The 71,559-nt window shown below is 40.0% G+C and overlaps 4 protein-coding genes and 1 long non-coding RNA gene across 7 annotated transcripts; 1 reads left to right on the top strand and 4 right to left on the bottom strand.

The window, feature by feature from the left end:
• Positions 1-9,893: 9,893 nt before the first annotated feature.
• LOC124375470 (NACHT, LRR and PYD domains-containing protein 3-like) lies at positions 9,894-20,111 on the bottom strand. Its single transcript, XM_046833841.1, has 14 exons — positions 20,045-20,111; positions 18,720-18,806; positions 18,172-18,278; positions 17,496-17,736; positions 17,143-17,353; positions 15,276-17,064; positions 13,688-13,948; positions 13,249-13,425; positions 12,885-13,145; positions 12,388-12,561; positions 12,108-12,278; positions 11,707-11,880; positions 11,536-11,582; positions 9,894-10,907 (listed from the first exon to the last, which is right to left on the bottom strand). The coding sequence occupies exons 2-14, from the start codon at positions 18,798-18,800 to the stop codon at positions 10,366-10,368; spliced, it is 4,236 nt and encodes a 1,411-aa protein (XP_046689797.1). The 5' UTR covers positions 18,801-18,806; positions 20,045-20,111; the 3' UTR covers positions 9,894-10,365.
• A 2,293-nt stretch (positions 20,112-22,404) lies between these two features.
• On the bottom strand, positions 22,405-34,153 carry LOC124403722 (NACHT, LRR and PYD domains-containing protein 12-like). The gene is given in 18 exon segments (XM_046877437.1): positions 22,405-24,037; positions 24,217-24,263; positions 24,522-24,695; positions 24,923-25,093; positions 25,203-25,376; positions 25,715-25,975; positions 26,075-26,251; positions 26,481-26,741; positions 28,429-29,889; positions 29,891-30,116; positions 30,119-30,214; positions 30,293-30,503; positions 30,699-30,939; positions 31,299-31,405; positions 31,492-31,534; positions 32,423-32,529; positions 32,771-32,904; positions 33,877-34,153. Coding segments are annotated over 17 exon segments (4,371 nt in total). The 5' UTR covers positions 32,852-32,904; positions 33,877-34,153; the 3' UTR covers positions 22,405-23,504.
• Positions 34,154-34,954: 801 nt separating this feature from the next.
• gapdhs (glyceraldehyde-3-phosphate dehydrogenase, spermatogenic) lies at positions 34,955-44,019 on the bottom strand. 2 transcript variants are annotated; one of them, XM_046877438.1, is made up of 11 exons: positions 43,882-44,019; positions 38,300-38,367; positions 38,084-38,180; positions 37,892-37,998; positions 37,322-37,412; positions 37,099-37,217; positions 36,658-36,739; positions 36,373-36,524; positions 36,125-36,287; positions 35,936-36,033; positions 34,955-35,398 (listed from the first exon to the last, which is right to left on the bottom strand). In XM_046877438.1, the coding sequence occupies exons 2-11, from the start codon at positions 38,326-38,328 to the stop codon at positions 35,329-35,331; spliced, it is 1,008 nt and encodes a 335-aa protein (XP_046733394.1). In that variant the 5' UTR covers positions 38,329-38,367; positions 43,882-44,019; the 3' UTR covers positions 34,955-35,328. The 2 variants fall into 2 exon arrangements, with proteins under 2 accessions (XP_046733394.1, XP_046733395.1); XM_046877439.1 differs by lacking the exon at positions 43,882-44,019 and adding an exon at positions 39,062-39,084.
• Positions 44,020-45,111: 1,092 nt separating this feature from the next.
• On the bottom strand, positions 45,112-57,269 carry LOC124375394 (potassium-transporting ATPase alpha chain 1). Its single transcript, XM_046833707.1, has 23 exons — positions 56,860-57,269; positions 56,661-56,783; positions 56,520-56,579; positions 56,015-56,218; positions 55,325-55,438; positions 54,318-54,452; positions 53,429-53,546; positions 53,058-53,326; positions 51,708-51,906; positions 51,301-51,410; positions 51,064-51,198; positions 50,358-50,550; positions 50,086-50,261; positions 49,774-49,910; positions 48,578-48,728; positions 48,109-48,277; positions 47,722-47,876; positions 47,514-47,637; positions 47,289-47,434; positions 46,130-46,263; positions 45,586-45,687; positions 45,408-45,499; positions 45,112-45,306 (listed from the first exon to the last, which is right to left on the bottom strand). Exons 1-23 carry the CDS (start codon positions 56,869-56,871, stop codon positions 45,278-45,280), a joined length of 3,087 nt encoding a protein of 1,028 aa, XP_046689663.1. The 5' UTR covers positions 56,872-57,269; the 3' UTR covers positions 45,112-45,277.
• On the top strand, positions 53,464-60,574 carry LOC124375395. 2 transcript variants are annotated; one of them, XR_006923681.1, is made up of 3 exons: positions 53,464-53,554; positions 59,052-59,241; positions 59,361-60,574. It is a non-coding gene; the product is annotated as an uncharacterized LOC124375395 (long non-coding RNA). The 2 variants fall into 2 exon arrangements; XR_006923682.1 differs by lacking the exon at positions 53,464-53,554 and adding an exon at positions 58,513-58,750.
• Positions 60,575-71,559: the final 10,985 nt, after the last annotated feature.

Here is a 71,559-nt window from a genome sequence, read left to right as displayed (position 1 = left end):
AGAGCCTTGTCTTCTCTCAGATGTATAGAAGCACAGGTGGAAGCTCCAATTACAGTAGCTCTCTCAGGCAAACACACACACACACACACACACACACACACACACAGACCTCCCACACACGTGCTCACCATATCAGCTGATTGATCTCCATGAAGAATAAGCGAGTCACGGAACAAATGGTGAAGAGGAACGTCCTGATCCGAGTGTAGAGGGAGACAGTGTGTGTGTGTGTGTGTGTGTGTGTGTGTGTGTGTGTGTCTCCTAGAGTGTTCCTAAATGTCTGGGGGGGTCAGACAGGGCGAGACCTCTATCAGCACTCATTTGGCTCAATACAGGTGCAAAAACAATCCAGTGAAAACCCATCACGTGTTAATAAACATCACGAGATTCTTTGTTCTCGAATCTCGAACTGGTTTTCAGTCATGACATATAAACCTCCTTTGGTAAATTAGAATTTTATAAATCACAGCTACATGCAACAATTAGCTTGGAAATTGTGGGCGGGGCCTGTGCAGCAATTTGTTTTAATGATAACGTGGTGATATACACGTATATTTGAATTAAACAATAAAACAAGGACGGCATAAAATAAGGTTATTTAAAGTTTATCACGTGTGACAGCAGGGGCACCAGTTATTTATGTAGGACAGAGAAAATGCATACATTCGATCAAGTTGATTGTTTGGATATTCAAGAAAATCTCGTTTTTGGAATGTTGCGGAAAGTTTAAAGTAGGGTCGGGTGAATTTTCTGAATCCCTAAACACACACGAAGTTATTAAAAATGTGCAAAAATGTTTTTTTTGTTTATTATATTTAGATATTAGCTCTTTATTTAGATCTGGTCTGGCTCGCTCTCAGTTAGCTCCGCCCACAAATCATTACATTATAAGAATAAGTTCTTTGTAAGTACAGATTCGTAAAGACAATTCATTAATTTAACATGAATTAATATCCTGATGTAAATAATCACCCTGACACTCTAACGTTATCGTTAAGCTCGTTTCATTCGCACCTTTAATCCTAGTCTTTTGTGTGATGAAGTATCGGGTTCACAGAAGTCCTGTGAAGGTTTGCCTGAGGCTGGAATACAACCAAGTACATCTTCTAAGCTCATATTATACAAATCCCCACAAGTGTCTGAAGAAACGAAGACATTATATCATACACAAGCTTTTTATGTGTTGTAATTACAGCAAATAAATGTCTGAGCGAGAGAGAGAGACAGAGAGAAAGAGAAAGAGAGAGAGAGAGCTTCTCTGGATGTCCTCCAGAGTCAAATCTGAAGATTTCCCCTCACTGATTTCAAAGGATGTGTATTAGTGATGAAGGTAAAGAAGTGGTTCAGTAGCAAAAAGCTCAAAGATGGTTGAAACAGAAATCCTCAAAAAAAAAAAGAAGAAAGCAAGAACTCATACTAAGCTTCTGGAAATCCCATGAAAGCCCACGTTAGATGCTTAAAGCAAAGCCATGGAGAATAAACAGGAAAAAAATCAGGTTCAGGTTCAGACCTGCTCTGACCTTCTGATGACAAAGAAATAACGTAAACCGTGCACAAATAATAAACCGATCAAACCTACATTCAATCACAAGAACAAAAAGAACTCACTTCCACTTTTCCATGGAACAGACCAGGCACGTGCATGAAGGTCTATCCTGAAGATACATTTCCCCATGAAAACAACGTTACTGGTTCAATTTTTGGTAGAGGTCCATTCAATATTATATGGGATGAAATCTAGAAGCATCATGAACATCTTCAGATTTTTAAACACCTATTAGAGCTGGATGTCTGGCAGGAGAAATATTTCCAAGAGAACCAGAAGACATTCCTCCAAAATGTGTACGACTTTCACCATTTAGAGAAAAAATTCAGTGAAATAAAAAATTAAAAGTTAGTCATGGTGAGAAATAATTCTGAAGCCAAAGTGAAGACCAGACACCAAAGTTCTTACCTGTCACACTTCAGCTCAGCCGTAACTGAGAGCGCAGACAGAGGAGATGAGACACCAGTGTCAGCTGTCTAGAGAAAATAACAGACTCTACTGGAGGTCTGATGCAGCCCACAGTTCTCACCTCAACTATCTCACAGCTTCAAGAAAACTTAATGGGAAGCTGAACACATTAGTGTGGGCCGTCTAGCATCAAACAATTTAGCTCCATAGAATATCTATAAAATCTATACAGACAAAAGTTTGTGGACATCTGACCATTAGTTTGGGATGTGGTTTTTTTATTTTTTTACATCCCATACTGCATTTAGTCTCCATTTTTCCATAATAATATCCTTCATTCTTCTGGAACAATGTGCTAGATTTTGGGGTGTGCTTGTAAAGATTTGTGCTCATTCAACAGCAAGGCAGTTACTGAAGTCAGGTAATGATTTCTGGTATCTATATAGTGAAGGTTCCTCAGATGTTCCTCCGCAAAATCAATGGATTTAGCCATTTTGGGGAATGTTATTGTTTCTCATAAACTCAAAGGTGTTCACAAAAATCCAACTTCCAGAGTGGAATGTTGAAATTCTTTCAGTAAAGCCCACACCGTCAGAACGTAGCCTCGGCCAGGGCAATTTAAGAAGCGTCTGGACTGTCAGAATGACTTTACATTAGATTCGAATGCCCTCGAGCGAAAAGAGAGACTCTTTCCGTTATCAGCTCGTCTGATCTGCTTTTCTGTGTGCTCGTCTCGCACGAGCACGAGGGGTGGGGGATGGGTTGCGGGGGTGTTGTAAACATCTCACAGGAATGAGGCGTCCAGTCCAGTTTTTGATGCGGTATTAATATTGACGTGAACTCTAGAGACCTGGACGTGCCCCAACAATCAGTTACATGAGAAATATTAATATGACATTATGATTATTATTATTATTAAATACATGTTAGTCTTCATTCACCTTCCATGGTTGGTAGCTTCCATATAATAAGCCCAGGAGGAAAGTGGGGAAGACCAAACAAGTGAGAGAACAGGGGGAAAATGCTGCAGCTTAAATAAAAACTGGTTTGCCTCTCTGGGAAAAGCCTTAAAGGAAAGAGAGTTGAATTTCTTTTCTAAGCAAAACATTTTTAAACATCAAAAATCCCTGAATAACATTTTTTTCCCCCAAAGCGCTGACGCTGATCCTTCTCAGGTCAGAGAAGCATGGATCAGCCCCGGGCTCTCACACAAGTCTGGAGAACCTTTAGTGTGAAGCATCCAGGAACCTTGCGTATCACATGGAGAAGTTCCTCATGGACTGGATGGTGGGGAATGTGATGAGTATTTGCTGCTTCATGATCTAATTTTGACCAATGGTCAGAAAAAAGCCATTCTTATAAACTAGACCATTAAATGTCTCTCCACCTTTCGAGGAGGTTCCTCTTGGAAGTAAGTGTAAGGAGATATCGTACCATTTGAACAATTATACAGGACCAGAGAACACGTTTTTAATTGTCCTTTGAGGGTTTCTCAGCTCAGAAGCTTGTACGTGAAAGATTCTTGAATAGCATTCGACTGTGGGTGATATCATCGTATCTGGTGTAGAGAGGAGAAGTGGAACACACACGTTGCTGTAATGTGTGATCCTCCCCTTTTCCATCAGACCAGGTGTGTGTTGTTTTGTCCTCACGGATTACAGGCCGAACGCTCCCAGGTGTTGAGCGGGTGAAAAAAAAAACAGTGCATGCAAGAGAGAGAGTTTGTTTTCTGCATCGATAAAACCACTGTGCACAAACCCGAGAGGCAAAAACAGGAAGCGGTGAGCGTTTGGGAAAGACGCTCAAGGTGACATGCTCCAGAATCCAAGAATGAAAGATCGAAGACTGATCGCAGAGTCTGTTTTATCCACCTGGAGCTGGGCAACTCTTTCATCTGAGCAGGAAAGCTTTTAAAAAATTACAGGGCTGCTGGCGCAATAACTCACGCAGAAAAGAAAATGCCAAGGGCTTGAACGCTGAATCGTGTTGTCCTACTCGGAAACTAGATTTAATCTATTTTACAAAATTCAGTTTTGCATGAGTTCCCAAGTAATAGCAACACAAGCAGTGAGTGTACATGAACATAAACACACTGGATAACAATAAATAAAAACCTTGGCTGGTCGACTGATTGAGATGCTCTCAGATTTTGAAGGTAAGACTTTCAGATTTCTGAGACGTAACCGGTTTGTTTTTCAGGAAGCTGAGCCAAGCTGCTCTTGTCATTTCCAGTAAAATCTCAGACACACATGGGACATGGCACTTCTATCTCAGCGTAAAGGGGCAGTTAGTAAAGGCATATCTGTATACACTGGAGAGCGTAAGAGAGAGAAACGAGGGAGGGAGGGTGAGGTTTTTCCTGTTTCCACTGGGCTAATTATACACTTCTCCAGAGGATGGAGCGTAAATCAGGATGAACAATGGCTCTCTCCTACACGGCTCAAAGTCCGTACACATCTACTCCTCTCTTTTGCTCCCGGCCCTGAACGCACAACCCCTAAAGGCAGGAATTAATCAGAATTAGCAATTTCACGGGCGAAGACATTACACCTTGTCCATTACACGCTTAGTCATGTGGAACTTGTTAACTCTGGAAGGTGAAAAAGTACCTATTTGAGATTCAAGTGAAGCGAAGAGAGAGAAATAGACAGAGAGAGAGAGAGAGAGAGAGAGAGAGAGAGAGAGAGAGAGAGAGAGTTTGTCTGGCTGTCTGCTTGTTAGTGCACATTGATGCTGGTATTTGGTAAATTATGTCATTGTGTTGTGTTATCTGCGTAATGAGTGCTTCCTGTTGTGTTGAGTTGGATTCCTGGATTTATCTGACTCTTTGGTCTCGTCCCTAATCTCCTTCATGACCAAGTGCATTCCTCCAAAACAGCACGAACCCTCATGACACTGACCGTGCTCCCCGACTCCACTAGGGGGCAACAGGACAGGAATTAAACTGATGACAGGTTTATGAACTCTTCTGTCGTTTTTTTGGGGGTAATTTTTTTATCTGCGTAAAAATATTCAGGTGTCTTGTAACACTTGCACCACAATCTTCTAATGCTACAAATAAATTGGCAGTACACAAGATTAGCTAGAACACACGGTTAGCTGGTACACACAGTTAGCTAGTACACAAGTTTAGCTAGCACACAAGGTTAGCTAGTACACAAGGTTAGCTAGCACACAAGGTTAGCTAGCACACAAGGTTAGCTGGCTTCCTCTTGGATATCTAAGTTGATGAAGAATTTATATTTAATTTGCTGTTCAACGTCAAGCAACAGAAATTAACCCATATTAGATATAAACACAAAAGATTAATACTTCAGATCAGTAATTGACTGTAATCCGTTTGGATTTATGTGTCTGTTGTTCAAGTTCTTCCTGTTCATATTAATGATGTGACTGCTGGGAAAAAGCTCTATAGGTTACACATTCAACGTGTCTGTGGTGGAAGTCAAAGTGTATATATATATATATATATATATATATATATATTTATAAGTTCAAGTAGATGTAACTTTCCACCTCTGACCTCCAGTTTAACTATGTACTGCTGCTGGACTACAGCCAGAAGTGGTCAAGAAGTGGACATACAGCCACTAAATCTCTCACTCTCTCTGTAAAACTGAGACATTAGTATTCACAGCACTGAGTTCTGAAGAAAGAGGAGAGTTCAGCCGAGAGGGAGATTCATCGTCCGAACTCAAACTGGATTATCGCGTCTTGATCCATGGCGCATCACTAAGCAACCGCTCCAGCACGTCTGGAATTCGGACAGCAAACTCCAACACCGTCCTCTCTTTCTTAGCGACGAATCCCCTGAGCTCTGTTTACAACGTTCAAGTTTGCCATTGAAGTGTTTTGGTCCTGATGGTCGAGTCAAGTTTATTTATAATGGTCAAAATCATGGCCATGTCTCTGAGGGCTTTATGGGAGCTGGACGATGACCAACTCCCCCAGACCCCCAACCACCCCCCCGGCTTTAAACTGCCAAATGAGGGAAAAAGAAAAGTAAAAAACTTGGAAAGGGTATGAAGGTTTGGACAAACAAGAGAAAGAGACACACTGATACATTTTTTTTTACATTCTGGTTCTGCTTTAAAGCTGGAGAGAAAATATAATATAATATGTTTAATATTAAATGTCTACAAAACTGAATTGATTACGCAAAGAAAAAAATCCAGATTCCTATTTGAATGACAGCTCCAGTTCTTCAACTTGGGATGTTAAAAAACACACATTTATCTTGTCCCCGTGTTAAAGTAAAGAAGTCCTATATTAAAGAACAACCAGATTACTTCTGAAGCTGAGATTTGGTGAATCCAGGTCTCTGAATGAAGGTCTCTGTTCTACAAAGCGGCACTGTTTGACATTTGGTCTTTTACATCAGAAGTTCTCAAAGTAAGTATTGAGGAACTCCAGTGGTCTATGAAGCATAATTTGGGATTTTATTTTTTATTTTACATCGATGTGATCATAACCAACTTTCTGGAAGCAGCAGTGACACCTACAGTTCTCTAAAGCTCAGCACACCACTTATCCACCAACTTTGGAACAAGTCTTTTCTTTTTTTTTTCGAATAAAGTCATCCATAGACTGTATATGGGTGACTGCAATGTAGAAAAGCTGTGATTTCAGTAAAGTGGACTGATTCTGAATCATCTAATGATGTTAATCCTGCATTGTGTGGCACAAAAAAAAAAAAAACTTTAATAGATTAATAATTTTTAAGTGTTCCTTCCTTCCTGATATTTAGGAAATAAACATAGTCGGTTTTTTTTTTTTGTTTTTTTCTCTCGCTCCTACTTCAGAGTTAGTGAAACGTTTTTCCTTCTTGAACCGGAGAAGCTTAATCAAGTGGAAATTAGGGATGAGAAGGGGGGCATTAGTTGGGGGATGGCGTTGGGGGTCATTGGGACGGGGCAGAATAGACCAATTGTTCAGTGAGTTCTTTGAGCAGCGGAGTGGTGCTAAACAAAAAAAATGCAGAGGCATCAGAGAACTTGTTAATGAGACCCGAATACACCATGTGGGTCTGCTCTCGTGAAAAAAAAGAAAAAAAAAAAGGAAAGTTTTATCTTTTAGTTAGGCTATGAAAAGTTTCGTTTTTCATTTGAACCTGCATGAAGAAATCTGGTACAGTACGGGGCAAAAAACTACTATAACACACTTTATACTTTCCTGCACTACACCACCCCATTACTGTACATCACATTTTACTGTACAATTATACTGTCCTAATACTTATTCTGTTTACTGCCATATTAACACTTATAATATGCTTTATTAATATATAGTTCTCTAAATTGGGTCATTTAATACTTTTAATTCATTAAATCTCAATTTTACAAAATACTGCAAAATATGCAGATTATAATATAATATTAGATCATTTCTATACTTTATAAATGTACCGTGTTGGTACAGCATTGTTTTATTTAATACCGCTTGAATAATTTTACTAAATAAGAGTAATATTTGATGTTATACTGTACTGTAAGGTCACATTGTCTTTATAGTTGTAGCATGTCAATATAATATAATTCTACATGTATATATTATGCGATAGTTGCATTTTATTATCACGTTAATACTGTAAATATAGATGTAGTGCAGTGTAGTATTACTCTTGTATAATGCTACACTAAAATATTATAAAATAAACTTAATGCAATTCTTAAATGTTTTATTGTGTTTTACAGCGAATGCAAAAGAAAAAATCGCAGATGTACTGAATAAAGTTTTCTACACAATGTCTCTTCTTGCTTTTGGAGTAATCTGGGTATTAAGGAATTTTTTTAATGGACGGCTCTCGTCACACCTCAGACTTGCAGATAAACGCTGCCATTTCAACTTTCCCTCCCCGCTTTTATCACGGAAAACAAGGGATGAAAAAGAGAAACCTGACTCTTACCTCAGCAGGACATGTTCTGCAGGTGGATCTTCCTACGGCGCACCTGTGTCCATCATCTCCTGCATTTCTCTCCGACTTCCTCTTCCCGTTCTGAGAGAAATGCCGATCTGTGCGTTCCTGTGGAGATTCTCTGAGGGGAAACGGAGAGAGTGAATTTGCATTTCGACGACCCTCCCCATCTCTTACCCCTTCTCTTTTCAGCGCTGCTATTGTTTGGCCCGGTCGGGGTCCTTATTCGCACAAAATCCTCAGCTCAAAGCTCTGAATGGTGATGTGGGATGCACCAGAGGAGCCAGCTGTTCACGTCCAACAACAAAATCACTGCATTCATTTTGGAGTGGGAACAGATTTGTAAAGAGAGTTTAAAGAAAAAAAAATGTCAAAAAAGAACACTGTTTATATCAGAGTGTCTGGTGTCAGACTCAAATATTCACATTTTCAGACTCTGGAATCTCAGAAACAAATCTGCATATTCAAAGTTTTATAAACACAAAAATCTAAGATTTTAAATCTCTCACTTTATTATTATTAGCACTTATGTCTTTTTAATCACTTTTTGAAAATGAACAGTTGATAAAGTCAACAATGATAAAACTATAGAGAATGGACATCATGAAAGGCTTCTTCTTCTTCATACCATCGCAGGAACTTTTCCCCAGCCATTGTCCCACTTGCTCACTTATTAGGAATAAATTTATAAACGTTACATTCATAAGCTGTTTTTGCCCCAATATCCAGTATCCATCTTATCTCCATGAAGGATTTTACACTGTATTAATCCTGTTACTGTTCAAAAATGAGTGCAGGAGTAGTGAACCTGCAGACGTGGACCCTGAAACACATTCTCAAACATGAAGAATAATAGTAAGGTCTCAGGTGTTCAACCTAGCGAGGAGGTTGAAGTTTGGACTCCAGAAGGCAATGCAGCTCTATGACACTGCATAGCAGAAGCAATTTGGCTAGTTAGTGTTCTCCGAAATGGCGAGATCGAGAGACAGTATTTACGTGAAAAATCTCTCTATCCATCCAATCAGCAGTTTCTATCTATCTATCTATCTATCTATCTATCTATCTATCTATCTATCTATCTATCTCAGCAGTTTCTCTCTCAATCTACTATTCATCCAACTATCTTTCTATTCACCCATGTATCTCTCTATTCAGCAGTTCCTCTATCTACCTAACTTTCATCTATCTAATTAGCAATTTTCTGATCTATCTATCTATCTATCTATCTATCTATCTATCTATCTATCTATCTATCTGCCTGTTTGTCTGTCTGTCTGTCTGTCCAATCAGCAGTTTCTCTCTCAATCTACTATTCATCCATCCATCTCTCTATTCAGCAGTTCCTCTATCTATCTACCTAACTTTCATCTATCTAATTAGCAATTTCCTGATCTATCTATCTATCTATCTATCTATCTATCTATCTATCTATCTGTCTGTCTGTCTGTCTGTCAGCGCGCGCATTTTTCATTTAGCACGCGCTGTTAGCTTAAATGCTAACAAAACGAACTTAAATATGTTTTAAAGTTTTCCCAAATGATGCAGGAAACTAACACGGTAAATGTCCCCGAGAGACTAAAATAATGAGTTATAACTAATATAATCACAATAAGAGCCGTGTAAGCGCTTTATCCTCACCTCAGTCCGTCTGAAGTTTTCTCTGAGGGGAAACATTCGTTGCGAATCGATTCTGTTGAATCTTTTGAGCAGGTGAGTCAGTTCTATGGTTCATTTCGGTACAATAGGGAGTCGGCTCGTGGAGTCGAATAGGGAAATAACGTTCAAAAACATCATATAAAATAATATGAAGATATAAAATAAAACATGCACACGCTAATATAAATAGATAAAATAAAATAAAACAACACGTTAGTATAAAGATATAATATCAAACATATAAATGCTAATATAAATAGATAACATAATATAAAACATACACATATGTAAATAATAATAAAAAAAAAAACAATGAGTTAGATACTCCAAAATAAGACACCTGAAAAACAAGCTTTTTTACATGACGTTTTATTCTGTATGTAAATATCAATAATGATTTATAATAATACTGAAAAAACACTGTATACGGATGAGAATGCATTAAAGATATATTCCATGGACAGCAAATTCAAACACACACACACACACACACACACACACACACACACACACACACACACACACAGTTAACAATTATAGTTAAAAACAGTGATTTAAAGTGAATCAAAGAGTCACACAGACATTAATTCTTAAATTCTTAAATGTGGAATAAATATGAATTTTAAAGAAATGCACTGTATGTCAAGTAAATATCGTTCATTATGAAAAATACAGACAATAAAAGTTATATTAAAATGATTTACTTTCCAACAATCAGCCAATATCAAGAAGAATGTAGAAGTGAAAATACCAAGTGCACGTGATTAGAGTAGTGTTTAAAAGCCTGAGAAAATCCCCAGACATACTCTACAGTAAATTGATTGGAATGAATGCTCTTGGTTTAGTCTAGTTCACACAGTGTCACTGTGTCATCGTAGTTGTACACACGGATTCCCGGGTGCAGGGGCTCAGTGAATGTTGTGTGAAATGTGTAAATGTGATACACCCTGTCAGACGAGATGATAAAATAAGAGAGTGTACCCGCCTGCCAGTCTAAATAGATACCCATTCTTCTGGTGGGATTTGGTGGCATAGGCACCACGGTTTCTTTGTTATTATAACTGACATAATAACCATAATCATTAGAACAAAACAGAATCCAGGATTTATTATTCATCCCCAGTTTGCAGTCTCTACCACGGCCTTTTCTGTTGATACCTTTGTAAGTTACCCCGATGTAAACAACGTTGCCGGTCCACTCCGTTTCCCAGTAGAAGCGAGCGCCGCTCAGGTACTCCCGGCACAAAACCTCGGCGTAGTACTCAAAACGATCAGGGTGGTCCGGGTATGGCTGCTCACCTTTGGTCATTGTTACCTTTTTCTTCCCACTCAGAGAGAGTGTTCTGTGTGCAGTGTTTGGGTCCAGAGTGATCTCACAGGCGTCTGCCAAAGAAGTGGCTCAAAATTATTATTTTTTTAATTATTCTCTATTATAGACATGCAACAAAACTTAATACACTGCGACTTACACGAAATAAACAGCAAAAAGATTGACATGTGCTTCTTTTTAAACATCCCTTTCAACATTTAGTCCCAATTTGCTGTTATAATAATCTTCTGGAAAGATGTTTCACAACATTCTTGAGTGTGCTTATGTAGATTCATTCAGTCATATGAGTGTAAGTAAAGTCAGGGGAGGTGAAGAGGCCCGGGGTGCGGCCAGCGTTCACATTCATCCCAAAGGTGTTCAAAAGGGTTGGAGCTCTATAGCAGGAGACCTTTCACTCAAACCCATGGAAAGCAGATCTTCATGGAGCTGGCTTTGTACACGGGAGGAATTGTCATGCTAGAACAGGTTTGAGTCTCCTGGTTCAAGTGAAGGGAAATTTTCATGCTACTGCACCCAAAGGCGTACCTTCAACTTTGTGATAACAATTTAGGGAAGAAACACATATGGCTGAGGAACTCAGGTGTCCCAATAAATGTGACCATAAAGTATAGATTATGTCCTTTATGTTGTAATATATACTTCTGAAGAATTAATTAAATATATAACTGTGTATATTCTTACATTTCTTTAGTCCTGGTTTGATCCTGCACTCGCCACTGTGGTCCACACTGTACAAAGAACAAAACAAATCTGATAAGATGGGTGAGAAATTACAAACCAGCTTTATTATAGGCTTTAAATACATTTTTTAATAGAACAATATATGAAAGGTTTAGTCTACAGTATCTGAACCTCAGTTTCTGCAGGTGAAAGTGTGGATTATCTCGTACAGCAGACAGCTGTCTCACTCCAGACTCTCCTGGATGATTGTAGCTGAGGTCTATCTCTCTGAGCTTCGAGTGATCTGAGCTTAAAGCCAAAGCTAGAGCAGCACATCCATCTTCTGTTACACAACAGCCTGAAAGACTGCAGAAGAACCACTAATTACATGCTAATCTGGTTCTGTGATTCTTAATGAAATCAGGGTGTTTTATTCACTAAATTAGGACAACAACACTGCAACAAAAGCAGCTTTTTATGTAAAAGCACATATTAAACGAATTTATCTCTTGAAATATATTTGAGAAAATTTAATTGAATTTCAACATAAGAACTCCTTCAATAATGCAGACATCAGTAATGAAGTTTCTTACCCCAGTTTCTGCAGCGAGCATCCTGGACCCTGAAGACCAACACAAAGCAGCTTCAGCCCTGAATCTTTCACATCGTTGTCTCTCAGCTCCAGTTCTGTCAGACGACTGTGGGAACTCAGCACCGAGGCCAGGTTTGTACACGACCTCTCTGTGAGATTACACCATCGCAGACTGCAGCCGAGAAAAAAAAGAAGGATAAATTACAGCAAACATACGTGAATAAACCTAATGTTCTAATATCTAATAAAAATAAATAAAATAATGTAGACATGGTGTTCACCTGAGTTTTTCGAGGGAGCACTTTGGGCTGATTAATCCAACACAAAGCAGCTCCACTCCTAAATCTCCAATGTAATTGTTACTGAGATCAAGCTCTCTGAGGTGTGGGTTTTCTGACTGTAGCACCAAAGCCAGAGTTTCACACGTCTCCTCCTGAATTCCGATATCAGCAAGTCTGCAGGTGAGCGGATGAACAATTTTACCATACAGTATCAATGTTAGACACAGGCTTTGGGAAAAACACCAGTTCTATTCCTAAAGATCATCCATCCTGACATCAGTTTAATTTTATTCCTCTAGAAAATCAATCTATTGGACGCTCTCTCAGAATTTATTTCTTCCCGCAGTTTCCTTCAAAATTAGTTTCAAGTCAACATAACACACCTGTAGCAAAACATCTGCCCTCTTCTACATACATGAGTTTGTGTGGAACAAAATTTCTTAAAATATACAGAAACAGGATTGGTCTGAAATAAAAAAAAAACTGTGATGATAAACCTTATACTCCTGAGTTTACAGTCTGCAGTCATCAGTCCACTAGAGAGAAGTTTGATTCCCGAGTGGCCCAGGTTGTTGTAGCTCAGATCCAGTAGCTCCAGCTTACAGTTTGGATGTATTAGTCCATCACACAGATGTTGCACTCCAGAGTCTCCTATCTTGTTGTAGCTGAGATCCAGCTGTTTTAAGCATGAGTTTGGCAACTGGAGGGCAGTTTTCAAGGCTTCGCATGATTCGTGGCTGAGGTCACATCTGTCCAGCCTACATTAAAGAGTGACAGAAACAATTTCAGTTATAAACCTGCTAACAATAGGTTTAGCCAATAAAAATGAATAGACACTGAATAAGTTTACTATAAATGAACCTGAGTTTCTCAAGTTTACACTGCACACTGATCAGTCCAGCAGAGAGAAGCTTCACTCCGGGATCTTTTATGTCATTATTAGAGCCGAGGTCGAGCTCTTTCAGTTGCGAGTGAGCAGACTGGAAAACTGAGGCCATTATTTCACATGATTGTGATGAGAAGTTTGTACCAGCCAAACTGCAAACAGTGTAAAAAGTACAAAAACATACATATGATACAACGAGACACAAATTCTGTTCCTCGGTTTCTTATAAAATGTCTGATCTGTTAAAAACTTGCACAATGTACAAGAGATCAATAAACACAATGAACCTGATGATTTTTGACTCTTTTTGAACTTCATAGTACAGTGTAAATGTAGCTTAAGTCTACTAAAAACATTTTAAACATTGCATTAGGTGCCATTAATACTGCAAACCCAAGCAGAATAAATACAAACCCGAGCGTCTGCAGTTTACAGTGTGGACTCATCAGACAATCGCATAGCAGCTTCACCCCGATGTGTTCGAGCTCGTTGTGACTGAGAGTCAGTTTCTCCAGTTTGCTCTGTGGATTCGAGAGACCAGTACACAGAAGTTTCACTCCTAAATCTCCCAAACTGTTAAAGCTCAGGTCCAGTTCTACTAGGTGCGAGTTAGCGGACTGGAGGATCGAAGCCAGGGTCTCGCAGGATTCATCTGTGAGGTTGACACCAGCAAGACTGTGAAAAGTTGAGAGATAGAATTAAGCTGATCAATAAGATTTTAGCTAACACGCTAAAGGAATAAATGCAATAAATACATATGCAAAAGAAGCTCCAGCCATCCTCCTTTCCTGCCGGACTTTGCTATTTCAATGTTGTCAGTGCCAAGCTATGGGCCACCACTGAGTGAAAATGACAGTCTGCAATCTGCGTTGCTTACCACGCTTTCTATACCGCCACCCCTCGGCAGGACAAGGCTTGGTCCTTGATCCAGTCCGCTCAGGTCAGTTGTTAAATCGCCAAAAAGACACGGATTTCTGCATAGCCCCTACCAACAGCAGATAGAACTCCACAAAGCTGTACGACGACTTTGTCTGAGGACTCTCAACTAAGGTGAAGGACAAGCTTGCCGTCTGAGAACTACCCCTGACCTACCCCTACCTGAACAGCCTTGCTACCGAAATTAATCGCCAAATCAGGGAATGCCGGGCTTCCTGCTAAGATGGCGATTTCTCCTGAGACCCATACTTCAACTTAGACCATAAAGATCAGCCGGCACCAACTATTGCAAACAGAGAAGGAATGGCAGCTCACTATGGGACTCTGCCTCCAATGTGGGCAAGTGGGACATATGGCTGTCACCTGCCCAGCAAAAAGCTTCTGTTGGGCCAGCAGCTATTGGTCTCTACTCAAGTTTCGATTTAATGTCCAAAACTATACCCATGAACTGGCAGCCTTGATGGAGTCCAAGGAAGACGCCATGTTCCTAGATGATTTGCTACCTCTTCAGCTGAGCATTGACTCTGAGTCACTGCCATCTGCTCAACTGATTTGAGTCCTGGATGGGCAAATCCTGCATCGGGTAGTCGGTCGCACCAAGCCACTGCAAATCACAATTAGGGAACTCCACCAGGAGTGGCTGTGGTTTCTAGTTATACCTTTACCACACGCTCTGGCAATGCTTGATTTCCCCTGGCTCCAAAGACACTACCCCCACCTTGACGGGACTAATGGTTGTCTATTAGATTGGGGTATCACATACCAGACTTGCTGCCTTACATGTGCTTCCCCTGGCTCCGGCTTCCACTTGCAGCAAAACTTTGTCACCCCTAGGATTAGTAGTACTGGTTAACTACCTAACTAACCTCTTGTTGGCTGTGGTCATAGGATGGGAGAGGCCTACACTCACTCTCCTGTGATTCATAGGGAGATTAGCTAATCAAAAATATCTTTGAGGTCATGTATGCAGAAGAGGGTAGATTACTTCTGCAAATGATGCAAAAATTCTCAAACAGTGTGAATTTACTTTAGAAGTTATGTTAATTATATGAACATTTCCACGTACCTGGCTTTTCTCGAGGTCTTGACAACTGGTAACAGTCTCCGATATCCTTCAGAAGACGTGTTACACATCTTCAAGTCAAATTCGTTCATTACATTCTCTGATGTTAGCAGCACATAGGCCAAAGCTGAGCACTGGTCAGGCTGCAGCTCCTTCTCCGACTGCTGGCCTGATCTAAGGAAATTATGAATTTCTTCCACCAGTGAGTTGTAATTCAGTTCATTCAGGCAGTGGAACAGGTTGATGGTCCTTTCTGCAGACGACTCCATTCTGATCTTCTCCTTAATGTAGTTCACCGTTTCCTCCAAACTTTCCGAGCACGGTTTTGGCAGCAGACTTCTCAAAAGGGCCTGATTGGAATCGAGGGAGAGGCCGAGAAGAAATCGCAGGAAAAGGTCAAAGTGTCCGTTCTTACTCTTTAACGCTATATCCACAGCGCTCTTGTGCAAATCGGACATCTTCACCGGTTTGCTGTGTTTCTCTGTGTCTTCCTGAAGTATGTTAATGCGGCTGTTTGTAAAGTTAAGCTGTGCATAGAGAGCAGCCAAGTGCTCCTGAATGCTCAGATGTACAAAGCAGAAGACCTTCTCGCGGTACAATCCGAACTCTTCTTTGAAAATTTCTGTGCAAATTGCAGAGTATTCGGTTGCCTTGCTAACATCAATGTCACAATCGGTCAAATCGGTTTCATAGAAAATCAGATTTTGTTTTTCTAACTGGAGAAAGGCCAGCTTGGACAGTTTGAAGAGCATCTCTTTGTCTGATTCCAGGAGTTCCATGTTGTCCTGAATCACTCCATGGTATTTCTTGTTTTTCAAATGTGTCTGAATGAGAAGAAAGTGGGTGTACATCTGGGTCAGAGTTTTGGGTACTTCCATGTCTGATTTGTCCAACATCTTCTCCAAAACTGTTGCAGAAATCCAGCAGAAGACCGGGATGTGGCACATGATGTGGAGGCTCCGCGAGGACTTGATGTGTTTGATGATTTTTTCGGCAAGCCCTTGGTCGCTAAACCTTTTTCGGAAGTAGTTCTCTTTGTCAGAGTCGTTAAATCCTCGGACCTCGGTAACTTGGTTGACGCACTCCGGAGGGATCTGATTGGCCGCCGCAGGTCGAGAGGTGACCCAGAGAAGAGCAGATGGAAGTAGATTTCCCTGAATGAGGTTTGTTAGCAGAGCATTTACCGGAATCTTCTTGGTTAAGTCACAACACATTTCGTTGTTCCTGAAATCCAGGCGAAGACGGCACTCGTCGAGGCCGTCAAAGATGAACACAGTTTTCACTTCTTCACTCCGTATAGTTTTGAGTTCTTTAAGTTCTGGGAAATACTGATGAAGAAGCTGCATCACACTGTATTGGCCGTTTGCTTTCAAATTCAGGTCACGGAAAGGAAGCGGGAAGATGTAATTAATATCCTGATTGGCTTTTCCTTCTGCCCAGTCCAAGATGAATTTGTGTACGGAGACGGTTTTCCCGATCCCGGCGATGCCCTTGGTCAGGACGGTCCTGATGCGTTTGTTGCGTCCAGGTAAAGGCTGAAATATATCGTTGCATTTGATCACAATCTCTTCCATTCCCTTGTTCTTGCACGCATCCTCAATTTGTCTGATCTCGTGCTCTTTATTGATGGCTCCATCGCCTCCTTCTGTAATGAGAAGCTCTGTGAAGATGTCGTTCAGGAGAATAGGATTCCCCTGCTGAGCATTTCCTTCCCTGATACACTGGAATTTGGATCGGAGATGACTCTGTAGTTTAGATTTCAGCCGATCTTGGACGGTTCTATGACTTTTCCCTGTGAAAACAAAAGAATCGAATGAAACGATGAGTTTAGACTTTTGAAACGCCGCAGTAAACGGATCTTCCATCCTACCTAACTCCAACATGACCTTCAGAGCAATCTTTGGAGCTCCGTCTAGACCAAATCTTTTCAGAATGAGTTTAGCTGTTTCCTGGATATCAGTCATCTGAGGGGTCTCGAAGCATTCTGGGTAATTTTGGCACAGATACGTCATGAACATGTTCGTATCTACGTTGTTTAGTGTTTGCTCAAGTAATAACAACGTGTCGAGCTCCAGCAGCACCTGGAACGAATAAAGACGAACATTATTGCCCGTAACAGCAGCTCTGACGTAGCACAGATACATGCTATTGCTGATGGAAGGAGTCTCCAGTGTCAACACTGTAAATCTTTAATAGGAAGTTTTTTGTGTGTTTTTGTCGTACCCTGGCGCCTGCTTCGTAAGTTTTGTCGTGTCCTCGATGCTCCACAGTCGCACACTGTTTGCAGATCAGCGTCTGGTCCGTCCTGCAGTAAATCTCCAGAGGCGTGTGGTGCTGCAGGCAGAGTTTCCTCTTTCGTGATGTGACCGGATCTGCGTCTGATGGAGGTTCCTCATGGTGCTGGTAGAGTTCTGATGACTTTTCACTCACCACAAAGTCGTAGCTCAGTGACGCTGGTTTTTCACTGCAAATGGCAGAAAAATAAAACCACCTTATTCACTGCAAATGAACAAAACGTTTCAGTTTTGCAATTAAAGTTTGGCTTTTCTTGCTCATGGTTAAACGATTCTACATTTTAGAAACGTTCAGAAGTTTTAAACAAGGGACTACAAAATATCACCAAAAGTATGTGCACCCCATAACATTACACTCATATGTATAAAATAAAACACAAAAACACTATTAATAATATCATGGTCCAGAATGATTCTCTCTTTATTATTATAATAAGATCTCCTCTTCTCTTCTCCTATTCTTTTAATATTCTCTCCTCATCCCTCGTTTCCTCTCCTCTCAAATTCCAGTGATGGTACTAAGCAACTAAAGAGGGACAGTGATCTTTACTCAGATGAGAAAGGAATGTTTAATCCCTGTAGGTGCTGATGAGTGAATCAGGAACCTGTATGGTTTGTTCTTTTCTCCTCGATTGAACCCGTAAAGAAAATCTATGGACGCATCGCTCTTCATGGACACAAAGCTGGGAGCCGGAGAGTTCGATCTTTCTGCCTAAATGAACAAAAAAGACATTTTAAAGATTATTTTAATAATTAATCAGTGTAAGCATTGGTTGTTGAATAAAATAAAACTTCATAAGAACTTCATAAAGCTTTATAAGGCTTGACCTGAATCTCTGTACATAAGTGTTCATAAATACAGACATGAAACTTTATATCAAGCAGTGATCACATTCAGCATTAATGATATAGAGATCAATAGATTATCTCTACAATGTCTTCTAAATACAACTCCAATTAAAAAACATATTCAATATTTAAATAAGAAAAACATACAATTTTAAAGAAAAAATAAGGTCATTTTGAATTTAACGGCTGCAACACATCTCTAAAAAAAAAACGGGCATTCATTGCACAAGGCTGGTAGGACAAATACTTTTAGATCCATAATAATTGGCACCCCTGAAGAGGGAGAGAAGTACTCAGTACTCACTGCTGATTCGCCGGCGCTTCCTCTGGGCTTCTTTGTAAATTCATCTTGTTCTGCTGTTCCACTGCAGACCTGCCTTTTCATGGCTGACTATAAAAAAGTCACATTTTTACTTTTAAACTCTATTATCCCTTTACTTAAAAAAAAAAAAAAAATAGAAGAAATATTTTTTTGCTGTAAATAATGAGATCTGGGTAAACTCAAAGGACATGTTTTAAAATGTTGCCTGAAAGCATTTTTAATTTCTCTGTTAGATGAAAGCTCTCTACACAATGTAAACATTTGTTTAAGGATGTGGCTCTACCACAATTTCATGTTCACTTCCTCATTTCATCACAAGTTCAAATGTAAATGATGCTGCAGTGACTGAAGTCCTAGAAAGTCAAACTGGGCATTTACAGTAACACTGTGAGTCTGTGTGGGTCACGTAGGAGGAAGATTGTGTTACACTGATCTGTGACGCATCACAAAAAGCGATAAAAGAATCAGAAATTAGGAAAAGAGACATTCTGGTGCAAAATTAATTTAATATTTAATAAAAGTACAAACAGAAGTGAGAAGTAAGGTACATAAGTTGGGATTTGTATCATGCATCATTTTTAACATATTTGCATCAGTATTTGTTTATTTATACATAATTTTTACAAATTAAACAAACATTGAATTGTTCATATGTAGAATGATTCTTGAGTAGGATTGGTCGAGTCTCGTGTTACTGCATCTCTATTGTAAATCATGGACTACTTGTATAGATTAACATGGCAGAGGTAGAGCTGCATAGGAAAAGAAAATCTGGTTGAATGTTATTTATTTTATCTTCATTTTCTGGCACTAAGGCCTGTTTGTGAAAGGGCCATTAATTATACTTGAGTAAATTGATGATTTGCTGTGTGTCTGAACCAAAGAAATAAAAATGAACTATCTGTACCATAGTGAATTGAGGAGCATCATATTTCTTCCTTTGTATAGTACTGCATTAAATCGTATTGTGTTGTATCGAATCGATTTCGGATCACACTGCATCAGTAGCTGCTTCAATAGCTATATATCTTTAATGTATCGTATCGTTCGCTATGCATCGAGATGCGAATCGCATCAGTCTCCTTTATGGAGATGCGCATCCTAGAGTCTAAATCTAGAACTTCCGGAATAGTGAAATGAAACAGCTGCGCACACCAGCCAGAGATCTAGAAGCTTCCTAATCATGTCCAGGAAAACCGGAAAGAGTGTAATATTGACTTCCTGAGTTCTTCACAGGACTCGTGTAGAAACAGGTTTCTATAGAAGACATATTATATATAAATGATATCACAGTGATGAGAACTTACTGAGCTCTGCAGAGTTTTCGCGATCGATGCGTTTGTTTGTCCGCTTTCTGTGCGGGAGTCTCTTTCAGTTTCGATATTACGAGAGAGAGAGAGAGAGAGAGAGAGAGAGAGAGAGAGAGAGAGAGAGAGAGAGGGCGCTGTGGGCGTCTATTCACCACCGGTCCACCAGGTGTCGGTCTTCTCAAAGTAAATATCCGCAAGAATAATTTGCATAACGGAACGCCCCCAAATAGAAATATGGGGTAAACAACGTGTTTAAAAAAACATTTCTTATTCTGCTCACGTGTTTAAGACAACAAAGTAATACAATAGAGGCTGAGTGAGGGGCAGGGGGCAGAAACAGACTGAGTGAAGGACAGGGGGCAGAAACAGACTGAGTGAGGGCAGGGGTAGAAACTGACTGAGTGAAGGGCAGGGGCAGAAACAGACTGAGTGAAGGGCAGGGGCAGAAACAGACTGAGTGAAGGGCAGGGGCAGAAACAGACTGAGTGAGGGCAGGGGCAGAAACAGACTGAGTGAAGGGCAGGGGCAGAAACAGACTGAGTGAAGGGCAGGGGCAGAAACAGACTGAGTGAGGGCAGGGGCAGAAACAGACTGAGTGAAGGGCAGGGGCAGAAACAGACTGAGTGAAGGGCAGGGGCAGAAACATACTGAGTGAGGGCAGGGGCAGAAACAGACTGAGTGAAGGGCAGGGGCAGAAACAGACTGAGTGAAGGGCAGGGGCAGAAACAGACTGAGTGAGGGCAGGGGCAGAAACAGACTGAGTGAAGGACAGGGGCAGAAACAGACTGAGTGAAGGGCAGGGGCAGAAACAGTCTGAGTGAAGGACAGGGGCAGAAACAGACTGAGTGAAGGGCAGGGGCAGAAACAGTCTGAGTGAAGGGCAGGGGCAGAAACAGACTGAGTGAAGGGCAGGGGCAGAAACAGTCTGAGTGAAGGACAGGGGCAGAAACAGACTGAGTGAAGGGCAGGGGCAGAAACATACTGAGTGAGGGCAGGGGCAGAAACAGACTGAGTGAAGGGCAGGGGCAGAAACAGACTGAGTGAAGGGCAGGGGCAGAAACAGTCTGAGTGAAGGACAGGGGCAGAAACAGACTGAGTGAAGGGCAGGGGCAGAAACAGTCTGAGTGAGGGCAGGGGCAGAAACAGACTGAGTGAAGGACAGGGGCAGAAACAGACTGAGTGAGGGCAGGGGCAGAAACAGACTGAGTGAAGGACAGGGGCAGAAACAGACTGAGTGAAGGGCAGGGGAAGAAACAGACTGAGTGAAGGACAGGGGCAGAAACAGACTGAGTGAAGGACAGGGGCAGAAACAGACTGAGTGAGGGCAGGGGCAGAAACAGACTGAGTGAAGGACAGGGGCAGAAACAGACTGTGTGAAGGGCAGGGGCAGAAACATACTGAGTGAAGGGCAGGGGCAGAAACAGACTGAGTGAAGGGCAGGGGCAGAAACAGACTGAGTGAAGGGCAGGGGCAGAAACAGACTGAGTGAAGGGCAGGGGCAGAAACATACTGAGTGAAGGGCAGGGGCAGAAACAGACTGAGTGAAGGGCAGGGGCAGAAACATACTGAGTGAAGGGCAGGGGCAGAAACAAACTAAGTGAAGGGCAGGGGCAGAAACAAACTGAGTGAAGGACAGGGGCAGAAACAGACTGAGTGAGGGCAGGGGCAGAAACAGACTGAGTGAAGGACAGGGGCAGAAACAGACTGAGTGAAGGGCAGGGGCAGAAACAGACTGAGTGAGGGCAGGGGCAGAAACAGACTGAGTGAAGGGCAGGGGCAGAAACAGACTGAGTGAAGGGCAGGGGCAGAAACAGACTGAGTGAGGGCAGGGGCAGAAACAGACTGAGTGAAGGGCAGAAACAGACTGAGTGAAGGGCAGGGGGCAGAAACATACTGAGTGAAGGGCAGGGGGCAGAAACAGACTGAGTGAAGGGCAGGGGGCAGAAACAGACTGAGTGAAGGGCATGGGGGTGATCAGAGGCAGGGGTAGAAACAGGCAGTCTGAGGGGCAGAAACAGAGATAGTTTGTTCGAGGTAAATGGGCAGAAACAGAATTTTATTATTTTTTAAATATTTTTTTTTATTATATATTATTTTTGTAACTATTTATTTGATGTAAGTTTTTTGATGCAACAAACTTTCTTTGTATTTTGCATTTGACAGAAGTTTGTTGTCGTATTTAAACCGTTTCAGTTCTTAGACAAGTTTTTTTATTTGCGGCTCGAAGTCGACTCACAGTTCAGAAGAGTCGTTTTGCTGATTCTGTTGAAAATAATCGAAAATCAGTGTGTGTGTGTGTGTGTGTGTGTGTGTGTGTACATAAATAATATTTGCAAGATTTCACAAAATTAGGCATCTAAAACTGATCATTCAAGTGGCTTTTTTAATTACTGTGCAACAATTAATACTTCATTACAGTGAAAAACAATAATAAATAATATAATAAAAACAACATCTAGAACTACATAAATGAAATACAAAAATATAATTAACAAATAAATAAGCAGAAATTTAAATATGTATTAAAAATAAAGTTCAAGATTGCAGCTTGTCTCAGTCGCTTTGGAGCGTTTCTCAGATCAGAAATAAAATTCTCAAAATTACTTGTTTAAACCTCCACATTATGTCACTTGTGCTAATCATAAAAACATTTCTTGTTGATTTGATCAAACAGCGACTGCTTTGGTACATTAATTTAATTGATTGTGTACGAGTGTCTGCTGTTTTCTACATTATCAATTGTTTTATATCATGTTTATTAATTATATTATACTGGTTTTACCCGCACAGTTTTAGCCTGCAAAACATTTAGGCATCAGGTCATTGTATAAGTTACTGAATGTCATCATCTGTCATCAAAAATTTATATTAAACTTTTTGTAAATGTGTTTAATTAATGAATTGTGCAGATGAATCTTAAAAGTGACTAATGAAGTTGAGTGTATGGCATCAGATCAACCAATAATCAACCAGTTCTGTAAAACAGTTGAAGGTGAATTTGGTGAAAATTGAAATGAAGAGTGAAAACAGAGCAAAACACAGAATTATACATTCTGAAAATGGATGAACAACTAAGAAACGAACGAACACTATTAGTGTACAGTAAAAATGTTTTGCAATCAATATAAATAAAAAAGGCATTCAAATAAATGAACGTGTGCTGTTAAAATTCATAGGTGATATACAGACGTTTGTATAATGAAATACTGAAACCGCCATAATACTGAAAACATGACCAAACATTTTGATGGTCTTATTTGTGAACAATGACAAAAGAACTCGCCGTTCTGATGGCAATATTATATATGCATGTATAATATAAAAATATAAAATAATTGTCAAAAAAACGCACTTTAGTCAGCGACCACTTATACCACTTACAGCACAAATGGCCCTGAAAATAAGATCATGTTTTAACATCATTTCCATAAAAATTAAAAATACCCTTTTTAAAATTTTATCCCAGTTCACACAGCGTCACAGTGTCATCAACCCGGAAACCTGGATACAGGGGCTCGGTGAATCTTGTGTGAAATGTGTATGAGTGATACACCCTGTCAGACGAGATGATAAAATACGAAAGTGTACCAGCCTCCCAGTCTAAATAGATCCCCATTCTTCTGGAGGGGTTGGGTGGAGGAGATACCACTGTCTCCTTGTTATTATAACCAGCATAATAACCATAGTTGTTTGAACAGAACAAAATCCAGGAGATATTATTCATCCCGAGTTTGCAGTCATTGCTGCGACCTTTTTTGTTGATACCTTTGTAAGTTACTCCATTGTAGACGTTATTGCCAGTCCACTCCGTTTCCCAGTAGAAGCGAGCGCCGCTCAGGGACTCATTGCACAAAATCTGGGCGTAGTACTCGAATCTGTCTGGATGGTCCGGGTATGGATGCTGACTGCGAGTCCTTGTCACCTTTTTATTCCCACTTAGCGTCATAGTTCTATGTGCTGTATTTGGGTCAAGAGTGATCTCACAGGCGTCTGCAGAAATGGCGATTTAAAAATCAATTATTAACAATATTTGAATATTTTAACACTATATGCTAGAAATGTAGTAATTTGTAGTTAAGGGATCTAAATCAATGAGATCTAAATGAAACTCTGAAGAATGATATGTCTTTAGAAACGGCCTTAATGATGGAATGTGTGGACGTTCTTACATTTCTTTAGTCCTAGTTTGATCCTGCATGTGCCGATGTGCTCCACGCTGTACAAAGAACAAAGAAATCAAGTAAAAGAAGTGAGAATTTACTTTTCTTTGGGAAACCTTCAATGTACTATAAATTCTAAATCGAAAGCATAAAGCCATTTTTTCATTAAAGACAAACTAATTGAACTAAACGTTTGGGTTAGACATGTATGATATGGTGGTATGCAAATTTATATCAGCTTGTCCTAGTCTGGACAGCGTCAGCTCAGACAAGAGCCCTAGTAAAGTAGCTTTTCCTACTTTTGCTTCACTTACCTCAGTTTCTCCAGGTGAAAGTGTGGATTATCTCGTACAGCAGACAGCTGTCTCACTCCAGACTCTCCTGGATGATTGTAGCTGAGGTCTATCTCTCTGAGCTTCGAGTGATCTGAGCTCAAAGCCAAAGCTAGAGCAGCACATCCATCTTCTGTTACACAACAGCCTGAAAGACTGCAGAAGAACCACTAATTACATGCTAATCTGGTTCTGTGATTCTTAATGAAATCAGGGTGTTTTATTCACTAAATTAGGACAACAACACTGCAACAAAAGCAGCTTTTAATGTAAAAGCACATATTAAACGAATTCATCTCTTGAAATATATTTGAGAAAATTTAATTGAATTTCATAATTAAAACTCTTTCAATAATGCAGACATCATTAATGAAGTTTCTTACCCCAGTTTCTGCAGCGAGCATCCTGGACCCTGAAGACCAACACAAAGCAGCTTCAGCCCTGAATCTTTTACATCGTTGTCTCTCAGCTCCAGTTCTGTCAGACGACTGTGGGAACTCAGCACCGAGGCCAGGTTTGTACACGACCTCTCTGTGAGATTACACCATCGCAGACTGCAGCCGAGAAAAAAAAGAAGGATAAATTACAGCAAACATACGTGAATAAACCTAATGTTCTAATATCTAATAAAAATAAATAAAATAATGTAGACATGGTGTTCACCTGAGTTTTTCGAGGGAGCACTTTGGGCTGATTAATCCAACACAAAGCAGCTCCACTCCTAAATCTCCAATGTAATTGTTACTGAGATCAAGCTCTCTGAGGTGTGGGTTTTCTGACTGTAGCACCAAAGCCAGAGTTTCACACGTCTCCTCCTGAATTCCGATATCAGCAAGTCTGCAGGTGAGCATATAACATAATCATCTGAAAAATTATTCCATCTTTTAAATGCATATGTAACATATTGGCAACAGAGTACTGATCCTAGAGACCCTATAACACAACTGTTCAGAAACCAGTTCTAATGTATTCCAACCACTTGTTCCAGAATAGTTTGAGAACAGAATTAAGTCCATTCTCCAATTGTTCCAAAAATTATTTTCTTTTTCTTAACTATAGCATCACAAGGCAATGCAACACACTTTAAGGAAAGAGCTATCTGCCCTCTTCCACATACATGAGTTTGTTCTAAAATAAATTGTATCTTCAGAAACAGGATTGCTGTGATGATAAACCTTATACTCCTGAGTTTACAGTCTGCATTCATCAGTCCACTGGAAAGAAGTTTTATTCCCGAGTGGCCCAGGTTGTTGTAGCTCAGATCCAGTAGCTCCAGCTTACAGTTTGGATGTATTAGTCCATCACACAGATGTTGCACTCCAGAGTCTTCTAGCTTGTTGTAGCTGAGATCCAGCTGGTTTAAGCATGAGTTTGGCGACTGGAGGGCAGTTTTCAAGGCTTCGCATGATTCGTGGCTGAGGTCACATCTGTCCAGCCTACATTAAAGAGTGACAGAAACAATTTCAGTTTGTTTTATTGTTGTTTCCTCAAAACTAGTTTTTATTAAACACTGAATGAGTTTATTGTAAATGAACCTGAGTTTCTCAAGTTTACACTGCACACTGATCAGTCCAGCAGAGAGAAGCTTCACTCCGGAGTCTTTTATGTCATTATTAGAGCCGAGGTCGAGCTCTTTCAGGTGCGAGTGAGCAGACTGGAAAACTGAGGCCATTATTTCACATGATTGTGATGAGAAGTTTGTACCAGCCAAACTGCAAACAGTGTAAAAAGTACAAAAACATACATATGATACAACGAGACACAAATTCTGTTCCTCGGTTTTTTTATAAAATGTCTGATCTGTTAAAAACTTGCACAATGTAAAAGAGATCAATAAACACAATGAACCCGATGATTTCTGACTCTTTATAGTTAAACTTCATAGTACAGTGTAAATTAAGTGCCATTAATACTGCAAACCCAAGCAGAATAAATACAAACCCGAGCGTCTGCAGTTTACAGTGCGGACTCATCAGACAATCGCATAGCAGCTTCACCCCGATGTGTTCGAGCTCGTTGTGACTGAGAGTCAGTTTCTCCAGTTTGCTCTGTGGATTCATGAGACCGGTACACAGAAGTTTCACTCCTAAATCTCCCAAACTGTTAAAGCTCAGGTCCAGTTCTACTAGGTGCGAGTTAGCAGACTGGAGGATCGAAGCCAGGGTCTCGCAGGATTCATCTGTGAGGTTGACACCAGCAAGACTGTGAAAAGTTGAGAGATAGAATCAAGCTGATCAATAAGATTTCAGCTAACACGCTAAAGGAATAAAGCTACAAGGACCAGGGTTTAAATACAGTGTTCATTAGGTGCAATCAGAAACAGGAGAGTGTGATCAGTAGGTTTAGTGCTGAAGGTATCAGGGCCAGGACCTAAACTTGGGTCTGAAGTGTGAAAGACAAAAGCTTTAAACTAAAACATAGTAAAAATTTAACAAGAGAGGACAAGAGAGATACTCGTTTGAGACAGAGAAGCAACAAGCTGAGAAGAAAAACTGGGGAACAAAGAAACTAATAAATACACTGTCAGTCACGGGACGCCATCATTTTGTGCTTTCCTCTGCGATATTTACAGATGCAAAAGAAGCTTCAGCCATCCTCCTTTCCCACCGAATGCTCCAAGGAGGACTTTGCTATTTCAATGTTGTCAGGCAGAGCCAAGCTATAGGCCACCACTGAGTTAAAGTGACAGTCAGCAATCTGCGTTGCTTGGCTTGGTCCTTGATCCAGTCCGCTCAGGTCATTAGTTCAATCGCTGAAAATACACAGATTTCTGCATAGCCCCTACCACAGCAGATGAAACTCCACAAAGCTGTATAACAACTTTGTCTGAGGACTCTCAACTAAGGTGAAGGACGAGCTTGCCATCTGAGAACTACCCCTGACCTTGACTACCTGAACAGCCTTGCTACCAGAATTGATCACCGAAGTAGGGAACGCCGGGCCGAGAAAAGCTAATAGCAACCTAGATCTTGGTCCCCCTTGCCTTGCACTGTTCCTGCTAAGACGGTGGTTTCTCCTGAGACCCATGCACCAACTTAGACCATAGAGATTAGCCGCTAACAACTATTGCAAACAGAGAAGGAAAGGCAGTTCACTATGGGACTCTGCCACCAACGTGGGAAAGTGGGACATATGGCGGTCACCTGCCCAGCAAAAGGGAGGGCTTGGCACTGAAGGAGGGGCCTCTGTCGGGCCAGCAGCTATTGGTCTCCTCTAAGTCACTACTCAAAATCCGGTTCAAAGTCCAAAACTAGACCCATGAACGGGCAGTCTTTATAGAGTCCAAGGAAGATGCCATGTTCCCAGGTATTTAGCTACCTCTTCAGCTGAGCATTGACTCTGAGCCACTGCCATCTGCTCAACTGATTTAAGTCCTGGATGGGCACATCCTGCATCGGGTAGTCGGTCACACCAAGCCACTGCAAATCACAATTACGAAACTCCACCAGGAGTGGCTGTCGTTTCTAGTTATACCTTTACCACACATTCCTGCAATGCTTGATTTCCCCTGGCTCCAAAGACACTACCCCCACCTCGACAGGACCAATGGTTGTCTATTAGATTGGGGATCACATGGCAGACTTGCTGCCTTACATGTGCTCCCCTGGCTCCGGCTCCCACTCGCACCAAACCACCCCGGACTTCAGCTTTATTCCATCATGCTAACATGACCTGGGATCGGTTTTTAGCAAGTCCAGAACAATTGACAAATTGGAATTGACCTGTTAAATCATCCTCTGATAGGGAGACTAGCTAAACAGAAACATCTTTGAGGTCATGTATGCAGATGAGGGTAGATAGAGATTACTTCTGCAAATGATGCAAATATTGTCAGACAGTGTGAATTTACTTTGAAGGTTATGTAAATCATATTAACATTTCCACGTACCTGGCTTTTCTCGAGGTCTTGACAACTGGTAAGAGTCTCCGATATCCTTCAGGAGACGTGTTACACATCTTCAAGTCAAATTCGTTCATTACATTCTCTGATGTTAGCAGCACATAGGCCAAAGCTGAGCACTGGTCAGGCTGCAGCTCCTTCTCCGACTGCTGGCCTGATCTAAGGAAATTATGAATTTCTTCCACCAGTGAGTTGTAATTCAGTTCATTTAGGCAGTGGAACAGGTTGATGGTCCTTTCTGCAGACGACTCCTTTCTGATCTTCTCCTTTATGTAGTTCACCGTTTCCTCCAAACTTTCCGAGCACGGTTTTGGCAGCAGACTTCTCAAAAGAGCCTGATTGGAATCGAGGGAGAGGCCAAGAAGAAATCGCAGGAAAAGGTCAAAGTGTCCGTTCTTACTCTTTAACGCTCTATCCACAGCGCTCTTGTGCAAATCGGACATCTTCACCGGTTTGCTGTGATTCTCTGTGTCTTCCTGAAGTATGTTAATGCGGCTGTTTGTAAAGTTAAGCTGTGCATGGAGAGCAGCCAAGTGCTCCTGAATGCTCAGATGTACAAAGCAGAAGACCTTCTCGCGGTACAATCCAAACTCTTCTTTGAAAATTTCTGTGCAAATTGCAGAGTATTCGGTTGCCTTGCTAACATCAATGTCACATTCGGTCAAATCGGTTTTATAGAAAATCAGATTTTGTTTTTCTAACTGGCGAAAGGCCAGCTTGGACAGTTTAAAGAGCATCTCTTTGTCTGATTCCAGGAGTTCCATGTTGTCCTGAATCACTCCATGGTATTTCTTGTTTTTCAAATGTGTCTGAATGAGAAGAAAGTGGGTGTACATCTGGGTCAGAGTTTTGGGTACTTCCATGTCTGACTTGTCCAACATCTTCTCCAAAACTGTTGCAGAAATCCAGCAGAAGACCGGGATGTGGCACATGATGTGGAGGCTCCGCGAGGACTTGATGTGTTTGATGATTTTTTCGGCAAGCCCTTGGTCGCTGAACCTTTTTCGGAAGTAGTTCTCTTTGTCAGAGTCGTTAAATCCTCGGACCTCGGTAACTTGGTCGACGCACTCCGGAGGGATCTGATTGGCCGCCGCAGGTCGAGAGGTGACCCAAAAAAGAGCAGATGGAAGTAGATTTCCCTGAATGAGGTTTGTTAGCAGAGCATTTACCGGAATCTTCTTGGTTAAGTCACAACACATTTCGTTGTTCCTGAAATCCAGGCGAAGACGGCACTCGTCGAGGCCGTCAAAGATGAACACGGTTTTCACTTCTTCGCTCCGTATAGTTTTGAGTTCTTTAAGTTCTGGGAAATACTGATGAAGAAGCTGCATCACACTGTATTGGCCGTTTGCTTTCAAATTCAGGTCACGGAAAGGAAGCGGGAAGATGTAATTTATATCCTGATTGGCTTTTCCTTCTGCCCAGTCCAAGATGAATTTGTGTACGGAGCGGTTTTCCCGATCCAGCGATGCCCTTGGTCAGGACGGTCCTGATGCGTTTGTTGCATCCAGGTAAAGGCTGAAATATATCGTTGCATTTGATCACAATCTCTTCCATTCCCTTGTTCTTGCATGCATCCTCAATTTGTCTGATCTCGTGCTCTTCATTGATGGCTCCATCGCCTCCTTCTGTAATGAGAAGCTCTGTGAAGATGTCGTTCAGGAGAATAGGATTCCCTGCTGAGCATTTCCTTCCCTGATACACTGGAATTTGGATCGGAGATGACTCTGTAGTTTAGATTTCAGCCGATCTTGGACGGTTCTATGACTTTTCCCTGTGAAAACAAAAGAATCGAATGAAACGATGAGTTTAGACTTTTGAAACGCCGCAGTAAACGGATCTTCCATCCTACCTAACTCCAACATGACCTTCAGAGCAATCTTTGGAGCTCCGTCTAGACCAAATCTCTTCAGAATGAGCTTAGCTGTTTCCTGGATATCAGTCATCTGAGGGGTCTCGAAGCATTCTGGGTAATTTTGGCACAGATACACCATGAACATGTTCGTATCTATGTTGTTTAGCGTTTGCTCAAGTAATGACAACGGTTCGAGCTCCAGCAGCACCTGGAACGAATAAAGACGAACATTATTGCCCGTAACAGCAGCTCTGACGTAGCACAGATACATGCTATTGCTGATGGAAGGAGTCTCCAGTGTCAACACTGTAAATCTTCAATAGGAAGTTATGCGTAATGCGTCCATGCAGAAGCTGCACAGTTTCTTTGTACATCACGTGTTTTTTGTGTGTTTTTGTCGTACCCTGGCGCCTGCTTCGTAAGTTTTGTCGTGTCCTCGATGCTCCACAGTCGCACACTGTTTGCAGATCAGCGTCTGGTCCGTCCTGCAGTAAATCTCCAGAGGCGTGTGGTGCTGTAGGCAGAGTTTCCTCTCTTGAGATGTGACCGGATCTGCGTCCCATGGAGGTTCCTCATGGTGCTGGTGGAGTTCTGATGACTTTTCACTCACCACAAAGTCGTAGCTCAGTGACGCTGGTTTTTCACTGCAAATGGCAGAAAAATAAAAACAGCTCATTCAATAAAAGTTCCTGCAATTACTCATTTCTTGCTCATGGATAAAAAATTTAGAAATAAGGTCTCAAACAAGGGACTACAATATCACCAAAAGTATGTGCACCCCATAACATTACACTCATATTTGTAAAAAAATATAATAATAATTAAAATAATAATAATAAGTTAAAATAAAATATCATGTTCCATCGGGTATAATAAGCTCTTCTCTTCTCTTCTCTTCTCTTCTCTTCTCTTCTCTTCTCTCCACACCTAATTTTTTTATATTTTCATTTTATCTCATCTCATCCCTTCTTATCTCATTTCATCTGATTAGTGAATCATGAACCTGTATGTTTTGTTCTTTTCTCCTCGACTGAACTCGTGAAGAATTTTCATGGACTCATCGCTCTTCATGGACACAAAGCTGGGAGCCGGAGAGTTCGATCTTTCTGCCTAAAGGAACAAAAACACAAGCGATTATTGTATTATTTCATTAAGAAGCTAATTAAAAAGCTTCGTTCTCCTGACTCTTCACTCACCACAGAGTCGTAGCTCAGTGACGCTGGTTTTTCTCCTCCCACACTGCGAATGACAGGAAAATAAAATGAGCTCATTATAATAAATAAAATGTTTTAGTTCCTGCAAATAAAGTGTTGCTTTGATCACTTTTCTTCCTCATGGTTCAAAAATTCTAAAGTTCACGAATGTTCAGAAGTCTCAAACATGAGACTACACAATATCACCGAAAGTATGTGCACCCCATAACATTACACTCATATGTATTAAAAAGTAAAAAATAATAAATAATAATACAAAATATGAAGTTCCAGATTGATTCCTTCTTCGCTGTTATAATGAGCTTGTCTCTTCTCTTTCATTCTCTTCTGTCTTCTTTTCTTTATATTTTTATCTGATCTCATCCCTCCTCATCCATCGTCTCATCTCACCCCTTCTCTCATCTCATCTCATCCCTCCTCATCCCATCCTTCTCTCATCTCATCTCATCTCATCTAATCTCATCTCTATTTATCTATCTATTTATTTATTGTACTTTCAAATCGTGTCTGCACATTTCTCACTCTGAGTCATCATATCATCATATCTCTCTGCTGTACATACATTTACATAAAGATCTGCACTGGTCAATCTGCCCAATTGCTACTATTTCATTACTGTGTATCTATCTATCTATCTATCTATCTATCTATCTATCTATCTATCTATCTATCTATCTATCTATCTTTATTTCATCTTATTTCATCCTCTTCTCTTCTCTTCTCATGTTCAAATTCCTATGAATGAGGGGTTTCTAAAAGAAAACTGAGACACTAAAGTGGTGAAGCTGCGATCATTATCACAAAGAAGATGCGCGAGAACAGAATGAAAAGTGGGAATCGCTTGTTTGTGATCTTCACTCAGATGAGAAAGGAATGTTTAATCCCTGTAGCTGCTGATGAGTGAATCAGGAACCTGGATGCTTTGTTCTTTTCTCCTCGACTGAACTCGTGAAGAAAATCTATGGACGCATCGCTCTTCATGGACACAAAGCTGGGAGCCGGAGAGTTCGATCTTTCTGCCTAAAGGAACAAAAAAAACATTTCAACAAAGTGACACAGAGCAGCATCACATTCAGTAGTAATAAATACATAAAGAGCTCATACACAGAAGTCTGTATAAATCATTACAACGTGAAATGAAATAAATGTATCCATAACAACGACAAACACTTTTAGCTCCATAATTATTGGCACCCCTTTAAAGAGGGAAAGAAGTTATGATTGATAAGAGCTGACTGAAGATAAGAGCTGAAGAACTCACCTCTGATTTGCCGGAGCTTCTGCTGGGCTTCTCTGTAAATTCATCTTGTTCTGCTGTTCGGCTGCAGACCTGCTTTTTCATGGCTGATGATAAAAAAGGCAGGAAGCACTTTCCTCTGATTGCGTTACGCCGCTCTATAACACATCACAATGAGCGGCAGATCAAAAAAAACCTGCCTCAGATGTTATTTGTCACATGATAATGAAAATCAAAATTAGGAAGTGAAAAAAAAAAGAATTTTATGGTACAAAACCTTTATATAATTTAATATTTAATTAAAAGGGTCTACGTCCGTCTACTGAACTTCAGACTACATGAAATTCGCAGGTGTCTTTAAGTAACATTATGAACTCTAGAAAATATGAAACCTCTCACTTTGACCTTCAAATTGGTTTGACAACATTCTGTAACCTGATAACCTTCATTTACTTTCATGTGAAACTTCACGTAGTCAAACAAAGATACAGAAACAAAACTGATCTTTTCTATTCTATTACACACAATGAGTGCAGTCGCTTCTTCCTTCATCTGCGTGTACACAAACGTGAGAAGAAAAGCGTCTGGATCTGCTTATAGATCTGTGTTTACACTCTCAGGGGGAAATACGTGAACGATAAAATACAGTACTTTTCCTCAGGTGAACACTTTTACCTTCAACCCTCAACCCCTCGTCTTCTTTCAGCTTCTACCATTAGGGGGCGCCACAGCGGATCATCGTCTCCATACCCCTCTGTCCTCTACATCTGCCTCTTTCAAACCAACTACCAGCATGTCTTCCCTCACCACATCCATAAACTCATCCTTCTTCTACCGATACCCCAACGATCCCCGATACATTAATGATGCACATGAAGCAGCTACCGAAGCGATGCGATATTCACCGGTATACCGTGCGATCTGATGCAACACCATGCAATGGTGATAAAAAGAAATTATGATCAGCAGCTGCACACATCAGACAGACATCTAGACATCTAGAAGCTTCCTATCCAGGTCCATGAATTACTGAGGAATCCAATAATGCACAGAATAATTATTATAATAAGATAAAGGATCTGAGTTCTTCCATATTATATGTAAATGATATTACAGTGATGAGAACTTACTGAGCTCTGCTGAGTTTCCGTGATCGATGCGTTTGTTCGTCCGTTTTCTTGTGGGAGACTCTTTCAGTTTCGATATTACGAGAGAGAGAGAGAGAAAGAGAGAGAGAAAGAGAAAGATAGAAAGAGAGAGAGAGGGAGAGAGAGAGAGAGAGAGAGAGAGAGAGAGAGAGAGAGAGAGAAAGAGAGATGTTCAGGTTCAGGGAATGTAAACAGTTTTCCTGAAAGCACACCTCCAACTCAATGGAGAGAAAAAAACAAGGGTATCTGGAGGGCATTATTTCACGTTGTCCCCACTAGAGGGCGCTTGACTTTTTTTGGGGATGTAGGAGGGCCTATAGGGCACTGCATCACATTATTCTCCACTTCATGTTTACTCTCATGTGGTTGCCACTTGGAGCGCATTTGATCACCTCAGTGTTTTTACAGTTTCTCTCAGTCGCTTTGATCAAATTACGAACGCTTTAGTACATTAATTTAATGGATTGTGTTTAAGTGTCTGCTGTTTCCTACAGTATCAGTTGTTTATGTTCATGTTGATCAGATTCAATTCTACTGGTTTCACCTGAATAGTTTTAACCCCCAAAAACATCTCAGCATCAGTTCATTGTGTAACGTCATTGAGTGCAAAATGATTAAACCAGTTTTCAGAATCTGTTATTTAACATTTCTATTAAACTTCTATTGTGTAAATGTGTTGAACTGATGAATTGTGGAGATGAATGTTGAAGGTCACTAATGAAGGCGTGTGAACGAAATCAGATCAACCAATAATCAAGCAGTTCTCTAAAACAGGTCAAAGGTGAATCTGGTGATGCTTCAGTTGGAGACTGAATACAGACAGAACACAGAATTCTACATTCTGAAAACAAACTAAGAAATAAACGAACACTAATACAGTACAGTAAAAGTGTGAATCCTGTTTGATCTCCTGCAGTCAATAAAAATATTCAACAAATTAATACATTTGTGCTGAAATTCAGATACCAAACAGAATGAAGTTGAATTTTTCCTTCACGTTCTCGGTCGTAAAGTTCGTTCATATCACACACACACACAGATGAAAAACAGGACATTGTGGTATTTTTCAAACTATTTATTTGATGTTAGTTTCTTTTTAAAGTGTTTAATTTTCCTCTGTTGACATTAAACCGTCGATCTGATTACAGCGTTATTACAGGAACATCCAGTATGGGAACATCTACAGCAACGCTTCATTAAGTGACACAGACACAAATACTGCTCAACTCAAAAGCACCTCTGGGAGAAAGGAACAACACACTAACATACACACACACACACACACACACTCACACACACTCGCACACACACTGATCACTACAGAGACTAGCTGGTCTTGTAGAGACTTTGTGGGATGCTCGTGCTTCAGCTATGACTCATAAGTGCATGTAAAAGAAGGAATGCGGTTCTCGTCCGGGTTCCTCGGCCAGACGTTTACTCCTTGGAGTGCATGTACATTAAGAGGTCGGCGACGCGGTGGCTGTAACCGAACTCGTTATCATACCTGTAACAAAAAAACAGATAAATAAAAAATCATCAGATACTATGGAGACGTGACGACACGCTTCTGATGACCTTGTGTTTTATTCCCCTTATTCCACACCCCCATTTGAAAGAACGATGATAATGATGTGTGTTTTATCCGTTTAGTGTTACCTTACCTTTTACGTTACGTAAAAATCTTTTTTTTCCCTGAATATTTCTCACAATTTCGATTTGTTTATGTGTAACTAGTCAAAAGAATTATTCAAATTAATTGGAAAAAGAATATATTATATTATAAGTTGCCGTATATTAAAGCAACTTTCAGTGATACTGGAGAATCCTTCTATAGACGTAAAACAAAATCCTCCATACAGAAAACGCCACCGTATAAGCGAGCGAAGTTTTTGTAAATTAGCTGTTACTATAGAAACATAGAAATGGTAAAGTAACTGAACAAAACTGTAGGTATCAACTTCTTCTGACCAATCAGAATTTAGAATCTAGAATCTGTGTGTGTGTGTGTGTGTGTGTGTGTGTGTTTGTGTTGTTAACATACCAGGAAATCAGCTTAACAAAGTTGTCGTTAAGGGAAATCCCGGCACCGGCATCGAAGATGGAGGAGTGGGTGTCTCCAACAAAGTCGGAGGATACGACCTACACAAATAAACAAACAAACAAACAATAAGCAATCATGTAATAAATAGAATTCTATAGAATAGACCAGGTGGATGATCTCCTGACTCACAGAGTCCTCTGTGTATCCCAGAATTCCCTTCAGAGATCCATGAGAAGCCTTCTTGACGGCCTCCTTGATGTCAGCGTAGCTGGCAGGGGTGGAGAGGCGGCAGGTCAGATCCACCACGGAGACGTCGGCCACGGGGACGCGGAACGCCATGCCGGTCAGCTTCCTAAAGTGGAAAAAAAAAAGTTCAGATATTTCGTTCTGTTTGGAAAAAGTCAGAAACACTGTACGGCCGTGTTTGTGGCGCTGACCCGTTCAGCTCTGGAATGACTTTGCCCACAGCCTTGGCAGCTCCTGTGGAGGCGGGGATGATGTTCTGGTGAGCACCACGGCCGTCGCGCCACGCCTTGGCAGAGGGGCCGTCCACCGTCTTCTGGGTGGCGGTGTAGGCGTGGACTGTGGTCTGAGAGAAAAAAAAGAGAGAACGTTAAAAAATATGGCTGAGAAAATAACGCTGAGTAAATTGTTAAGTAAAAATTCTAAATAAAATAATGAATATGTTAATAAAATCCCAAAGCTCCAGAGATGCTCCTTACCATCAGAGCCTCCTCGATACCAAAGCTGTCATGGATGACTTTGGCCAAAGGAGCCAAGCAGTTAGTGGTGCAGGATGCGTTGCTGTCAGATACACCACCAGGCATCGGCGTTAACGTTATTAGTTATTAATATAAAACAAATTCAAATAACATGCAGAAAAACTGTCCAGTCATCAGTAATCAGGTGTGCAGAAGTTCAGAAGTCATTTTAAACATGGATTTAGAAATTCAGAATTAATTCTAATAAATTCACCACAACAGATCGGGTCTAAAAAAAATAAACAACAACAACAACACCCCTGAATATCCTTGTAAATGAAAATGATTCGGATTCAATGGAATAAACTCCTGGTGAAACGAGTTAACCAGATTAGTTGATGCGGTTTGATGAATAATAATCGGGTTAATCTCAGCAGTGTTCCTGTGTTCCTGCTCACTCACCTGACGATGGTCATGCTGGAGGGGTCGTACTTGTCCTCGTTGACTCCCATCACAAACATAGGGGCGTCGGGGGAGGGGGCGGAGACTACCACACGCTTGGCTCCGCCCTGAATGTGATACTGAAGAAAACACACACACACACACACACACGAGTGTGATTTAGGGAGAGGGTTTGCTGAGAGTAATATGGGGATGTGATGTGATGGGGCTTTAGGAGACTTACAGAAGCTTTCTCAATGCTGAGGAAAACTCCAGTGGACTCAACCACGTACAGAGCACCAGCGTCGCCCCATGGGATCTCAGCAGGCTTCATACTGAGAACAGGTGGAGAAAGAAAAGAGAAGGTGAAAGATGAGGAGGAAGAATAGGAGAAGAAGCAGGAGAAGGGAAAGAGGAGAAAAAAGTATAAAGAGGAGGAGGAAGAAAAAGAAAAGGAGAAAGAAAAGAGAGATGAGGGGCAAAAGGAGGACAATTTTTAAATGTTTGTACACACACACACACACACACACACACACACACACTCTCTCTCTCTCTCTCTTTCCGTGTAGGCGAACATGTTTTTTTAGTCTGTTCTGACACCAGCACACAAAGTCCAGTAATAATAGGAGGATTTGTGACTCTTTGTAAAGGCAGAGGGGAAAAAAACCCTGAATCTCCTGTTCCACACGTACCACACATACCACACTCAACTACTCTTCCTACTCTCATCAGGGAGTGCTAACACACATGATTAGGTTCAGACGTGTGTGTGTTTGTGTGTGTGCGCGTGTGTGTTTGTGTGTAAACCACTCACCACTGGAAGACGGAAATGGCCTGTCCGTCCACGATCAGTTTGCCGCCCTCCTGACGCACCTCCCCCTTGTAGCGTCCGTGGGTGGAGTCGTACTTGAACATGTAGACCTGTAGACCACACACACAAACACCGTGACCTCTATGACCTTCACTCCCACGCTAAGCAATTAGGAGGTCAGAAGGTGAAACTCACCATGTACTGCAGGTCAATGAAGGGGTCGTTGATGGCAGTGACTTTAATCCCTTTCTGCAGGCAGGCCCTGAGGACCAGGCGGCCGATACGGCCAAATCTGTCCACACACACACACACACACACACACACACACACACACACACACAATACGTTTAAACAAACAAGCAAACATTTGCAATTCACAAACACGTGATGCAGATGTGTGCGTTTTCTTACCCGTTGATTCCGACACAAAGGTTGGACATGATTTCAGATTATTGGGTCGTTTGCTGTAGAGTTGAAACCTGCAAAAAAAAAAAAAAAAAAAACCACGTTATTTATTCACGCTTCAAGCAACAATCCGATTCAAACTGCATGTCAGTGCTGAGACGAACCTGAGATGATACATACAAGCAAAAAAATTTAAATAAATAAACAAATAAACCAGAATAAAGACATTAACACCTGAAGCCTAAAATTTTAAACCTAAAACCTGAACCCTGAAATCTCTACCCTGGAATCTGAACCTAAGAATTGAAATCTAATATTTTTTTTTTACACCATGACTTTTTATTTGACACATTAATGTCTACGAGTCATGAGTGTTTCATTTCATTTAAACGTGACACGTCATACAAACACCTTGGAGTAACGTTTCTGAATAAAACCTTTCCTGCAGTTCTGTTCTCTCACGCAGGGCCTCTAATTTGGGGTTTTTGTGCTCGAGGAGATCTCGTTGTTCTGGCTGTCGTTAACATGCCGCTCGGGGAGAGAAACTCGGAACTCTCAGGAACTTGGCTTCGACTTGGATCTATTGTGCTCGTTTGAAAAGCAGAAATGCAAGTGTGTTGCTAAGGGTGAGGAGGAAACAGGCTCTAAAACTTTGTTTAGCACTTTAGACATTAACACACCCTTGCATGTTTGTTTATGAAATATCGAGGTTGCTTTCCTGCTTATACACATATAGAGGGTTTGTATGAAAGTAAAAAATGTACTCACTGCACTTCGGTGCACTCGAGACGCCCCTGAAGCAAGTCTCTGCACGTCAGAAATTTATTACAACTTAGTGTAAGTGTACGAGTTACACAACCTGGATCTAACCCACCACCGAGAGTGAGAGCTTTCCCTTTCCGACCGTATAAGGCATGCAGAGAGAGAGAGAGAGAGCACAGGAAGTGCAGGGAGATTAATCTAGGAAACAGGAAGCAGCGCTGAAGAAACCGCAGTATGCTAGTGCAGCTACAGTAAAAGAATCAGTGGCATGACATCTTCAAAAAGTCAGTGACCTGTGACACTGGAGACTCCTTCTTCCGAATGTTAAACCTTTTCCCAGCACTCTGTCCATCCCAGTGGACGAGCGTTACTATAGAAACAATAACGATTTGCAGCTGCTCTGTTGTAACAGAAAATTAATCAACACATTCTAACCAATCAGAGATCAAGATTCAACAACGATGGAGCAAAAAAAAAAAAGTGATGAAATGTCAGTTTACTGCAGCAGAAGTGACACAATTCAGGATGTTACAACATTAACAGTTTAAAGAAACTCCTGACCGAGTCGAGAGGGTTCACTCCGGCTTTACTCAAACCCAATCATCACTCCTCGCTGATTATGTCGCAATAGCAAGATTACAAAGTTATCGACAGAAACAACTCATTTCTGAAAGTCTCATTTAGAAGTCTGAGCATTTAAGAGTTGCTCCAGGACCCAAGATATGGTAGTTCAGGGGGTGCTGGGATTCATGACTGTCTGATCAGAAGTCCAATGTGCATCACTTCCAAAATACACCATTATAGTGAGTGCAAGAAAAGAATCCACAAGTAGGACAACACTAATTAGAAAGTCACCAATAGGATGTCAGCAATAGGACAACACCAAACTGCCAAGAGAGCTTCCAATAAAATATGAACCAAACATTTTGTTGGATTGTAGGAGCAGAGAGAGCATCTCTGCAAACTTATTCCACAGATCTTTTACAATGAGTCTGATAAGAAACTGCATGGGAAAGAAATCAAGGACAGTCTAGTTAGCGATTTAGGATCAATTTAATTTTTTACTGTTTCATGCTTCCGAGCTGCAGAGCCACAAACTCAGGCAGAAACGTAGGTACATCTGGAATCATTGGATCATGGAGTAATGAGGTATATCTTTAGAAGGAAACATCAATCTGCACAAGTTTGATGTTTTAGAGACAGAGATGTCCATTAGCTGTGAGAGCTTTCTTTTTTTTCTTTCCATTTGGTATGAGCTGAACCGATTTGTCCCGCAGTGGAAACACTTCTCAGCCATGGCACCAAAACAAAAATCGCTCACGGGCTGAGTCTTATCGATCGAGGCTTTTGTCCAATCCATCAGCAAGGACACCGGGACGTTTCCGATCTGCTTGCTCATGCGAAAGTGAGAAGACAGAAAATGAGGTGGAGCGACCTTTTTCCAGATAAAGTCAAAAAGGTAACTGCAGCAGCTCAGGCTTTTTCTCCAGAGTCGACCTACATTTGTGTCTCTGTCTAACAGAGGACACGGTAATAATCTAATAATCTGATGACTCTGTGTGTGTGTGTGTGTGTGTGTGTGGTACACAAGTGGATAATCCTAATCTCTAAAGTCCCTCAGCCATTGGTGTAATTACAAGATCTTTACATGAAGTGTTTTATTCCGAATACACCACAGCCATTTATTTCACACAACTATTTTCCATTTGTCAGGTTTTTTTTATCCACTTTTAGTCACAGTTCGTGTTCATGAAGTAAATTATGTTATTGTCGCTATAAACAGTTACCAGCCTTGTAATAAGATGTGTGTGTGTGTGTGTGTGTGTGTGTGTGTGTGTGTGTGTATATGTGTGTGTGTGTGTGTGTGAATAAGCTTATCTGTCCTTCAACAAACTTAAAAAAAAAAATCCCAATGTCTCCTTACAAGAATATCTGTTTATTAATCATATGAATAAACTGTTGCTGTGGAAATGATAAATAATGTACACTGGCGCTCCTCCTCCGGCCTCTGCAGTGAAAGGCATCTGGAATTACAGCGATATGTCACATGACATCTGGTCAAGGACATGAGGAATGTGGAACACTGCAGCTTTCCTTCCACGCTTTGTTCATTATTTCTCCTTCTGAGTTTGGTGCTCAGATTTGTTGCGAAGAACAGCATGAGGTCAGATCCGATTTCACTCCTACTGTTAGTAAACAGACTAGACAAGTTGTGTGACAAACAAAACGGGAGAAACGGGTTCTGAAGGGGGCTGTGCTGTTAGTTAGTCAGCGTGGAATCAGACTACAGTCAGAGTGGAGTCAAAGTCTAATCAGACTGGAGTCAAAGTGTAATCAGACTGGAATTCTAATTAATTAAATGATTATATCATTTATTAATCGTATCAAATTTTTTTCAGGGACAGAAGTAAGCTCCGCCCTGTAACTGTTTTACAAACCACGGCTCTAAAATATATAAACGGCTGCTTTAATCTAAAATCCAATCTCCAGCTGTCCTTCTGGGTAAACTGCTGGATGCCGACTGAGAAACAGCTGCATCAACCCAAATACAAGAAAAAATTCCTGATCCAGTACGTAGAGTGGATTTGGGTCAGCAGAGAGAGTGTTTTTCACCACTGGAGTTTCATGCTGATTTGGGAAGGTGTTTGTTTGAAGGGGAGGGGTGTGGCAGCCATTTTTTAAAGGAAATGCTGAGTCATGTTGCGGCCATTTACCCCCTCCCCTCCTACTCACCTGCATCTAGTCATTTACAAACCTTATGTAAAGTGTGTGTGTGTGTGTGTGTGTGTTATAAGACTTGCACGTACTGAGAATGAACAGATTGTGTCATCTCACTCCTCTACATTACTAAACTTTCCCCTTTCCTAACTGTCTCACTGTCCCCTCCCTTGCTCTCTCTCTCTCTCTCTCTCTCTCTCTCTCTCAGTAATTTTCCACCAAGAGCCTGAACCATGAGGTGAAACACACACACAGCCCACACCTTAGAAAAACACTCACTCTTATAAAAACCTGATATGTACACACTGAACATCACCCTGACTCTTCAACTATTACATTTATGTGATGATATTCAGTCAGAGATGCTGAAACCTAAGACCTGCAGATGTTCCTCTGCCTCGTGCTGCAGTGAGGTCAATAAGACCAAGGACACGAAGGAGACTTCTCGAATGACCGACCGGATGTGGTGCGTGCCGTGTCATCCTGCAGACCACATCACATCTGCAGATCGACTCGAACCTATAAATCCTCTAAAACGCTCTGTGTCTATGGGTATTTTTATATTTATGATCTGTAACACTAAACCAAGGATATAATTACACTGTAACAGCATGCATTCAGAATTAGTAATAAAAATATGGATCATTCAGGATTTCTGGACTACTTATTCATTCCTTACTGACGATTATTCTTCCATCATATCCATCTGTACACAATCCTAGTATTTAATCATGGATGTATTTGATAATACACCACCAAAGACCATAACAGATGATTAAAAGTGAAAAGTAGGTTTAATATTATTCCTACGCACCAATAACAGTCATCAATATGCAAATAAATTATTATAATATATTAAAATTAGGTTTGTAATAGCAGATGAAGAGGAGGCCCCGCCCCCTCAGAGCATCATACGGGTCCTGGTTTGCATCAGCATCAGTGAGAGCTGACATTCATCACGTACACTGGTACTGCACCATTTAAGGCAAAGCCTACAGCACACTTTCTTTACAAATACCGATTCCAGAGTGTTATTAAATATAAATTATTGTTAAATCTGTTATTCTGTAATCAATAAACCGTTTGTAAAAGTGTTAAAGTAGACCTGGCACCGTCGCAAACGCCTGAAACCTCGACATAAAGTGCACTAGGAAGTGCGTGGACGTCTAGGAGCGTCGAGTGCGCGTGCGTAGGGAGCGAGCGTTGATTTGGGACACGGAAAGGATGTGAGACATCGCTCGTCTTGACCTTGACAGCGGATATTGCGACCTTTGTGGTTGATGCGTAGTCCGAATAAAAACGACAATAACTTGCAAAAGGCAGCAACAAACTGGGACGATTTTTAAGTCGTTTTCTTTTTTAAATGAAAGAATTACCAGGCTGTTAATACCTTTATCTTTAAGACCATCACCTCCATCATCATTACCATCATTACCATCATCCCTGCTCGGAGTTAGTGATGCAGGCATTTCAATAAACTCTTTATATCAACAATATATTACACAAATGTACAATTAGTGATTATTTCCATTCATATATTGAATAAAATCACCCCTCTCATGTTTGATGGTACATTCTGGAAAGATGATGACGCAGCGCGTGCACGCTCGCTCGCACGCGCGCCGCGTTTACTTTTCATTCACGCTCATTTCCGCTTTTTTTCCAGGTTTTCCTCAGATATCAGTGGGAATACAAGCATTTATCTGCACGTTATTTAAGTAGCTTCATTTATACTGCTGCATGTGCAGTTAATCAATCCTTTATAAAGGTGGTCATGATACATACATATTTATTACACGCGTCCTTTAAACGCTGTTAAAAAGCACGACGCACCAAAAAAAAAAGCCTCCAGAGGAGCAGCTTCCTTCCTCAGGTTTCATGATTATACAAATCTCCGGCTAAGCCGTGTCCTTGTCCCCGGGGCCTAGACCCAGCACGAAGGACACATCCTCATCCTCTTGTCATCCTTCCATACAAACCTCAGAAAGATATCTAAATCTAAATGATCTTCCATAACTGGATCCTATAATACTACAGTATTTTTTTTTATAAAATAAAATGTAAAAGATCCCAAACTTTACGCGCACGACAGCATGGATCTGACTCACCTCAGGCTCTGCTCGTGATGCTGCAGCTACACTGCGCAGCTTCCGCAAGACGCCGCCTTTTTATATGCAGGGCGCGTGCCCGTCTCTGGTCTCCCTGGTAACCTGACGTAAAGGCAACCTTTTTTTTTTTAAGCGCACGGGCACGTGCGGACTGGCACGGCTGCCATAGGAAAGACGTGGATGGCGGCGCTCACGTCATATGTGCAAAAATATTAGAGAAATATTATAAATATATTCATACATATATATAAATAATAATCGTTGCATTTTGCTTTGAGAGATCATCTTTATCTGACGTGTTACCAAATAAATATGCTTCAGAGACATATTCTTTTTTATTTAAAAAAATTAATAATAAACAAAACATATTTTCTATGGACCGAATAGCAATCCGTTTCTTATTTCCTTTATAAGTGCGATTTAATGTCCCCACCACGCCCCCTGTATGTCTTTACCACGACGCCATTTTGGATGCGCGTCAGCAGTAAAGCACGTGACCCGAGCTGCGGTTAGAGGAACGTGCGATACTGCGTGTAGCTCGTGGGGCTTCACGTTGACGCGGCGCACGCGCGCGTTAGAGGAGGAGAAGAAATGGCGCGCTGTGGCCCAAAGCTGGGAGAGTAAATACAAATAAACAAACAAACAAATAAACAAATAAATATGAAACGAAAAAGTCTGTCAGAAAGTATATTCAAACCTCTTTGTACCTCTGGAACACGCCCCCTTTTGGCAGCATTAAAAAAAATATTAGAATGTTTTTTGTAATTTTTTTAGTAACTATTATAATAATTTGTTAAATATTAAAAGTGATTTCACTTTTTGGATCGCTCCAAAAAACTTAACGGGTTTAATGCCATCTTTCGCCTCAGTAAATCTTTTGAGAAACACCACCAAACCCTCCTCAATGTCATGTCATGTCATGTCATGTCATGTCATGTCATGTCATCTACTAGTCAACAAGCTCACACCTTTACACAACGACACTGAATTAATGTTTATAACAGTATCCCAGTCTTTTCCGCTGCAAACCTCTCAAGTGACAAAATCGAATTTGCCTACTGGAATATGATTGGCTCGTACATTGTATGATGTCATAACACTGCCTGTCCAGAAGATAGTTTGAGTTTTTCAGTGCCTTTATAAAACTTTGATTGACTTTCAGTATATGTTCAGAGCTGAATGAATGTCTGGAATCACAAATCAACCCTACACATACTGTTTAATATTTTATTAATAAAAGAATGCAGTCAGATACAGGCACCACGTTGCGAATTCTAGGTAGTTATTTTAAAATATCGGACAATACGAGCAAATTATTTCAGGTGAAAACATGTTGGTGGTGAATATAAAATAAAATAAAGCATTGTTTGAAGAAGCCAGATGTCTTCAGGTTCTCTCAGTAATACAACTCCTGATCCCACCAGCCTGTGGAAAAAACATTCAGAAAGTAGAACATCAGACTCGGATTAGATCTGGTTATTGTTTAAACATGATCTTAAAACACAGACTGCATTTGATATACTCACTGCCTGGATGTCTTCTCACGCCGAGTTTCCTTATTTCATCATAAACGAAGATGAGAATGCCGTATGGAAGCGGCACGAACCACCACTGAACCCTGACATGAAGATAGAACAGACACGGGGATTACTGAGGTGCATGAGATTGCTGAAAATAAGAATAATGTAAAATACTGTAAACTACCTGATAGGCATAAAGTTGAAGATATTCGGCATCCCTGGGCAGTAACACAACAAGTTCCCGAGACACAGCTGGAAAACGATGGCGCTCACGAGCACTCGGTTTCTGAAGGAAAAATACAAATCACACTATAATCCTAATATCTCAGCAGCTCTTATAGCTACAAATAACATGTTTATTTATATGTAGTTATAAACATTTGTGTCATTTGAATACTTCTAACAGCTCAATATCAGGTATGGTACATTTTTCAAACACTGCAGGACGTCTTGATAGAGAAAAATAATTAACGATAAATGCTATATCACTCATTACTATAGTAGAATGCTGACGCCACCCCAGGCCTTCCTAAAGCACCCCAAGAATTGAAACATGACTTTACACCAAGCACATGTCAATCTTATGCTCAGGTGTCCACAAACTTTTGCCAGTATAGTGTAATTAGAAGACAGTGAACAATAGAATATCTATAGCTTTTGCTCTGTATGTAGCATTGTAATTGGTCACATGGTACACGTTCATCATGCATGCGTGCAACCTCACAGACCTGAAGAACCCCTGCTGGAAGACGGAGAGTCGGCGCGTTTTCCTGATTAACACGTCAGAAATCTGGCAGACCTCGATGCTGACGAAGAAGACGGTGTAGCAGGTGTACTCCTGATACAGACGCTGACTAAACGTCTGTCAAGAAAACAACAAATAACATAAATAGCATTTGGATTAATGGATTCCTTTTATTGGTTCCAGGTTATATGCAGTGTAATAACAGTTGCATAACAAATATGGATGTATTTATAGTAAAAGACTGATTACACCAGTATAAAACTGCTGCATGTGCTCCATCCTACAGCAGTGCAACACACTCACAGGATAGCATCTATCAGCCCTCTCCCACATACATGAGGTCAAAGATGCCTATGATTGGCTAGTGTCACTATGATTGACAAGGAAGAGACATTAGGCCCCTCCCATGGTATTTTGCAGACACCCTTATCTTTTACATTTACAGCCCTTATCCAGAGCGACTTACATTTATCTCATTTAGGGCTGCAGCTATTGATTTTTTTACCCCAGAGCAATCCAGAGTTCAGAGGGTGGTGCGTCAGTAATAATGGTCCGTGGGGAAACACAGTGCTCTGTTTGTAGTTAAATGGACTAAAGGAAGCGTCGAAGCAAATAACTTGTATTCAAATTACTCAAGTTACTCAAGGAATTGTTTAAGCCCTAATCTCATTCATACAACTGATCAGCTATGGGGTTAAGGGAGTTGCTCAGGGGCCAAGGATTGGCTGAGATTTGAACTCACAACCTTCAAATCCCAAGTCCAACGCCTTAACCATTGAGATACAATCTTCCTTTATCCAGCGCGACTTGTCATTTAGCAGGTAAGGGTTAAGGGCCTTGTTCATGGGCCCAGCAGGGGCAGATTTTCAGTGTTGGAATTTTTACCCACGACCTTCTGGTTAGAATTCCAACATCTTGTTAACATCTTGTTAAGGGCCCAAGACCCTTTTGTGCTCCATGGAGCGCTGTATCATTGCTGACCTTTCGCTCTAACCCCAGGTTTCAAAAAAGCTGGGATGTGCGAAGTAATGAATTTCACTTTGCCGTAATGTATATTTGACTATTTTATACCCTTCCTGCATGAAACATGTTGAATGTTTTAAATGCCCCATAGGTGGCATCTACTCTGAGTTCAGACTGACCCATTCCTGCCCGTAGCTGTCCTGTAGGTCCTGCAGTTTGACGTCTTCCCACTGAGAGCGAAGTCCAACGCATAGCAGCGGAAACCAGCCCTCCTGAGCCATCGCCGTGAAGTAATCTGTGAATCCTGCGAACGACTGGATCGCTCCTAAAGACAGGAAAACGTACCTCATATAAATAAAAACACATGCAATAATTCAAGAGTAACGCAACAGAATGCTACACACCTATCTGGAAGTAGGAGTAGACGGCGAGGGCTTCGTTCACCAGCCGGTCCCTGCGAGGGTTCCTGGGTTTGAGATGCATGATGTCACTCTCTGCTTTCTCGTAGGCCAGGGACACTGAGGGGAACTGAGGAGAGGCAGCAGAGAGAGTCAGAGTGACAACGGTGGTGGGTTTTAACGCTTTAAAGCCTTGGAGATGGCGTGCACTCACGATGTCGGTGGCGAGCTCAATGAAGAGGATGGTAATGCAGCCCAGAGGCAAAGGCACACTGACTGTGATGTAGATGAGATACGGCGTGAGCTCCGGAATGTTCTTGGTCAATGTGTAGGCGATGGATTTCTTCAGGTTGTCAAAGATAAGACGACCTGCAATTACAATCAAGTGTGCATTACATTGCATTACAATCAAGTGTAATGAAGATGAAGATACATTCTTATAAACATACATTCCTATATATATATATATATATATATATATATATATATATATATATATATATATATATATATATATTCTTTATATAGGAAAAATAAATCCAGACAAACATTCTGTTAATCTGCATAACCAATTTTTATTATTTTTTTCTTTTTGACTCACCTTGTTCGACTCCGGTTACAATTGAGGCGAAGTTATCGTCCAGCAGGATCATATCTGCAGCGTTTTTAGCAGCATCGGAGCCGGCTATTCCCATCGCAATACCAATATCTGCCTTCTTCAAAGCCGGGGAATCGTTAACTCCGTCTCCTGTTACTGCCACGATGGAGCCCTGACAGGAAGAGGTTCAGATATCGCTTTACATTAACATTCTCCCAGTTTAAGTGAAGGACACATTTCATGCTCCTGCATCCAAAGACGTCCTACGCATCTGTGTGCTTTGAACTTTGTGGTAACAGTTTGGAGAAAAAAACACATATGGCTGTAAAAGTCAGTTGTCCCAATACTTTTGGCTGTACAGTGTAGATAACGATCCTACAAAAAAACATCCCTGAGAATTTAAGGACGTCATTTTTTTGGCTCTGTGAAGTGATTATTAATGTGAGGTATGTGATGTGGGATCAGGTCTCACCAGACGTTGGCAGCTCTCCACGATGATGAGCTTCTGCTGGGGAGACGTGCGAGCGAACACCATCTCCGGGTGGTTCTTCAGAGCTTCGTCTAACTCGTCGCTGGACATTTCCTTCAGCTGACCTCCGTTAATGACACAAGCACGAGCGTCTCTGAAGAAACAAAAGAATCACAGCGAGAACCGTGAAGACCTTAACCCTGCTTCCACAATGTTCCTGAAGAACTCATGTGTGTATCACGCTATGCCCCGTCACACCACCGTGCATTTAGGTCAAATCCAATGCATGAGGTGGGAATAATCTCAAATACTTAGGACTGGATTACATTTCTGATATGTGTACTGGGTTCAAAGATCTTCTACTGGAAACAAGAGTTGGTTGCTGTCATTCAGCCCAGAAACATCTTTACTGTCCATAACGTGTGGGTGCCAAATCTTTTTTATTTTTCAGACTCAAAAGGAAATCACAGTAATGTCAAATAAAACTACGGAGCATCTGTACAGCTTCTAACATCACTCAGCACATGTCCTATTTAAGACTTGGTATCAAAAGGTTTTGAGACTAGTTTTGTAACATGCCAGGAGATGGCAGCACAAGGCTGCACTCACAGTCACAAGGAGCACCGACCTTCATAAGTCAGAGTGCCAGAAGACGTCGGGACGCCTGTGTGCATCAGGAGCTGTGAAACTGGTAATATTCTGACCACCGTGTGTCACTGAGCTCTCCTCACACCTGAGCTTCTCGCTGGAAACACTGTGATCCCACTTCCGCACCCTCCCTACTACACAGATTTGGTTCCTAAGGACTTTTTCTGAAGATGAAGATGCAGCTCAAAGGTCAACGTTCCGGTGCGAATCGAAAACTTCCAGGACATGTTCCAGAAGAACGCTGGAAGCTCTGTATTGCTGTGCAAGGGGACTGTTTTGGAGGTGAAGGTGTGAAAACGTAGATAAATAAAGTACTTTCTTGTAAACAGAACCAGTCTCCAAACTTTTTGTTACCACCTCGTATTCATGGTACATAATCACTGCTTATCGAAAAATAATTTTGAACCTGACTATAAACTTGCAATAAAGAAAATCTTCACTGTTTTACATTTTTTATTATTGTTTTTTTGTGCTGCACTTCTGTGAGGACGGAGACGTGATGCGATGTGATGTGACGCTATGACGTGTATGAAGCGTGAGTCAATCTTCACCTCTTCTTCACCTGCTCCACAGGTATGCGCAGTCTGGTGGCGATGTCCTCCACAGTCTCACTGCCCTCTGATATGATTCCCACATTTGCAGCGATCGCCTTCGCCGTGATGGGATGGTCACCCGTCACCATGACGACCTGCAAAGGTCAAAGCAATTATGTATAAACATTAAAGTATATTACAAAACAATCAATATTTTAGTCGCTCTAATTTAAACTGTTAATAGAGAGAAAGAGCTTCTGCTTCTTTCTCCACAGACGACGTTATATTGTTTGTATTGAACTGTGAACTGTGGTGCAGAACTGGACGCACTCGGATGCCGGCCGTGCGACATTTCATCACAGCATCAGGTACGGTGGCACGAGGAGGGTCAATCATGGAGATCAGCCCGGCGAAGCAAAGTCCAGACGTGGTGAAGTTCATTTCATCAGAGTCGAAGCTGTAGCCTCTAGGAAACTCCTTCTCGTTCAGGTACAAGTGACAGAACCCTGAGAGGTATTTTAAACATGTCTGAATATAAACTGTATCCACCTGACCTCCATCATGTCCCAGAGAACCTTCAGAGCAAACTCAGGGTTCCTTACCCAGCACTCTCTCTCCCAGTCCTCCCAGGTCCATGTATGCCGTCTGGAAGGCTTCTTTCCACTGCTCGTCCAAAGGCAGCTCCTGCCCCTTGATCAGGATGGTGGAACAGCGTTCCAGGATCCTCTCCGGTGCCCCCTTCATCACCAGCAGGTAGCGCAGGTCCAGACGGTCCTCCAGCTCATGTATTGACAGCTGTACACCACAAGGGGGCGACAACGAAACAGCAAATTGGAGAGAGTACAGAAAAATGTGCTGTAAAAGACAGCTGGAGGTTTGAGGTTTAACCGAAGAACCAAGGAACCACAAAGAGCGCTACAATAACACTGTTGTTGCAGTATTTTCAGTAGAAAAGTTAAAAATAGTAATATGGACTAATTGTTGTGGTATAAGAAAAAAATTATCTAATCAACTGCAGGTATTAATAGATATAACGCTTAATCACAACACCTTGTTTTTTTTTTTATAACAGCACCACACACACACACACACACACACACACACAATGTTCTAGTCCTCACTAAACACGCACACAATGTTCTAGTCCTCACTAAACACTATACTACACCAAGCTGATTCCAAAATCATTCAAAACAATGGAAACAGTCAATCATTGGACAACACAATATCATTTCAGGATTATTTAGTGATAATGAATTAAAGGGGGATTTTATCTGGCAACCCTTTAATAAACAACCCTGTTCTCACCTGAAACTTGTTGGTGGAGTTGAATGGCACCTCACAGATCTTTTTGAATCGTGCTCTGTAGTCAATGATGTTTCCGATGGTCAACTCGGTGAACTTCAACAAAGCTGTCTCAGAGGCATCGCCCATCACTATTCTCTGTGTCATGTAGTATATTAAATATAAAACAAAGAAACATATGTCTCATAATGCACATTTTGTCAAATAATATTTTCTCTGATGTCGCTGATGTTTCCTCACCTTGGGGATCGGCACTGTCTCTTGATTGGGTTTAAAAAACGCTCGATTGCAGAGACTCGCAACTCGTCCCAGCGATCTCCACGTCTCCGAAGACTGGTCAAAACTCTGACCTGGACAAACACAAACACAAAGGAATATATTAAAACACTGTTTTACCAAAATACCCTTTAATCCTTTTATTCTTTAGAGGTTTCCATCTGGTTTTGAAAGAAAATACTGTAGAAGTATGTTTGTGTTTACATTTATACATATACTTTCATATTTTATAGGTGCCAATAATTATGAAACTAATACTTGGTCATGAATATAAAAGATTGAGATATGATTACAGATATATGAATACAGTCTGCAGCAGTTGTGATCGTATTAGAAGTTAGTAACGAAGGTTCTGAGATCAGATCCCTCACCTGATTGGTCCTCGGTTGTGTCTGCAGCGTGAATCATGTTGTCGAACCACAGGTGAGCTACGGTCATGCGGTTCTGCGTCAGGGTTCCTGTTTTATCCGAACAGATGACTGATGTAGATCCCAGAGTCTCTACGGCTTCCAAATTCTTCACCACACAGTTCTTCCTGGCTAGACGTTTGGCTGTCAGAGACAGACACACCTTCACAAACACACAATCCACACCATAAAGTCAATAAAAATATATCCAATTAATAGCATTAGAATGTGATTGGTTATTTGTGTAGGTAAAATCTCCTGGTGTAGTGCAGGGCTGTAAAACCCGCAGCTCTTGTTTGCACTCATATCTGTGTAAATATTGAAGGGTCACATTCACATAATGGAGATTATGTTCAGGACGTTTTGACTTTGGAGCAACAAGGTGAGATAAAACAGTGTATAAAGAGTGGTGAAGGTAAGTATGAAAAGGTACACGACCTCTATGTGTCCTTTCTGTTGTTACGATTGCAGTTATGCGTAGTTAAAGTGAAATCGTTTACGACTTAAAAAAATAAAAAATGCCAACGGATCAAACGGTGAGAAATCTAGTAGAGATTGAATTTATTTACTTTCTTTAAACACAAACTAATTTACTATTGGTTTCTAAAAATACATAATTTCCTTGAAGGTCCTCCAGTTATGATGAATTAATTTTTTTTTTATCTTACGACAAAAAAAAACAAAATTGTTAAAATACTGTATATATTGTATATAATATTGTAAATATACAGTACAGTACTGTAAAATGTTCCGTTTTGCTAATTATATACTTTAATTTTATTTAATTATTAACAGTGTTACTATACTATTATTATTAATTATACTATATAATTGTAGAATTTACATTTCCTGAAAAAAATGGTGAATGATGGTGAAAAATTCACCACTGAATGCATTTCTTTGTCAGGACAAATTATAGGATTCAATTCTCCTCGGTAAGATCAAAGTTTTGATATTAAACTCATCTATTTTCCACGTTTTTCTGTGGGGACGGAGTCAATGAAGTGACATCATTAAATCATTCAGCAATCAGCTCTCCTCGCTGTGTTGAGTGTTTAGATGTGTCACATCTCCATGTTGCTGGAGTTTTACATTTTCACGTATATCAATGGCTAATGCTCAATGGACGTCACGCAGAATCAATATGGTGCCCAGAGATGGTTTCTGATGATCCCAAGATTTTATAATTAATTTAATTTGAAATGTTTATTTATTATTTATATTATTTTTTGCTTCTGCCTGGTGATGTAATTGTAATGAAATAAACAGTAAAGTTTTTATCATGAAATTTTTTCATGTAATTTTTATACTTACTGTAACAGTAGCTAAAAGTCCCTCAGGCACGTAAGCCACCACGATAGCCATAAAGAAGATCATGGCCTCCAAAAAGGCGTAACCAATAAACATTGCGACCACGAAGAATGTGAACCCGAAGAAGATAGCCAGACCGGCAATGATGTCGACGAAATGCTCGATCTCGATGGCGATAGGGGTTTTCTCATTGCCCACTCCTGAGGCCAGACTGGCGATGCGTCCGATGATGGTGCGATCTCCGGTGTTGATGATGATTCCTGTAGCTACACCTGTCGAAGCAGATATTACACTTCTCATCATGTGCTGCTGAGAATCAGTTAATCAGCAGCTTCCTGGGTGTATCTCATGGCACATATGTGTGTGTGTGTTACCTTCTAAACAGGTTGTGGAGAAGAAGGCGATGTTTCGGGTCTCCAGTGGATTCTCATGGGTGCACTCTGGACTCCTGGTTTGAGGCTCCGACTCACCAGTCAGAGAGGAATTATCCACCTGGAAAGGTGAGCAGAATTACGAGACGTTTGTGTTTGTTTAAACTGCTTTGAGATCAGTTCAGAGCCACAGTCAAGAGAGAAAAATATATTTTGGAAATACATGAATACATGGCCTCCTTCTGCCAGCAGCTGTTATCTGAGACTACGTCTGAGAAGTTGAAAACATTAAGCATGAATTTATAAACTGAATCTGGTGACAGTGGGTCGATTTGGGTTATAAATTATTCATTAATTCATACATACATCAGAGACAGCATATGCTTTTGCCCAACATGAAGATTCCTTTTCTGAAACACAGATCTCTTTGCCCTGTTATATACTTTTATTGCCCAGGCAGAATATATTTTAACTCAGTCCTAAAGCTGAGACTACTTCTGCTTAAATTCAATCCCCTTTAGCCCAACCTGAGACTCCTTATTTCTATACCAAAGCCTCTTTTCTACAACCCGAGGCTTCTTTTGAAAACCTAAGTCTTATATTCTCCAACATGAGCTTATTTCCAAAACCATGGCTTTTTTTTCCCAACCTGAGGCTTTTTTCTCCAACCTGGGGCTTGTTTTTTCCCAAAACAAAACTCAACCTGAGGATTCTTTACTAAAACCTAGGCTTTTATTGCCCAACCTGATCCTTCTGAAGCATTTCCAACCTAAGGCTTTTGTTACCCAACCTGAATCCAAGAAGGTTTTCTTCAGACCCCAGATCAGTATCCCAGATCCGGAACCACTGATCCACCAGTCTTTCTCTGTCACAGTGTTCTGCTGACACACACCTTACATCCCTGCGATGTGATGATACGGATGTCAGCAGGAACCCTGTCTCCTCCTTTAATCTCCACCAGATCACCCACCACGAGTAAATTGGCATTAATCTGGGTCTTCTGGTCATCTCGGATCACCATGGCTTGCTGGAAAAAAGGAGTTTTTTTGGCTTTAGGTTTTTTTGGGTCTATTTTTTCCTTCTCACACATCCAGATCATATAGTTACTCCATTCTCAACAAACAGGATGAGTTTTTGCTATTGCACTGTGCATTCCAAAGCCCAGCTAATATCTGAATCAGTACACAATAAAAGGACTCAGTACAAAGTAGTTTATAGTTAGAGAAGTAAAGAAAAGAGTGCAGGCAGAGAGTGACCGGAGTGATTTGTGATAGTAGGGTATCTGCAAGAATGAAAGGGAAAGTTTATAGGACTGTGGTGAGACCTGAGATGTTGTATGGATTAGAGACAGTGGCATTGAGTAAAAGACAGGAGGTGGAGCTGGAGGTAGCAGAGCTGAAGATGTTAAGGTTTTCGTTGGGAGTGACGACGATGGACAAGATTAGAAATGAGTTTATTAGAGGGACAGCGCATGTAGGATGTTTTGGTGACAAGGTGAGGGAGGCAAGATTGAGATGGTTTGGACATGTGCAGAGGAGGGACATGAATTATATTGGTAGAAGAATGCTGAGGATGGAGCCACCAGGTAGGAAGAAAAGAGGAAGACCAAGGAGGATGTTTATGGATGTGGTGAGTGAAGACATGCAGGTAGTTGGTGTGAAAGAGGCAGATGTAGAGGACAGGGTGGTATGGAGACGGATGATCCGCTGTGGCGACCCCTAATGGGAGCAGCCGAAAGAAGAAGAAGAAGTACAAAGTAGTTTATGTGTCGCAGTTTCTCACAGACTTTAGAAGTCATTGTTGAGGCTGCTGAAGACATGCCACAACATGAAATATAAACAGAAAGCGTAATGGCTGCTGTGTTGCCGTGGTTGCAGGATTCCGGTGCATTTATCTCACCTGCGGTACCAGATTCTTGAAACTGGCAATGATGTTGGTGCTCTTGAATTCCTGGTAGTAGCCAAAACAACCGGTTACGACAACTACAGCAATGAGAGTGATGGCCAAATAAAGCTGCAAAGAGAAACACAATGGAGCCCATTTAAAAATTAATGAAGAATCTGAACATGACGTGTTTTATCTCTATACACAAAACACTTATTTCTCAATAGTTCGGTATTTCGACAATTATAATAATGATGCTCTGATCTGTACATTCTAGTTATTCTTTAAACGATTGCCCAACCTGAGGCTTCTCTGGTTTTGTTTTTTTACCTACACTATAAACAGTATGCAAACGTGTCCTTATGGAAATGTTTAAAAGTCTTTTATTACCCAACTATAAAGCTTTTCATACCCAAACTGAGGTTTCTATCTTTCACACGAAGGCTTCACTCAACCCAAGGTTTCTCATCTTCAAACCAATGCTTGTTTCCCCCAACCTGAAGATTCTTTGCCCCAAACTGATGCTTCTTTTATCCAACCAAAAGTTATATTTCTACCCAACCTAAAACTTCTTTTTCCCCAATCCAAGTTGTCCGTTTCCAAAATTGAGAATTTCCCCAAACTGAGGTTTCTCTACTACATGCCAAGAAGGCTTCTTCTGCCCAAGCCAAATCTTTTTTATAGATATGTATTCAGAACACTCACATTATCGTAGCTGGCGATTTCACCCTTGGCACACTCGATGCCGAAAGCAATGAAGCAGATGACGGCGGCGACCCACATCAGACACTGCAGACCTCCGGCCAGCTGCCGAGCGAACTTCACGTACTCGGGTGTTCCTTTGGGTGGCTTCAGCTCGTTGGGGCCGTCACGTTCCAGAACCTGTTCAGCTGTCCTCGAGCTGAGACCCTTAACCACAGCACACAGAGCAGGAGAATGAACAGGAGCCGCAACACAAAGCAGAGTGTATTAACATTATATTAAAAGTCTAACGATAACAACACCAACAAATACATGGGGCTTTAAAACAGAAAATGACGAAGGAAAAGGACATTAATATATATTTTATTTACTTTATATATATATATATATATATATATATATATATATATATATATATATATATATATATATGGTGGCTATGGTATGATGGTACTGTACTGTATGAGTAATATTCCTGTGTATAATGCTGTAATGAAGTGGATCTTACTTTCGTAATGCTCGTGGTGTATCTCGCCTCCAGCTCCTCCATCGTGATCTCGTGGTCGTCCTGCACAAACAAAACCATCACGCAAACATTTAAACACGTTTCTCACTGGAGACGCGTGAAAACGTCCCGTGTGTCACTCACAATATCCATCTCCTTCTTCATGTTCTCCAACCGCTCCTTTTTCTTCTCTTTTTTCTTTTTCTTGATCTTCACCTCCATGTCCCCGTCCATTTTATCCATCTCCACGAACATCTCGTATGAGTCCTGTGAAAAATTTAAGAAATTCTTAGTAGCCAAAAAGCAACACACACACACAAACACACACACAAACACACATTACCGGTTTATTCATGATGCTCAACTCGCTGTCCAACTCGATCGACGTCCAAACTTCAGATTTCTTCTCGCCTGAAATGGTGAAAATGTTCGGGTGTCCCCCAGACACCACGTTCTTAAACGTATTCAGGGGGATGTGATCAGGAGTATGTCCAGAATCGTGTGCAGAAGTGTGTCCAGGAGTGTGTGATCAGCTAAAACGAGTTTATATACCACAGCCCCGTGTCCTTCAGCATGGACCTCACTTCAGTTCCAATGTGACTCACTTTATCAGCAGCTCTGATATGGATTGAACTCCCTTCTTGTTTGAGAACAAATGCATTTGTTCGTTTTTTTTAACTTTCCATACGCAGAAGGTCACTGCACACTGGGACACTGGGAGGTGGGAGCTCAGTGGATAAAATGTTGGACCTCAGCTTAAAAGGTTATGAGTTCAAATCCCAGCACCACCAAGCTGCCACTGCTGGGCCCTTGAGAAAGGCCCTTAGCTGCTCATCTGATGAGATAATTGTAAGTCGCTCTGGAAAAGGATCCTGAATCCATTTTCTTCAATCAACACAATGTTTGAGTTGCAATGGAGAATAAATTATTTAGTTATACAGTTACAGTAAAACTATCGGTGTCTCTGCCATGTCATGAAGGTGGAGCTCCTCTCACACAATGGAGCTGAAGTGTTTTATTCTTCTGACGCCACACCACAGCCTTTTACCCACAACTGTAATAAAATTCTTTAACAATATAATCATTATTTTTTTATCCGTTTATAGCTACCTTTATCTTTCTGGTGTGACATGAAAACCAAAGCAACTTGCAACCATGTTATCAAACTCCTCTGTCCTGAAGATGTCTGAAGTTTATTCCAAGCTTCACCTCTGACACTTAAGACCAAAGTTAATGCTCAAGGGCCCAGCAGTGACAGCTTGGTGGCGCTGGAATTTAAACTTATGACCTTCCAACACCAACACCACTGGGCATTAGCATATCGCATTACACTTGTTTTTTTTCTGTTAAAGTCAAGATAAATACATTGGATGAAACAAACCAGTTGATGTGTTTGTGATGAACCAATCAGAATCCAGAGTTTTATCTGCGTGTAATAATACGAATCGTGGCGTAATATCGGATGGATGTAATCTGTTTATTTGTTTTTTCTATATATCCATAGCAACAGGTGAAATATTTATCGCGCACATTTAAACTGACTGTAAATTAATCAACATTTTATTATTTATTTAATATTTAATAATGATTTATTGACCAATGTCAATTGACCAATGAATTACTAACAATGTAATTTAAAGATTGGTTATTTAATTATTCTGTTAATTAATCACTTAATTAGTATTTATTTCAATTATTAAATAATTGTAACAGATGCATTCAGTGTGGACAAAAATCATCTAGTGGACAAAAGGCAGAAATGAATTTGATCTGTGTGTGTGTGTGTGTGTGTGTGTGTGTGTGTGTGTGTGTGTGTGTGTGTAATTGATGCAATCTGTGTGAGATAAGAGCCGTCTCCCATGTAAATGTTAGCAGGTATTGTTTGCACCCATTGTGCGTAAGCTTCAGCACAGACGCAGTTGCAGTTGCTCTAAGACGTCCACTTCCTCTTTACCTAATCCCTGTCACCTTTATGACCACATCGTGTCCTGGAGCTACAGGGAATATTCTACCTGACACCATGACCCTTCTGAGTTCTCCATTTTGGGGGTGTGGTCCATTTAAAGGAGAAGTGAAGCTACGAATTGCAGGATGATATTAATGACTGAATACCTCAGTGTCACGAGGCAGCGGATGCCAGAGCAGATTTATTTAAACAATTAAGAACTGACCAAAGAGAAACAGGAATCATAAACATAAAGCCAGGATTCATCTCCATAACACACAGACTGAAGGTGAGGCCAAAGAGCAGAACATTGAGCAACGCTTAACAAGAACAGGTCACGGGTGAGGGTAATTAGTGACACGTGAGAGTCATGTGACTGTGATATGATTGGTTTAATGCAGATATATTTATATACAGACATTATATGGAGAGACATTATTTGAGGACATTTGAAAGTATGATTTTGAACATTCCATTCCATATTTATTCTGTATTTGGTGTAAAAATATCCTCCACTCTTCCAGGAAGATTTTCCACTACATCCTTACAATCAGCCAAACTTTACATCTGAGTTTTTATTTCATTTACAGGCTGCGTGACATCTTTTTTATGGGGTCATAACCATAAACCAGATGGCCGTAAATACCAGTTGGTTACAAAGTTTACCTGCAACTCAGACCTGACTGGAAAAAACAAAACAAAACGATGAACATATGAGAAATGGGAGTGGCGTTCCCTGCTTTCCCGGCATTCCCAGAGTTCCCCGGGTTCAGGCTTCAGGTACTGGGAAACATTGCCAGAATGTTTTTGTTTGTATTTATAAGGACATATTTGATTTCCAGCCAGTAGAAGCTCTCAGCTCTTATGTTCATTCATCAGGTGTAATCTTATACCTGTAGGAGAAACCCATACGTGTGGAAGATACCGAGAATTGAGACACATGCAACAAAGACACCATGGTAATCAACCCTAGAATGATGTACACAGATAAACACACACTTCAGCTGAAAGACGTCAGGTTCATGCCAGGCATTCGTGCAACTGTTCCTGAACACAGTCCTTCAACAATACAGCGAGGAGAAATACAATCAGATTCATATTCTTCTTTTATTCACATACAAATAATACAAAAAATAATAACTAAATACAAAAGAGAGCAAAATGAACAGTGAAAAGTTTCTAATGACTGAACCATGACACAAAAAGGACAAAGAATTGAAAGGATAAGAATTAAAAAGTAAAATCAGTATGTGATTATATAATTAAATAAAAATGTAATAAAATAATAGAAATAAAACAGGATAATACATAAAAAAAAAATACACAGAAATTTTGAAGGTTAAGATTTAGAGAGTAAAATCATATATTTTTATTTAAAGAATATAAATAGAATAAAATAATACAAATAAAACAATAAACAGTTTTTGTTGTCTGTTCTGTGCTATAAAATAGACAAAAAATATAAAGGGCGAAAATTAAAATAAAAAAAGCTGAATAAGAATTAAATATAATTTACAAAAAACTGAATTTACAAATTCAGAAATAGAAATATCAATTTATAAAAAGAAAACGTGTCAATGTAAATGAATTGTGACTATAATCATGTGATAGTACTGCTGATTTAAACCTCAGGCTTCGACAGAAAGTCATACGATCAGAGGAAAGAAAAAAAAAAATCCCCACACGTCAGTAACGTGTGCGTTTTGAAAATAATATCCAGGTCCTGATCATCAGATTGTTCTGCTTATTTCTTTTGAAACTGATGAATGACTTAAAAAAAGTCACTTTCAGGAGTCACATGATCTAAACAACAGCTGAAAGTGTCATGTGATCTCACTTCATGTATGAGGGTTTTTTTTTTTTTTTTTTTACAAGGAACATCATAAAATCTGAGAAACGATCTGATAATTTAAAGACTGAAAAATGATCAATTATTTATAATTGTTCTCAGTTGCTTTGCAGCGTTTCTCAGATTAGAAATGAAATTTCTCAAAATTAATTGTTCAAACTCCACATCATTTAATCACTTGTGCTCATCATAAAAACATTTTCTCAGTCGCTTTGATCAAATTGCGAACGCTTTAGTACATTAATTTAATGGATTGTGTTTAAGTGTCTGCTGTTTCCTACAGTATCAGTTGTTTATGTTCATGTTGATCAGATTAAATTCTACTGGTTTCACCTGAATAGTTTTAACCCCCAAAAACATCTCAGCATCAGTTCATTGTGTACGTCATTGAGTGCAAAATGATTAAACCAGTTTTCAGAATCTGTTATTTAACATTTCTATTAAACTTCTATTGTGTAAATGTGTTGAATTGATGAATTGTGGAGATGAATGTTGAACATCATTAATGAAGGCGTGTGAACGAAATCAGATCAACCAATAATCAAGCAGTTCTCTAAAACAGGTCAAAGGTGAATCTGGTGATGCTTCAGTTGGAGACTGAATACAGACAGAACACAGAATTCTACATTCTGAAAACAAACTAAGAAATAAACGAACACTAATACAGTACAGTAAAAGTGTGAATCCTGTTTGATCTCCTGCAGTCAATAAAAATATTCAACAAATTAATACATTTGTGCTGAAATTCAGATACCAAACAGAATGAAGTCAAATTTTGTGCATTTTTAGTCGCTGTGATCCAAAACACTGTTTATATCAAGAAACACTGAAACTGTGCAGCATCATATTGATAACATGAATAAACATTTAGATGATTTTGTTTGTGAACAATGACGAAGGGACTTTTTATTCTGATGGGAATGAGATGTTTATAACACAAATAAGTACTTTTCAAAGATGAACTGAGCATTTTGAGAAAAGTTCAGGCTTTTGCACAAAATCCATTGTGTTGTGCTGTTTGTACACGTTGTTGAGAAATGCACTTTACTGGTTTGCAAATATGACCGATGATTCAAGAAACGTTCCAAAACAACTGAGAAAAACTGTAATCTGGAAAAAAAATACAAACTTTAATTCAAAACAGTCTCAGAGGCCAAAAGAATATCACTGAGGTGTTTAGTCTAAAATTATTAGTATTTATAATAATAATGATTAAGTATTATTATTATTATTATTATTATTATTATTATTATTATTATAATTATTATTATTATTTATAATTTGTAAAAAACTTTTTTTCGCCCATTCCAGTAATATGGATAATTTTGTATTTAATTATATTAAACGTTTATCATGTTTACGATGAGCTGGTGTGTGGGTGTGTGTGTGTGTTTAACACTCCTAAATTGCTAAATTACGTAAACAAATTTTTTATTGTGCAGTGTAGAGCAGTGTTTCTCCCCCAGCCATGCCTTGTGTCCTCAATTTCCGTCAATCATAAAAGGAATATAAAAACTGAGCCGACGCTCCTTTTTGCCTGAAATGCTGTAATGGGCATGTGATTATCCAGTGTTGAAACCTGTATTACCCTGTGAAAAAAATCCAGCTCGCTGCACCCTCTCTCAACTGCCAGCAATTTCCTTCATTGTCTCCTTGAGTCAACATTTCTAGCATTTTTTATGTCATTTCAGTTTACAGTGTAACAAAACGTTTGCTCCGGGAACAGTGTGCTTCATAAAACCACATAAACTTCTTCTAGATGGCATAAAACTAACAAGAAAATACAGACAGGACTATTTATCTATCTATCTATCTATCTATCTATCTATCTATCTATCTATCTATCTATCTATCTATCTATCTATCTATCTATCTATCTGTCTGTCTGTCTGTCTGTCTGTCTGTCTGTCTGTCTGTCTGTCTGTCTGTCTGTCTCTGTCTGTACCAGACCTAAACACAGGACAACATAAAATGCATGTGTGCAAACAATACAAGAAAACACAAAGCATTCTAATGAATGTGTTCATTTGAGTGTGTGTGTGTGTATGTGTGTGTGTGTGTGTGTGTGTGTGTGTGTGTGTGTGCGTATGTGATTCAGTATATTTGTTAGAAGTGTGTTGGTTTGCATATAAGAGTTTCTTACACGGTCTGGTCATGAGAGATCAGGAAGCTTTTGGTACAATTATTCCAGAGAGAATAAAGGTTAAGGTGTGTGTGAGGGGTGTGTGTAGGTGGGGTGTGTGAGGGGTGTGTGTGTGATCAGCCATGATGCTGGTCTACCTCAAAAATTATAAAACTATAATGAATGAATATCTGGTGTCTAGATGGGAACATTTCCAATAATTTGTGTTTACTGTTTTGGATCATTTCCACAGTGTGTGGACACCAAGCTATAAGATTTAATTTCCATTTACTTCTATAAGAAGCTCCACTCTTCTGGGATGATGTTACACTAGATTTTGTGGAGATTTGTGAGGTGTTAGTAAAGTTAGGTACTGATTTAGGTGAGTTGAGGAGGCCTGGGGTGCAGTCAGCATTCATCCCAAATAGTGTTGGAGCTCTACAGCAGGAGATCTTCAACCCCAAACCCATGGAAAGCAGATCTTCATGGTGAAGACTTTATGCACAGGAGCATTGCCATGCTGGAACAGGTTTGTGTCCTCTGGTTCAAGTAAAGGAAAAAGTTCATTGATTCCACATCCAAAGAACATCAGTTTTCACGACATAATTTATTTATTTCAAACATATTTAATTGGTTTCCTTTAAGGAATATAAAATAAAGATGACAATTAAAGAAAAAAAACACAGAGTTGGCAGTTTATTAAGTGCAGTGACGTAATATTCATTTGAAAGCAGCATTAAATGAGTAAGTGTTAGTAAGTATGTAATAATTATAGAATATCAGGATGTTATTGTACAAACACATACAGGAACAGGATGACATGAACACACCCTGGACATGCTGCTGTACATACAAAACCACTCAATGCACAATTAAAAAGAATAACGATCTCTGGCTCTCATCAGTGTTTCAGTTGAAGTCAATATATCTGCATTAAGGTTGTAGCCGAGATGATGATGAGGATGATGGAGACGATGTATGCGGCGAGCCCCAGCCCCAGCGCGATGTTGTTCAGGAGGCGAGACACACGAGAGTTTCTCATTGCCATGTCTCTGTTCCCGACCATGTTGGCGTCTCGAGTCTGAAACAGAGCAAGAAAAGGAGAGAAGCATCACGGGTCTGACAGGATTTCTGATAAGAGTGGAACAAATGAATAGAAACGATCTCATATAGTTTCATTTACTACAACATTTAACTACGATGCCACGCTCTGAAATTCTCCGTTATGATTGGACGGATTAAAAAAAGTGTTGCTACGGTGACGTTTTATACGGAAGGAGTCTCCGGTGTCAGCGTTTTATTACACTTAGAGGAAACTTTTATGGTAATCTTATGAGTTATAACAAATTTAAAGGGGATATGGGGCTTTTGAATTCTGCGCTCTGATTGGACGGATTTTTAAAAACAACACTGAAGTTTTTAGGTGTTGCCACGACAGACGGGACTTCTTTAGTAAATAAGAATCGTAAATTGTTAGTTAGTTTCTGAATTATAAAAAGGAGGGGCATATATTTATAATATTTATACTATTTATAATATTTATAATATTTCAGAGTGAAATAAACTGAAACCCCTTACAGCAGTTACTGTGTGACTTAATGATGTCATAACCATCATCATTATTCTGATCACCAAACTCAATTTCATCTTATAAATGACATCATATTTTGTCATAAATGTCGGGTTATGAAATCTGTGTAACTGATAAACATCTGATACAGTGTGAGAGAAATCATCAGATTCACGACAATGATTCACAAAGATAAAAATAAGTTGTGGTTAGAAAAAGCTGAACATTTGTGAGGCCTGTAATGGAGTTGTGGTCGAGAAGCTTCCTGATTAATAACTCTCGGTTCTTGAGCACATTTTGACACTCCCATGTGCAAAGCTGTTATGAACATTCTGAAACTTTGCTTTTAGGCAAATCTGCTCCAAACTGGCGCCAGAGACGGTTATTGGTTTTGAGAATGGGGAAGCACTGGTGTGTGTGTTATTTCAGTGCATCTAAGAGAAAGTGACATATTGAAGTTCAGGATTTGCTGCAGTACTGTTCAGAAGAACGTCATGATCGTGAATAATAGGCTACTTTTATATTTAACATTTACAACCCCGATTCCAAAACAGTTGGGATGGAAAAACAGAATTTAATGATTGGCAAATCTCATAAACCCATATTTTATTCACAACAAAACATAGAAAACATGGCAAATGTATAAACTGAGAAAATGTACCATTTTATGGAAAAGAATTTGGTTATTTTGAAAATAATGTCCCCCTTGTTTACGGTGTAGCATCACGTCTTTTAACAACAGTCTGTAAACGTCTGGGAGGTGAGGAAAGCAGTTTCTGGAGATTTGGACAATTCTTGCCTGATATTAGGATTCTACCTGCTCAGCAGTCCTGGGTCTTCTTTGGCATATTTTTCTTTTTAAGATGCAACAAATATTTTTGTCCATTTCAGCACCTGAACTCTTCTACAAACAATATGGGTTTATGAGATTTGCATATCATGAGATCTGTTTTTATGTACATTTTACACAGCGTTCCACCTGTTTTGGAATTGAAGGTGAACTTTAAAGGGCCGCAAAAAAGAAAATGCTTATTGGAGTCATTGTGAGAGGAATCATCAGACTCATCTCAATGGTCGCAATGGATAATTCATGAAGAAGTTGTGTTTAGAAAAAGTTTGTGACAGGATGTGTGATGTGTAATTAAATTTAGCCTTGAATTGGGATTGTGAAGTGAAATGTTTGTAAGTGCATATGTGTGTGTGTGTGTGTGTGTGTGTGTGTGTGTGTGTGTTTCCAGTATCTGTGATGTTGTGCAAGACAGCAGCTAATTAGCTTTTGTTAAAAGATCATCCAGTTGTTATATTAAGAATAAGTGAAGCTCGGCTTGTGCAATAAACATTACGATATTTTTTGTTTCCCTGAAGAAACCCCCCCATCGAACCCGTGTGTGGGGCGGTACCAAAAAATGTTATTATGTGAATATTCCTGCACTCTGTTTATTTTGGATGGAATTAAATGATGACACGTTTTCACCCTGAATGTATATAGTTATTTAAAATCCCCCCCTTTTTATGTTACACTTAACAAATAACGAATATATTTGAATCAAATTTATACTAAAAACACATTGGGTAATTGTATGTGTCATCATGCTATTTGATTGCATGTAAATGAATTCAATAGGGTTGGAGCTCCATGGCAGGAGATCTTCCACATACATCCAACTCCATGTAAAGCAGATCTTCATATAGTTGGCTTTGTGCACAGGAACATTGTCCTGCTGGAACATGGGGAAGAACTGCATATAGCTGGAAAAGCTGTGTGTTCCAATACTGTTTGCTTTGAAGTACACGCCTATGATTAGCAAGACATGAGCTCATCAGATGGCGGGGAAAAGCAAAAGAGGTCAAAGGTTTATGTTGAGGTAATTAACCCCCCCCTCCCCATCTTTCTGACCACACGCTCATCAGATGTCAATCTTGTGACCGTGTTAAAAGCTATAAATCTGCAGAGACACTTTTATGGAAGCACTTTTGTGTCATGGTTTGTGTCTGAGGTTTTGTAGCTCCACCACTAAGCCATTAACAAACACATTTCCAGTGTTCTCCCTGTCTCCAGCGATCAGAACTGACGTGGTCGGGATTATTCCTGCATAAAAGCCGGTCAACAGATGGCAGCTTCCCGTTCTTCAGACAAAAGAGACAGAAACATAATCCCACCATGCTGATTGTATAGTCTTCTCTTCAATTATCACGTTACATTTTTCATGGGTTATTCCCAGGGGGAGGTTCTAAAGCTTTTCATCCTGACCTGCATTTGGGCAACAGAAAAGCTGTACATAATTAAAAAATTTGTATTATTTATAATACAAATTTCTTCAGTCAGGTGACTTCTGACTCCAACTTCATCGTATCGAGCAGGAAAGAATCTCCACGGTGTCACATTTGCACTAAGGAAAGAGCCATCTCTAAATTACCAGTGAGGAGGAGAATGTAAACCTGAACCTGAAGTAAATCTACAGTGAGATTCTCCCCCAAACAAATTTAAAGGCACACAAATGTATAAAATCTCTTCACTTGAACTAGAAGACCCAAAACCTGCTCCAACATGTCAATCTTTTTTACATGTAGACTACAATTAGGGTTCGGAAAGTTTAATTAGATGTAGAACATTGGGGCTGATTTTTTACAGAACCATTAAAAGATTGATTTATATTCTGATATATTCTATTTATAAGGCACTTCATTAGACCTTATTATCAGATGTATTCTGTAAGGAGTCAAAACAACTTCCACTTCCGTTATTTAGACATTACTTTGTTCGGTCGTTTCGTTCCCCAGGTCGTTGTGCTTGAACTTTAATGGAGTTGTGTGGGCATCGACCATATGCAAATGAGCCATGTCAGAAACAAGGCCTCAAACTTCAAGGGAGATCAATGTACGAAACACAAATATGAAACAGGGTTTCGGAAAGTGGGGAAATATTATTGTGTGGTACAATTCACAACACACACACACACACACACACACACACACACACACACAGGCAGTCAGAACACAATTCAGAAGAGTTCATTGTTTTCCATAAAAAAGATAAAAAATAAAATATAATAATAAATAAAATCTAAAAGATTTTTAAAAACCCCACTAAATATTACACCTGTATCCTGCGTTCTGATTGGTCAGATTGGAATGTGTTGATTCGTTTACTATAAAAGCGTCTCAGGTTTTTGTAAATGTCCCATGTTCCTATAAATATCCTTATGGTTTCTATAGCAACAGCTCGTTCACAGAGACTCGAGAATAACAAAAAATAAAAATAAACACATTTTATAAAATTAAAAAAAAAAGGGAAAAAGTCTCCAGTGTCAATACTTTGTAACAGTCAGAGGGAAATCTGTTGGTAAAATTAACAGGCGCTTCCACTCGCATACTGTAGCAGATTGTTTTTTGTTTTCCGCACCATCTGCACTCTACACTCGACACTCTACACTCTACAGACCGCTGTGTTTCACGCGTTCAGATCACGTCTGTTTCTCCTCCTGATGTTCGATGTAACGATTAAGCAAAGATTTTTCCCTTTAAATGCAGGATTTATATCTGGCGTTCATCTCCTCACACAGATCCTGCAATCTTGTATCCACGACTCTATTTGTAGTCGTTTTTTGAATTCTGTTTCGGGTCTAATAAAACAAAAAAACTTAATTTGGAAGGATTTTGTTGAAAAAAACAGGTGAGATAAGTGAAAAGAAAAACAGGAAGCAGCTGGTTAAAGAAGGAAACGCACCTCTGAGAAGAAGCATGGCGTTTTTTATCTTTTATCAGATGTCGTGTTTATCAGGAAGAAGTGTGGAAAGCAGAAGCAGAAGGCTTTAATGATATTGCAATTCCAAAAAAATCCCTCGTTTTTTAAACTCTTGTACAATAATCCCGGTGTGAGGCAACGTCGAACATCAGCCCCCTCTGACATGATTCCCCAAAACACCCCCTCCCCCACTTAGATAAATAGAAAGCGTTTACCGCCAATCGTCTTTTTTTCCGAGATGTTCTTTGCAGGGTGTGACTGGTGAAAAAAAACCGTCTGTACCCACAACGACACTCGTATGTAAATCATGTGGCCGTTTTATCTCCGGTTTCAAATAAATACAGTGGAGTATAATAGATAGATAGATAGATAGATAGATAGATAGATAGATAGATAGATAGATAGATAGATAGATAGATAGATAGACAGGTCCGCATCAACCGGAATTGCAAATAATAGCATTGTGTAGATAAACAAATTAAAATATATCAAACAAACAAACAAACAAAATTATGGGCAGGAGCTCGCAGGCTTGTAGGCACGAAAAACTGGTAGGAATTAAATATGTATAAAAATATGTGCAAGATATATATAAGGTTAAATATATATAAGAAATGTGTACGTTGTAAATACAACAGGACTCAAATGAATACACAGTGTATCAGGAAATATAGTGATTTATATTAAGATGAGGTATGAGTTTGAGCATTTAACAAAAGAAATTGAAAACAAAAATCCAAAATGTTACTTATTTTAATGTATATTTTATTAAATGATAATAAAATGCTAATATATTATAATGTGTATTTTATTCTGAGATTAATGAGATATTTGTGGTGATAATCAAGCAGAAGTCTGGGAGGTGTGAAGTGAAGGTTTTTACTTACGTTGATGGAGTAGATGAGAGCGGCGATGCCCAGGGGTAAGCAGCAGCACAGCATGGTGAAGATGGAGTAGCCCAGGTAATCAGGGACAGGGTTGATGTGAGTAGTCGCCGGGGTCATGTATACAGTGGGCTGGACGGTGACGGCGGCCTGGCCGGGATATGGCTGAGATCCATAAGGTGCAGCTCCGTATCCTGGGACTTGAGGGTAAACACCCTGAGGAGGGATGCCCCCTTGGGCTGGAGGATACCCCAGGTCAGCCTGGTACGCTGGAGGATGTTCAACCTTTCCTGACTTCTCATCTGCATAGCTGGGATCCATGTCCAGTTCTTCTTCTTCTTCTTCTTTTTCTTCGTGCTCTGATGATTCTCAGGTCCGTGGGTTCGAGTGTCTCTCTGCCCTCTCACCACTCTGCGTTCGTGAGCGTGTGTGAATCATGTGACCACACCCAGTTGTAGGCGTTTACTCCACACCATGTCAGACTTCTCAGAAGCAGATATATGTTTGATGCATTTCTTTTGTCTGTTAAAATGCATGATTTTAGAGAGAATAGTGGCAGAAAAATGTCATTGCTTTATATATTTTGTGCATGAATATTTTTTTTTTGTTTGATTATTTCAAAAATAAAAAGGTGGTCCCTTAAGTCCTTAAAAATCATTTTTTACTGATTCAATAATATGCATTATTTTGGGGAATTACTGCAACAGCACGTCAGATACTTCTGCACTTTACACCTCATGTTTAAATAGTAAGTAACATGAAACCTGGCTATTAAATATTAAAACTCTTCCTGTTGTCTTCCGTGGTCACGTACAACGAGGAGTTTCTGGAATTTCCAGGTGAATCTTGTGACGTTGTTGTCCCAGTGCTCAGGTCAGGGGAAGCTGTAATCATTTATAAACTCACAGGAAAACCAGGTCTGATGTCATTCCACCTCAGTGACACAGAGCTCATGCTGCTAAACCAAAAGAAAGAAGGCGAAGGTGCTGTGCCCAAAGTGAAGGAAACCGTACTCAAAATGGCGTACGTTTAAAAAATATTTATACAAAATACATTTGTTCGACATATTTTACAGGATATTGCATGATATTGTGTTTGGAGAGAATTTTACAACATTAAATGGCGTCTTTGCCTTAAATTAGAAATAGACGCAGCAATTTAGTCTTGATAGAAAAGCCTGGAGGTTCAAATTATAAAATAAAATAAAATAAAATAAAATAAAATAAAATAAAATAAAATAAAATAAAATAAAATAAAATAAATAAAATTTAATTAAATTAAATTAAATTAAATTAAATTAAATTAAATTAAATTAAATTAAATAAAATAAAATAAAATAAAATAAATAAAATAAAATAAATAAATAAAATAAAATAAAATAAAATAAAATAAAATAAAATAAAATAAAATACAATTTAATTAAATAAATAAAAAATAAAAAACAATGAACTCTTCTGAATTGTGTTCTGACTGCCTGTGGGTGTATGTGGGTGTATGTGGGTGTATGTGTGTGTGTGTGTGTGTGTGTGTGTCCTGACAGTTGCAAACCTGAGTCACTGTAGTCCAGTCCAAATCCTTCCTCCTGGGTCTAGAGTCCAAACCTCACGGGTCTACAGTTTAACCCTCACAGGTCTAGAGTTTAACCCTCATGGGTGTAGAGTTTAACCCTCATGGGTCTAGAGCTTAACTCTTCACAGTAACCTCATGGATCATCAAACTGTTTCTGTTGAGAAACATTTTCAGCTACAGCTACAGAGAGACATACAGAGAGATAGTAAGATTATGTTGTAATATCCTTTGTAGAAGGGTGTGTGTGTGTGTGTGTGTGTGTGTGTGCACTCAGTTCAGTTTTTTTGTCCAATAAGGCTAAAATAAATCGAAATGAATTCTGGGAATTGTTCTGATCCAAAGAGTGCTTTCACTTTTAAAGCGCAACTTCAGGCCCTACTAAAGACTCGAACATGGCGGAAAAACCTCCCAGACCCTGCTGTAGACCGTGAGTCAGGAGGAGCTTCCATGCTGCATCTAAATCAGAATCACAGGTTTGGAATTTACAGCTCCAAATGAAAAAAAAGAACTGATGAGTGAAGCGCCATGAAATGATGAACAATGGCACCACCTACAGCTGGAAGTCTGCTGCTGCAGGTAAATTATTACATCATCTTCATCGTCATTATCATTATCGTCATCATCTCCATTACCTTCATCATTTCATTACTATCATTATCACCGTCATCATGACCACAATCGTTAGCAGCAGCACCAGCAGCAGATTCATCACAATTTTATTATCAACATCACAATAATTATTATAACCACAATCCTCCTCTTCCTCCTCTTCATCATCATATCCACCACCATCCTTCTCATCACTATAACCACAATCATCATCATCATCATTATCATCGATACACTGCAGTTCTCTCAAAGCTGCAGCTCTAATTAACTGAATCAACTCCTTCCTTTCTCAACAATCAGATTAGAGAATTTAACAGCGTTGTGTTAAAATAAAATCAAGAAAATAAAGAAAAAAATAAGGATTTCAGATGATCAGAGTCTGATTGCTGAATTAAAACTTTCTTTCGGCTTCTCCCGTTAGGGGGCGCCACAGCGGATCCTCCGCATGTTTTTGATTTGGCACGTTTTACGCTGGATGCCCTTCCTAACGCAACCCTCCCCAATTTATCCGGGCTTGGGACCTGTAGTGTTTAGTCTAAGCAGCAGGTGGCGACAAACGTCACATTATTTTTAAACACAAGGTTTTACATATTTAATATTTATTGAGAAAAAAAGTGTCAGAATGTAAAGAAAATGAACAGGAAGTGGATACGAGGACATTCCATACTGAAAAAGCTTACTTACCCAGTGAGTCTAACACATTTAACCTGTTCATGAAGAAAGAAAGTAAGAAAGAAAGAAAGAAAGAAA

This window comes from Silurus meridionalis, chromosome 21, assembly GCF_014805685.1.
Source record: "Silurus meridionalis isolate SWU-2019-XX chromosome 21, ASM1480568v1, whole genome shotgun sequence".
NCBI classification, from domain to species: Eukaryota; Metazoa; Chordata; class Actinopteri; order Siluriformes; family Siluridae; genus Silurus; species Silurus meridionalis.
Note: the sequence above shows the minus strand (reverse complement) of the source record. Positions and strands in the feature narration are given on the sequence as shown.

Coding starts and splice junctions, on each gene's coding strand:
- LOC124375394 (XM_046833707.1), bottom strand. Junction 51,411..51,707: donor CACAACCGAGGACCAATCAG/GTGAGGGATCTG, acceptor GTGTTTGTCCAG/GTCAGAGTTTTGACCAGTCT. Junction 45,688..46,129: donor TTCCAGCAGGGGTTCTTCAG/GTCTGTGAGGTT, acceptor TTTTTCCTTCAG/AAACCGAGTGCTCGTGAGCG.
- gapdhs (XM_046877438.1), bottom strand. CDS start 38,328: ATGTCCAACCTTTGTGTCGGAATCAACGG. Junction 36,288..36,372: donor GTCATTCCAGAGCTGAACGG/GTCAGCGCCACA, acceptor TTTCCACTTTAG/GAAGCTGACCGGCATGGCGT. Junction 36,034..36,124: donor TGGGATACACAGAGGACTCT/GTGAGTCAGGAG, acceptor TTATTTGTGTAG/GTCGTATCCTCCGACTTTGT.
- LOC124375470 (XM_046833841.1), bottom strand. CDS start 18,800: ATGAAAAGGCAGGTCTGCAGTGGAACAGCAGAACAAGATGAATTTACA. Junction 13,146..13,248: donor TGTAAACTTGAGAAACTCAG/GTTCATTTATAG, acceptor TCTTTAATGTAG/GCTGGACAGATGTGACCTCA. Junction 11,583..11,706: donor TTTCACCTGCAGAAACTGAG/GTTCAGATACTG, acceptor TTCTTTGTACAG/TGTGGACCACAGTGGCGAGT.